General features: G+C 40.9%; 2 protein-coding genes across 7 annotated transcripts; one reads left to right on the forward strand and one right to left on the reverse strand.

The window, feature by feature from the left end:
• Nucleotides 1–6,145: 6,145 nt before the first annotated feature.
• On the reverse strand, nt 6,146–43,056 carry ZNF182 (zinc finger protein 182). 6 transcript variants are annotated; one of them, XM_043571690.1, is made up of 6 exons: nt 42,847–43,056; nt 42,403–42,510; nt 41,496–41,554; nt 13,721–13,847; nt 13,314–13,406; nt 6,146–9,067 (listed from the first exon to the last, which is right to left on the reverse strand). In XM_043571690.1, exons 3-6 carry the CDS (start codon nt 41,508–41,510, stop codon nt 7,437–7,439), a joined length of 1,866 nt encoding a protein of 621 aa, XP_043427625.1. In that variant the 5' UTR covers nt 41,511–41,554; nt 42,403–42,510; nt 42,847–43,056; the 3' UTR covers nt 6,146–7,436. The 6 variants fall into 6 exon arrangements, with proteins under 6 accessions (XP_043427625.1, XP_043427621.1, XP_043427624.1 ...); XM_043571686.1 differs by having other exon boundaries at nt 13,314–13,409; nt 42,423–42,505; nt 42,847–43,055; XM_043571689.1 differs by having other exon boundaries at nt 42,423–42,510; nt 42,847–43,055.
• A 5,622-nt stretch (nt 43,057–48,678) lies between these two features.
• Nucleotides 48,679–51,286, forward strand: LOC122477488 (sperm acrosome-associated protein 5-like). Its single transcript, XM_043570512.1, has 4 exons — nt 48,679–48,840; nt 49,262–49,420; nt 50,896–50,974; nt 51,078–51,286. The coding sequence occupies exons 1-4, from the start codon at nt 48,696–48,698 to the stop codon at nt 51,175–51,177; spliced, it is 483 nt and encodes a 160-aa protein (XP_043426447.1). The 5' UTR covers nt 48,679–48,695; the 3' UTR covers nt 51,178–51,286.
• Nucleotides 51,287–72,089: the final 20,803 nt, after the last annotated feature.

Consider the following 72,089-nt stretch of genomic DNA (forward strand, 5'->3'; position numbering starts at 1 on the left):
TGTGCCTGGCTGTCTCAGTTGGTGGAACATGCAACTCTTGATCTTGGGGTCATGAGTTCAAGCCCCACATTGGGCATGAAACCTACTTGAAATTAAAAAATTTTAAGTGAAATAAATTACTAACAGGTAAAACCACATTGGCCAGGTGAACTAAAGTACTATTGTAGCCTTTAAAACATTAATGATCAACCAGTAGGGCCTGTTGCCCCCTATGCCAGTCAGGGGACAATTTCTGAGGCACCCAACACTAATAAGGTATGGAAGTCATAGGAGACAGCCATTGCCCTAACTTTCACCATGGATCAGCATGCTATGCTGCTCAGAACACACCTAGGAAAGGCATTACCTACTGGAATTTGCAATGGGACATTTCACCAGGATGGTCAAGTTCCTAAAATTTCCAATCTACCTTTCCTCAAGGCCAGGTGGGCACATTCTGTTTTCCACTAGTATGATCATCTGGCCACCATCCTTGTCCCCTCCATTGGCCTGGAGGGTGTTATAGCATGTATAGAAACCTTACTAAATTCACCCAACAAAATGATAGCATAGTCTTCATTTTATTTAATACTGCAATGTCTCTAATGAAAAAACTGTCCTCCAGAAAAAGATTGCCTTGGACATTATTACTGCTTTGCAAAGAGGCACCTGTGCCATTATCCAGTGTTGTGTGTTCATACCTGATGAGTCTGCTAATGTACCACCCTTATTAAATCACATGAGTGTACAAGTGAATGTCTTGAGTGACCCATCCCCAAGCCTATAGGAATTAATAACTCAGTGGCTTGGGTCATGGGGTTCTTGGTGGAAAAAACTTGAGGAATTATCTTAATCTGGGTTTCCTTTTGCATGTGCCCATACTGTTGCTGTGGGTGTCTGCCTACAATGCAGCCAGATAGCCTCCAAAGGAGCTTCTTCCATGCTAGTGATACCTCTTGCTGACTGATCAGGGCCCATTTCAGAAGAGGGGCATGTGTAAGATTATAAGAGCCAGTCACAAGGGCTGGAATGTCGGAGGAGGTCATCAAGAGGACATGACTTCCAGTTGATTCGTGAGCTGGACCCAGGCAATGAGAGGCTCCTCACCTCTCCTGTCCTTGGAATGTACACTCTGTCCACCATTCTCACAGTGGGAGCCATTTTCAAGGATGCAGAATTCAGAGTAGTGTGTCAATATATGGCTGGTATATGTGACTGAACCTAGTTAAGGCCTCTGTAAACTTAAGATCCTGGCTGGCAGGTGTGGAGATCTACTCATCTTGCAGTCACCCAAGACAAGCCTCATAGGTAATTTCCCTTGCTTATTACCACCTACCAATCAGAAATAGTCTGCCTCTTTGGTCTCTCCTTGCCCTCTGTGTACAGGGGCCAGTTAGCAAACCAAAATCATCCCTAGGTGATGAAAAGATATATGGGACCTTCTTGCCTGTAAAGTGCTGAAAATGTTCAGGGGTGAAAAGGTCCTGATCCCTTTTGGACGCTGGAGGTGCTTGTTCTCTCACCTCCCAAGAGAAATGGCTAGAGTTCACCAGGATATATATAATTGGGCAGCTTTGTTATGTAGTCCATGAAGCTACCCCTTTCTCAGTATTCAGAGGCCCCCAAGTCCAAGCAGGTGCCGTAAATTCTGAATCATGTCCTCTTACAATTGATCAAGTTACCAAACCAGACCTGATCTTCACATTTGAGAAAGAAGAGCCTTGGATGGCAGAAAAACCTAAAGTTGCATAGGTGAGTGAGAACTAGGAAGACTAGGGATGGTGCATGGAAGGTTCCAGCTGGTGAGGGAGGTTTCTTTGACATGCCATCAACATACCTTTGGTCTTCCTTAAAGGAGAGGAGGTAGGCCTCCAATGATTGTAGGACGTGGGTGTGAACCCCTCACAGATTAAATGACCTTTCCACATCCATCCCTCCCCCCCGCCATATTCTTTACTTAGCTTTGAGAAAGAACCATGCCTGCCTTCTTTGTCCTCAGAATCTTGTAGCTGCCTCTTTCAGCTGGAACAAGCCCTTCTAGGTCATACTCCCTTTCCCTGGCCTTTGCATTTTCTAACCCTCCAGTTATCACCTGTCCCTTTTCTTATGCATTCCAGCACCTATATATGTCCTTCACTTTGTGACCTTTGTTTCTTCTTCCTTCTCTCACCCTTGTGAGAAGCCCCAAGCTGTTTTCTCCCTGTTTTACAATCAGATTCCACCCCACCTACATGTAAACTCCTTTCAAGGATCTCCATTACATGGCCCCATCTGTTAGTCTTCTGTTCCCCAAAATTGAAGCCATGGTGTTTTCTAGTTGATGGCAGTACAAAGAAAAACAGTTTCTGTGTTTGAGCTTATATTTAGCAGCCTTGCAAAATTCACTTAAGTCTATTTCTAGATGCTTTTGGGTTTTTCTGTGTGTGTGTCATCTGTAAAAATTGAGAGCTTTATTCCTTTCATGACTCCTCTCCTGTCTTGCTGTATTTCATGAAGGCCTCCAGTACAGTATAGTGTTGAATAGAAGTGGGCACAAGAAGCCCCCTAGTCTCATTCCTAATCTCAGGGGAAAAATTTTTACTGTCACCATTAAGTTTTTGTTGTCTTAATACACCCTTTATCAGACTAAGCAAATCCGTCCTATGCTAGTTTGCTAAGAATTTATATATGGATGGGTATTGAATCGTATGAGATCTCCTTTTCTGCATCTATAGAGATTACATGATTTTCTCCATGAATTACATTGACTAAATGATCTTAATTGGCATAAAGTTTTTTCATAATTTCCTAATTTTTTTAATGTTTATAAAATCTGCAGTGAAGTCCACTATATCATTCCTAATTTGAAAATTTGTGTTTTCCCATTTTTTTCTTGAACAGTCTAGGGTTTCTCACTTTTATTAATCTTTTCAAAGAATTCCCTTTGATTTTCGCTTATTGCTTGTCCTCTAGAGGACATGAAAACAAGTATGATGGAGGAAACTCCTCAGTGTTAAGCATAGATAGGAAGCTAGAAGCTTGAGATATACCAAAACTCATAAGGTGTGAAGTATAAAGAATGAGTAAGCAAGCTGCTTTTGAAGCACAGGCAGAATTCATAAGATGTGTTATATACAGTTGGCAAGTAAGTTAGTAGGTGATAGGATACACTAAAGATAAATAGAATGGAATATATGATGGAACAAACAAGTGTTAAAGATAGTAAGGAATGCAAAGACCAGGTCATAAGGTATCCTAACACCTGAGCCAACAGCTAAGTTTTACTTAAATTCACCACTAGTTGGTGACGCTCAGTATTGTTCCATGGATCACAGATAAAACCCGGGACTGTGCAGGAAGTTATTGGTGAGTTACAGTGGAGGCAAACAGGGTATGTCAATGCCCCTGAGCATTTTCAGTCTGACCAGGCCCCTTGTTTCAACTTCAAACTCTGGTCCTCATAATCCAGGAGGCTGATGCAAGAGAGAGGGAAACACAAAGGGAGAGCAAAGATAAGGTGTATGAACATTACATAACAAAGGATTCAGGAAATGTGGTCCTTCACCCTGTTTGTATCCTATTCCAAACTTACCCATCTCTTCCCCTTTGCTTCTTGGTGGGTTTTTAAATACATATATCTTAGTGTTTTTAAACTGACAATAAGCCACATGCCTTGAGCATTTTATTTTGGTCTGTGAGCCCTTCTATTCTAAGACCCCTGGGATAGCTTGCCTGGTAGTATATATTGGAGTCCATCACTGTATCAAGGGAATGTCTCATATTAACAATTCCCAAAGGATGAGGTGAGAAAAGATCATAATTCACAGCTGTGGACAGTTTGTCTTATTTACTAAAGAAATAAGACAATATGAAGTAACTGGTTAAAATATTGGGGGCCCAATACTGATCTGGGTGGTTATAGGGCCAATCAAGGGTCACAGGACCGATCTTAGGGATTCCAGGGTAGTCTTGAGGGTCCTAGGAAACAAGTTGAAGAAACATCATTATGTATATCATTTTAGAGATTTTAGCTAAAGCAAGAAGACAAATAACTGGCATAAATAATGGGAGACAGGATTCAGGGCTGGCCTATGGGCACAGCAGAGCTGATTTGGGGGTGCTATCGGGGATACATTTGTGATAGGGCCTCTCCCTCTCCCAATGTATACAAATAAGAACAAGAACATAGAACATGGAAGGGACATTTGTTGAGCACTGTGTCCCAAGCATGGGCTGTTCCCATCCTGTATACCTGTAATCACCGTGGGGTCCTCAGGGCAGCGCCTCTTTGTGCAGAAACCCGTGACCACCTCCTGCCTCCTCCACTCAGTCCTCACCAAACCCCCATCACCAATACCATCAGATCCCGCATCACTGAGACCCCAAAACCCTACGGCCCAACACAAGTCCCTGTTACGACAGATCCAGTGGTCTGTCCCTCGCTGATACCCATATTCTTCCTCTTCATACTTGCTAATGGTCTGCCATATTTTGCCGCCTGTCTGACTGCTCTTTACTCTGCCCCGTTCACCATCATTCCCACTAGGTTTTCTATCCCAACTTACTCCACTCTATCCACATTTTCAACCCACTTTCTGCCCATTCACTCAAACTACTCACTCCCACTCTTCCCAGCATTACTCATATTGACTTATATTCTACTCTTCTCCAGTAACTCACCCCACTGGCTATTTATACAATTTTCTCCTACTCTTCCCTGTTTGCCCCCACTCTGCCCCCTCATTACTCCATTCCTTCACACCTGGCCCTTCCTTACCCTCTTCTATTTTCCCCTAATTCCAACCCACTTATCCACATCCTGCTGTTCACCCCCACCCTTTCCCCCTAGGTCCATGCCCCATTCACTTCCACTCACACACATGGCCCATTCGTTTGCCATCTGTGCCCCAGGAAGCAGGAGTTCATAATCAACCTGGAATGGTAAGATCTGACCCCTATCCACGCCCCACTTCAGGATGACCTGAAACCCCAGGAATATTCTTTATTTAGCGGGAAGATGAAATGCTTCATTTTTAGTGCTTTTGGGCATCATTCTCTCAGCAGACTGTACCAGAAGCAAGTAAGTCAGTCCCACATTTCTTCCAAGCTCTTTCTCCCTGGAAAGGCACTAAATGTGACATATCTGACTCACATAGCTCATAAAAAGTGAGTCCATGCTTCATTTTCTTGCAGGATAATTTAGGGGAAAAAACAAGGCTTGGAAGGGCACAGGCATGGTCCCAGAGGTCTGATTCATTCACCTGTTTTGTTAAATCCAAACACTGACCATGCCCAGTCTTACATAGCTTGGGTTACCCAGTTCCACCAGAGATAGCCCCAGTGAAAAGCCACAGAATCGAGGGCCACAAATATGGTCACACAGTTGGACTTCTTCTTCTGGAGCAGACATACTGTTACCTGGTCTTTGGCTGTGTCCATTCAGACCATGGTTTCAATATGTCACCAGCAGCAGTCTGACCTAGGGGGCAAGCTACCCAATTTCCTTGTGTACTCATGATTTTATCACTTATAATACAAATACGCAAACACAAATGAAATCTACATCATTGTGGTAAGATATGGAAAGACAATGGTGAGCTTTGTTAGAGAATATTTTCAGATGTCTCTGTGCACACTAAATAAGAACGTATTCCAGTCTTGGGGTGCCAGAGTGGCTCAGTCAGTTGCATGTCCGACAACTGACTTCGGCTCAGGTCATGATCTCATGGTTTATGAGTTCAAGCCCCACACTGGGGCTCAATTATTTCAGGTTTACATGATGTGGTCCCAGCTGACCTAAGAATCACCTTATTTGACCCCCTCAGGAAAGTAATGCCTGTGTACCTTTGGAACTGGCTAGATATCTGTTTTTCTGGCAGATTATTCACTCAAAAAATTTAACTCCACATTGAACACATATGTATTAAATGCTATGAAATTCTGGGGTGCTTGGGTGGCTCAGCTAGTTGAATGTCCAACTTCGGCTCAGGTCATGATCTCAGGGTTTGTGAGCTCGAGCCCCGCATAGGGCTTGCTGCTGTCAGCACAGAACCCGCTTCAGATCTTCTGCCCACCCCCGGCCCCTTCCTCGTTGGTTCTCTCTCAAAATAAATAAGCTTCTTTAAAAAATGTTATGAAATCCTATATTTAGAATATAACTTCATTATCACAGCTGTGGAACAAAATATGCATTTTAAAAAGTTTTATTTATTGAAAAGGTAGTACATCCACATAGCACGATTTTCAAAAATTATGAAAGGACATACACAGTTGTCTCCCTCCCAACTCCATTCCCCCAGCCACCCATTTCCCCTTCCCTTTCCCAGAGGTAATAGGGTTCCCAGCTTCTCATGTATCTTCCCAGAGATAGTTTATGCATATATGCTCAATTATGTACTTGCCATTTGTTCTTTTTATGTACGAATGGTAGCATATTATATTCACTGTCCTGCACCCTGCTTTTTGCACCTAATGATGTATGTTGATCTTCCACATCACTGCCCAAATGATGCCCAGGTTCTCTTTCTGCATTTATTTTGTCTACCTGGGAGTTTGTTATATAAGCATGCTGAGATTCCAGGATCCAGACCCGTCATCTGGACAGCTTCCAACCTCTTGTTTTCACAAACAGTGCACCAGCGAGTATCTGTTGTGTTCATCGTTTTGTACATGCATGAGTATATACATTCCTAGAAGTGGAACTGCTGGCTCAAAGCCATTGCATTTGTGGTTTTCATTACTTTGGAATCATTTTTGTTTGAATAGGAGTTTTTCCTGGACGTGCTGTTTGATAAGAAGCCAGGGCCACGTTCTAGGCAGGTAAGAGTTTTTCTTACAATTGGGATGGTTTTTTTTTCTCCATTTGCTATTTCTTTTAGAGTTGATTTCTCCAGTCAGTAAACAGGTGCAGCTGAAGGGTTCTTCACAAGGAACACTCCCTTCTCTTGCCCCAGCCCCTGCCAAGTGCTCCTCTCAGGAGTACAGACTACTTTCTACAAATATGGCTTGTCTGAGCGATTCCTTGTCGAGGCCTCTGTCTCTCCTCAGACCCCAAGTGGGTCTAGGAAACATCCTATCTCCCACCTGCCCATGCCCTCTGCTACTCTTGTGGATGTATGTGGTCTTACACTCAGAGTATATCCTAAACCTCAACTAAGAGTCCTTCCCAGTACTGTCTCACATCTGCAGCCTTGAGTGTTCTCTCTAAAATCTGCTGCACCACTGCTTGCTTCCCTCTGCCTCTGGCAGCACTCCCATCAAGGTTTTAGCTATCTCCTCATTTTGTTAGATACAGAGATTATACTTCTGCTTTTTATCCTGGTAGTTTCTGGGTGAAGAATGAGATGAAAAAAAGAGAGGCTGGCTTTATTCCCCATATTTAAACCAGAAGTCCGAACATACTTTTAAAATGTTAACTAAATTGACAAAAACTTCCTTCAGTGAACATTAACATTTAACAGGCACCACTGATATACTCTCTAATGTGCAATGAGCTTTGACTTCCGGCCGTGGCCTTTTCCGTGGGCTTTCTTTCCCGTATGTGTTCTCTGATGTACGATAAGGTTTGATTTTTGGGTAAAGGCTTTCCCACATTCTGTACACTTGTAGGGTTTCTCTCCAGTATGAGTTCGCTGGTGTACAGTGAATGTGGATTTTTCTCTGAAGGCTTTGCCACACTCAGAACATGCATAGGGTTTCTCTCCTGTGTGTGTTCGCTGATGTATTATGAGCTGTGACTTTTGACTAAAAGCTTTCCAACATACGGGACATTCGTAAGGTTTCTCTCCTGTATGAATTCTCTGATGTATAATGAGCTTGGACTTTTCTCGGAAGGCTTTGCCACATTCATTACATTTATATGGTTTTTCTTCTGTATGAGTTCTTTGATGTATAATGAGGTACGATTTCTGGGAAAATGCTTTTTCACATTCACTGCATTCATAGGGCTTCTCTCCTGTGTGACCCCTCTGGTGTAGCATAAGATAGGATTTCTGAGAGAATGCTTTCTCACATTCATTACATTCAAAAGGTTTCTCTCCTGAATGGGTTCTCTGATGTACACCAAGGTTTGATTTTTGGGTGAAGGTTTTCCCACACACATCACACTCATAGGGTTTCTCTCCTGTATGAGTTCTCTGATGCACGATGAGGGTTGACTTCTCGTTGAAAGACTTCCCACATTCGGTACATTTATGAGGTTTTTCTCCTGTATGAGTTCTTTGATGTATAATGAGAGTTGACTTATCACTGAAAGTTTTCTTACACTCATTACATTCATGTGGTTTCTTTCCTGTATGAGTACTATGATGTATAATTAGATCAAGCTTCTGTATGAAAGATTCCCCACATTTAGTGCATTCATAAGTTTTCTCTCCTGTATGGGTCTTCTGATGGACAATGAGGTTTGACTTCTGTGTGAAGGCTTTTCCACATTCGTTACATTCATAAGGCTTCTCTCCTGTATGAGTCCTGTAATGTATGATGACAGTTGACTTTTCTCTGAAGGCTTTTCCACATTCTGGACACTCAAAGGGTCGCTCTCCTGTATGACTTCTCAAATGTATAATGAGCTGAGATTTTTGGCTAAAGGCTTTTCCACATTCAGTACATCCAAAGGGTTTCTCTCCTGTGTGAGTTCTCCAATGTACAATGAGGTGTGACTTCTTGCTGAATGTTTTCCTACATGCAGTGCATTCAAAGGGTTTCTCTCCATTTTTAATTCTCTCTTGTAGACTAAGACCTTTCTTTCGCCTCAGGGCCTTCCCACATTCTTTATATCCATGGGGTTTTACTCCAGGAGTTGTTTTCTCATACTCAGTGTGGAAGAATAATTTTGCACATCCATTATCATGTTTCTTTCCTACAGAACTTCTGGTAAATAGGTCTAAATTATCTACCATATTATTTCCAAATGACTCATGTTTATGGGATCTTTGTATTGAAGCCAAAAAGTTTGTACTAAGATGAAGTACATTTCCAAATTCATTATAGTCAGGGCCAGTCCTGGTGATAATTGTTGTCTTGTCAGGGAATCCAATTTGCATCAACAAATACCTATCTTGGTCATCCTGATGCTGTCTCTCAATCTGTTCATCAACTTGATAGGCTTCTAGAAGGAAGTACAATAAACCATTTTGTAACTTAACATTATGTAATGGAACTTCTTTAAAAATCCCCTACCATATAAAAGCCAATACTATTTTTGTTTGGGTGCAAAAACGTGATTTTATTAAAGCATGGGGAGAGCTGGTATAATTATCTCATTTTATGAGTTCCTAGAGAGAATTTTGATGGTCAAATCCTGTTCTTTTACTAAACTCCCACCTCCTAGTCTTTTTGTTACCAAAAACAATCTTACCTTGATATCTCAGTCTTTCTTACCTCTACTTTTACATCATCTCTGATTTCCATCAATTCTGGGGACTTTATCACCCTTCATTTATCATATGAACTCTTAACTGTACCAACTTACACTATTTCTAACTAGGTAGAAATACAACAGTGTGATCAGTGGACTCAAATTTTACAATCCTGAATCCACATTCTTAGTGAATAGGATAAAAATCTAGAAATATTAGCCTTACAAAAACAAAGATCACCTTAAAGATCTCTGCCCAATCTGGAGTCATTCAAGCTTGCAGTTTGTCAACACCACCTCCTGCTCCTATCTACATTATTTTCACTAAAAACCCTTCCTCATGTTCTATCACTCACATAGCCCAGTCTTCCATATTTTGCTATGATCAGAATATTGATAACTTTCAAGGAGCAATTCAGTCTTTTCACAAAAGCTTACTCTGATCTTCCTATATAATTTTTGTTAATTTCTAAAGTAATCATCTGTACCACTCATTTAGACAGTTAAAGTTGCAAAGCCTTGCCTTAAATATACCATATTTCACCAATTGCAAGATGCATATTATTTCACATTTTAACATCTCTGAATCCAGATGTACCTTATAACCAATGACATGTCATAAATTAATTGGTGGCAATTTTTCTTAGTGGCATGTATTAAATTTAATTGGATCTTGGGGCACCTGGGTGGCTCAGTCAGTTGAGTGGCTGGCCAACTCTTGATGTGGGCTCAGGTCATGATCCCAGGGTTGTGGGATCAAGCCTCGTGTTGGGCTCTGCACTGAGCATGGAGCCCAGTCAAGATTCTCTCCCTCCCTCTGCCCCTCTCCCTCACTCACACACTCTCTAAAATTAAATTCAAAAAAATCAACTGGATCTTGAAGTCAATAAAATATGGTAAATACTTTTTGCATATATACTGAATTTTAATCATTTTTGTAGTTTAATTTTTTCCTACCTTCTCCTAAAATTCTGTATGAAAATTATCAAATGTACAAAAAATATGAAAGAGTAAAAAAAGACTCCTATTACCATTTAGATTTAACAACGATAACACTTACAATAGTAATACTGAAGTTTAAAATGGATCATGTTCCTATGACATCCTTAATTATATTAGCAAAGCACTAGTTCTTAACCAGGCATGAACATCAGAATCACAGGAAAAGCTTTTATAAAATACATCTGATGGGACCCAAGCTCCACCAAGCATCTACTGAATCTGGACCTCATTAGGTGGTAAGAAGCAGCATAGTTAGGGTCATAAGCTCTCTAGCCCAGGATCAAATCCTGGCTCAACCATTCATTTGCTCTGTGACCTGAGCAACTTACCTAATCTATTTGTATTTATTTCCCATCTGGAAACAGGAGTTGTAATAGTGCTTACTCAAATGTTGATAGGATTAACCTGCTTATAACAGGGCATGCATGGCACATAGGAAGTACTTTAAACTGTTTGCTAGAACAACTGATGCTACTACTACAATAACAACTACTATTATGATTAAGAGCCACTATACTCCTATAAGAAGAAATAAGGAATATGTCAATATATTCAACATGTTCTTGACCATTAAGTGAAAAAAAGGTGAATAAAACTGTACATAATAGGCTACCATTTTTCTAAAGAAAGAAATATATAAACATATATTTATATGGGCTCATCATATAAACAATGGAAGACTATACCTTTAAATTTTAATAAATGATTACTTATAGGAAAAAGGAAGGAAGAGAATGAGATGGAGGGAAAGCAGCTGAAATTCTTTAAATATACCTTGTTTTCTAGATTTGACTTTGGAACCAAGGCAATATTTTATATAATCATAAAGCAAAACTGAATTTAAAAGGCTTCCATAATAATAATTATACCCTCATCTGTATTTCCAAACAACCATGCTGAAAAGTCTTGATTCTTAATGGCACCAACGTGATTACCTCAATTAATTGAAACCACTATAGAGAATTTAGCAGTTTCAGAATAATACTAACAATATTACCATCAGATGTTAAGATTAACAAAATAAAAACCTTTAAGCAGAGAATTTGATTTGGAAATACCAATTTGAACAGATGATATACTTTAAAATCTTTTTTTTTTAAAACATAGTTCCTAGCTTTGTCAATAAAAAGGCCTAGAAACAATTCCATAATGTCTAAATTGTGGTCTGAAAACACTTTTTACCCCTAAAAAACCAGGGATCCTTAGAGAAATGGCTGATTCCAGGCTGGAGATGGAAAATATATAAAATGAGCCTGGAACATCTTGTAACAGAAAGCAAGGAAGCAAAGACTCAGGAGCCAACTTGAAAGGGTTTCCACTGGCCAGAGACAGGGCAGTTTGATTCACAGTAAGAATAAGGCAGTGGATTAAAAAATAAAATATGGATCCTCAAAAAGGACATATTAGTCACCTTTTGAATGATGCTACAAAACCAACTCCTTATTTTTTTAAAACTGGTAAATATATGGAAAAACATATGCAACTCATATGGAACTCATGGAACTAACATGTAACCAAATAATAGATGAAGGGCAATCCTCTTTATAGAAATATTCCAGCTAATCAACAAAGAAGGAATGATAGAATATCACCACTTTGCAAACATTAATGAATAGATCTGAGCAATAATCACCGATAGCTCATCATTACAATAGACAACCATGCCTCCTGATGGAAGGATGTTATACCAGCTAGGAAGTAAACTTGCTAAAAGAAAACATAAAACCCTGAATCTGATCAAATTTCAAAATCTAACCACCAATTTACAAGAAAAACAAGGGACAGAGGAGTATGTTAAATACCACCATATGGGACTTAGCAAAGTCCAGAATGTGGGAAACTAAAAGACAACCAGTTACTTTATAAAAATAAAAGAGGAGGGGCGCCTGAGGTGGCTCAATTGGTTAAGCATCCAACTCTTGGTTTTGGCTCAAGTCATGATCTCATGGTTCATGGGATCAAGCCTCACATCATGCTGTGCGCTGATAGCACAGAGCCTGCTGGGGATTCATTCATATTCTTTCTTTCTCAGTTCACACTGTACTTTCCCTGTTTCAGACCTAGAATCAGCAGCTTCTCCAAGGATGTTCGATTCCTTTTTAGTGGGGAATGGTATTGAGAAATCAGCATCTAGGTGCTGGGTGTGCTTATAGCTACTTGGATTCTTACTTCTTAAAACCTACAAATGATTCTTGTCCATCTTTTTTTCCCTTTTATTTCTTTAAAGTTTACTTATTTACTTTTGAGGTATAGAAGAGATAGTGTGCCACATTTTGTATGGTTCCATTTATATGAAATTTCCAGAATAGGAAAAACCATAGAGGCACAAGGTAGATCAGTAAGTGCCAGGGGCTGGGGGAAGGAAGAAATGGACACTGACTGATAAGGGGTAAGGGTTTCTTTTTGGGGTGACGATAATGTTCTAGAATTAGATAGTGGTGATAGTCTCATAACTGGGTGAATATCCTAAAAATCACTGAATCTGCAGACTTCAAAAGAGTGAATTTTATGGTCTGTGCATTATATCTCAATAAAGCTATTTTTTAAAAAAGATAATCAAGATTTTTTAGGAGAGCAAATGTGATAGGAATATCTAAAATGAATGGAATCAGGTAATCCAATATGGAATTAGAGCCTTTGTTCCTAGGCCTGTGACTAATGTGGGTCCGGCTTTAGATAAGGCAGCAAGGGAAATGAGAATGGGAGAAGTGGCAGGGCTTAGGGGCAGGGACATGCAGCTAAGACACTTCCATGCCGGGAAAAGGAGCTGTGCAGAAATTTGTGGGTGAGCACCAACTTAAGGGGAGTGGTCTGATGAGTATGAGACAAGGGCGAGGATGTCAGTCTTATGTCTGAGATATTCATGTCCCTAACTAACAACATCAAATGGTCACAACCTTTCTCAAGACATTCCTGAAAGCCCTTTCAGAGGTCCTTACTCCTGGGTGACAAGGTGGCACTTAGTGTCACCATCGTCTGAGTCAATCCCGCTTACCTGGAAAGTCCCAAATTGAGATTTTTGTCTCTGCCAGGCATGGCTCTTCTACCTCCAATTTCAGGATGAGGTCTGGTTTGGTAACCTGCTGCCCTGCTAATGAGAAATGACAGTGACACCTCCTTGGTCTTCAGAGCCTCTGAGAAAGAAGAAGGTGGAGTGTGGGGCAGCACAAGAGACCTATCAACTGACATAATGGTCAAGTCAAACCACTTCACCTGGGTTTTGAGTTCACAAACACCCTGTCAGGAAAGCAAAGGGGGGAAAAGGAACTTTGATCCCCAGAATTCAATGTCAAACTTTTCAAGCAGTTCAGAGGTCTTACAAGATTTCAAAATTGAGAAAGGATACACCCTCTGTCAGAGACAATCACAAACAGCAAAGTTACCTGAGGAAGCCATTCTTACCCACAGAGACCAGGTTGCTATAGGTCTCTAGCATCACTTCTCTGTACAAAGACTTCTGTGAAGGGTTCAGGTACTGCCACTCCTCGTGGGTGAAATCCACAGCCACATCCTCAAATGTCACGAGTCCCTGTAATTGTACATTCCTTTTATTCTAAAATACTGACCACCGGGTGAGGAGGATGAAAGGAACTTCTGATTGGGTTCCCAGTTCATGGTGATGACTTAATACAAGAGGCCTACATTGTTGGAAAATCACAAATCATGGTAGAAAAACTACTCCATCAAATATATGGAATATTCTCTAAGTATATCGAATATACAAAAGAGAATGTGGTATTCGCACAAGGATAGACAAATAGTCCAGTAGAACTAAAAATAGAATCCAGGGGCACCTGGGTGGCTCAGTCGGTTAAGTGTCCAACTTTGGCTAAGGTCATGATCTCATGGTTCTTGAGTTTGAGCCCGATTCACGTTCTATGCTGACAGCTCAGAGCCTGGAACCTGCTTCAGGTTCTGTGTCTCCCTCTCTCTCTGTCCCCCCCTCCAAAATAAATAAACATTAAAGAATTTTTAAAGAATCCAAATGTGTATGGATACCTGAGTTATGAAAAAGTTGGCCCTACAAAGCAGTGGGGAGAGGATGAGCTTTTCAAATAAATGTGGATGGATTACTGGATATCTACATGGGGGGAAAAGATCACACTTAGCCACTAACTCACTATACACAAAAATCAACTACAGATAAATTATAAATCTAATGTGAAAGATAATACAATAAGGTGGCTAGAAAACAATAAAGGAAAATGTTTTCATAGTCCTGGGGTAGGGAAAGAATTCTAAAAAAGATGTGAAAAGAGCTACTCATAAAGAAAAGGCTTTAATCGGAGGGAAGATGGCGGCGTAGGAGGACACTGGGCTCACCGCGCGTCCTGCTGATCACTTAGATTCCACCTACACTTGCCTAAATAACCCAGAAAACCGCCAGAGGATTAGCAGAACGGAGTCGCCGGAGCCAAGCGCAGACGAGAGGCCACGGAAGAGGGTAGGAAGGGCGGCGAGGTGGTGCGCGCTCCACGGATTGGCGGGAGGGAGCCGGGGCAGAGGGGCGGCTCGCCGGCCAGGCAGAGCCCTCAAGTCTGGCTGGCAAAAGCGGAGGGGCCTGACGGACTGTGTTCCCACAACAAGCGCGACTTAGCGTCTGGGAGGTCATAAGTTAACAGCTCTGCTCGGAAAGCGGGAAGGCTGGAGGACAAAGGGAGGGAGAGCTGCTGAGCCCCCGGACGACAGAACTCAGTTTGGTGGGGAACAAAGGCGCTCGCCAGCGCCATCTCCCCCGCCCATCCCCCAGCCAAAATCCCAAAGAGAACCAGTTCCTGCCAGGGAACTTGCTCACTCCGCGCAAACACCCAACTCTGCGCTTCTGCGGAGCCACCCCTCCAGCAGCGGATCTGACTCCCTCCCGCTGCCACAGGGCCCCTCCTGAAGTGGATCACCTAAGAAGAAGCGATCTAAGCCTGCCCCTCCTGCCCCTGTGCACCTTGCCTACCCACCCCAGCTAATACGCCAGATCCCCAGCATCACAAGCCTGGCAGGATGCAAGTAGCCCAGATGAGCCACACCACCCCACAGTGAATCCCACCCCTAGGAGAGGGGAAGAGAAGGCACACACCAGTCTGACTGTGGCCCCAGCGGTGGGCTGGGGGCAGACATCAGGTCTGACTGCGGCCCCGCCCACCAACTCCAGTTATACACCACAGCACAGGGGAAGTGCCCTGCAGGTCCTCACCACGCCAGGGACTATCCAAAATGACCAAGCAGAAGAATTCCCCTCAGAAGAATCTCCAGGAAATAACAACAGCTAATGAGCTGATCAAAAAGGATTTAAATAATATAACAGAAAGTGAATTTAGAATAATAGTCATAAAATTAATCGCTGGGCTTGAAAACAGTATAGAGGGCAGCAGAGAATCTCTTGCTACAGAGATCAAGGGACTAAGGAACAGTCACGAGGAGCTGAAAAACGCTTTAAACGAAATGCATAACAAAATGGAAACCACCACGGCTCGGATTGAAGAGGCAGGAGAGAATAGGTGAACTAGAAGATAAAGTTATGGAAAAAGAGGAAGCTGAGAAAAAGAGAGATAAAAAAAACCAGGAGTATGAGGGGAAAATTAGAGAATTAAGTGATACACTAAAAAGAAATAATATACGCATAATTGGTATCCCAGAGGAGGAAGAGAGAGGGAAAGGTGCTGAATGGGGTACTTGAAGAAATCATAGCTGAGAACTTCCCTGAACTGGGGAAGGAAAAAGGCATTGAAATCCAAGAGGCACAGAGAACTCCCTTCAGGCGTAACTTGAATCGATCTTCTGCACGACATATCATAGTGAAACTGGCAAAATACAAGGATAAAGAGAAAATTCTGAAAGCAGCAAGGGGTAAACGTGCCCTCACATATAAAGGGAGACCTATAAGACTCGTGACTGATCTCTCTTTTGAAACTTGGCAGGCCAGAAAGAATTGGCACGAGATTTTCAGGGTGCTAGACAGAAAAAATATGCAGCCGAGAATCCTTTATCCAGCAAGTCTGTCATTTAGAATAGAAGGAGAGATAAAGGTCTTCCCAAACAAACAAAAACTGAAGGAATTTGTCACCACTAAACCAGCCCTACAAGAGATCCTAAGGGGGACCCTGTGAGACAAAGTACTGGAGACATCACTACAAGCATAAAACATACAGACATCACAATGACTCTAAACCCGTATCTTTCTATAATAACACTGAATGTAAATGGATTAAATGCGCCAACCAAAAGACATAGGGTATCAGAATGGATAAAAAAACAAGACCCATCTATTTGCTGTCTACAAGAGACTCATTTTAGACCTGAGGACACCTTTAGATTGAGAGTGAGGGGATGGAGAACTATTTATCATGCTACTGGAAGCCAAAAGAAAGCTGGAGTAGCCATACTTATATCAGACAAACTAGACTTTAAATTAAAGGCTGGAACAAGAGATGAAGAAGGACATTATATAATAGTTACAGGGTCTATCCATCAGGAAGAGCTAACAATTATAAATGTCTATGCGCCGAATACCGGAGCCCCCAAATATATAAAACAATTACTCATAAACATAAGCAACCTTATCGATAAGAATGTGGTAATTGCAGGGGACTTTAACACCCCACTTACAGAAATGGATAGATCATCTAGACACATGGTCAATAAAGAAACAAGGGCCCTGAATGAGACATTGGATCAGATGGACTTGACAGATCTATTTAGAACTCTGCATCCCAAAGCAACAGAATATACTTTCTTCTCGAGTGCACATGGAACATTCTCCAAGATATATCATATACTGGGTCACAAAACAGCCCTTCATAAGTTTACAAGAATTGAAATTATACCATGCATACTTTCAGACCACAATGCTATGAAGCTTGAAATCAACCACAGGAAAAAGTCTGGAAAACCTCCAAAAGCATGGAGGTTAAAGAACACCCTACTAACGAATGAGTGGGTCAACCAGGCAATTAGAGAAGAAATTAAAAAATATATGGAAACAAACGAAAATGAAAATACAACAATCCAAACGCTTTGGGATGCAGCGAAGGCAGTCCTGAGAGGAAAATACATTGCAATCCAGGCCTATCTCAAGAAACAAGAAAAATCCCAAATACAAAATCTAACAGCACACCTAAAGGAAATAGAAGCAGAACAGCAAAGCAGCCTAAACCCAGCAGAAGAAGAGAAATAACAAAGATCAGAGCAGAAATAAACAATATAGAATCTAAAAAAAATGTAGAGCAGATCAACGAAACCAAGAGTTGGTTTTTTGAAAAAATAAACAAAATTGACAAACCTCTAGCCAGGCTTCTCAAAAAGAAAAGGGAGATGACCCAAATAGATAAAATCATGAATGAAAATGGAATTATTACAACCAATCCCTCAGAGATACAAACAATTATCAGGGAATACTATGAAAAATTATATGCCAACAAATTGGACAACCTGGAAGAAATGGACAAATTCCTGAACACCCACACTCTTCCAAAACTCAATCAGGAGGAAATAGAAAGCTTGAACAGACCCATAACCAGCGAAGAAATTGAATCGGTTATCAAAAATCTCCCAACAAATAAGAGTCCAGGACCAGATGGCTTCCCAGGGGAGTTCTACCAGACATTTAAAGCAGAGATAATACCTATCCTTCTCAAGCTATTCCAAGAAATAGAAAGGGAAGGAAAACTTCCAGACTCATTCTATGAAGCCAGTATTACTTTGATTCCTAAACCAGAGACCCAGTAAAAAAAGAGAACTACAGGCCAATATCCCTGATGAATATGGATGCAAAAATTCTCAATAAGATACTAGCAAATCGAATTCAACGGCATATAAAAAGAATTATTCACCATGATCAAGTGGGATTCATTCCTGGGATGCAGGGCTGGTTCAACATTCACAAATCAATCAACGTGATACATCACATTAACAAAAAAAAAGAGAAGAACCATATGATCCTGTCAATCGATGCAGAAAAGGCCTTCGACAAAATCCAGCACCCTTTCTTAATAAAAACCCTTGAGAAAGTCGGGATAGAAGGAACATACTTAAACATCATAAAAGCCATTTATGAAAAGCCCACAGCTAACATCATCCTCAACGGGGAAAAACTGAGAGCTTTTTCCCTGAGATCAGGAACACGACAGGGATGTCCATTCTCACCGCTGTTGTTTAACATAGTGCTGGAAATTCTAGCATCAGCAATCAGACAACAAAAGGAAATCAAAGGCATCAACATTGGCAAAGATGAAGTCAAGCTTTCGCTTTTTGCAGATGACATGATACTATACATGGAAAATCCGATAGACTCCACCAAAAGTCTGCTAGAACTGATACATGAATTCAGCAAAGTTTCAGGATACAAAATCAATGTACAGAAATCAGTTGCATTCTTATACACTAACAATGAAGCAACAGAAAGACAAAGAAACTGATCCCATTCACAACTGCACCAAGAAGCATAAAATACCTAGGAGTAAATCTAACCAAAGATGTAAAGGATCTGTATGCTGAAAACTATAGAAAGCTTCTGAAGGAAATTGAAGAAGATTTAAAGAAATGGAAAGACATTCCCTGCTCATGGATTGGAAGAATAAATATTGTCAAAATGTCAATACTACCCAAAGCTATCTACACATTCAATGCAATCCCAATCAAAATTGCACCAGCATTCTTCTCAAAACTAGAACAAGCAATCCTAAAATTCATATGGAACCACAAAAGGCCCCGAATAGCCAAAGGAATTTTGAAGAAGAAGACCAAAGCAGGAGGCATCACAATCCCAGACTTTAGCCTCTACTACAAAGCTGTCATCATCAAGACAGCATGGTATTGGCACAAAAACAGACACACAGACCAATGGAATAGAATAGAAACCCCAGAACTAGACCCACAAACGTATGGCCAACTCATCTTTGACAAAGCAGGAAAGAACATCCAATGGAAAAAAGACAGCCTCTTTAACAAATGGTGCTGGGAGAACTGGACAGCAACATGCAGAAGGTTGAAACTAGACCACTTTCTCACACCATTCACAAAAATAAACTCAAAATGGATAAAGGACCTGAATGTGAGACAGGAAACCATCAAAACCTTAGAGGAGAAAGCAGGAAAAGACCTCTCTGACCTCAGCCGTAGCAATCTCTTACTTGACACATCCCCAAAGGCAAGGGAATTAAAAGCAAAAGTGAATTACTGGGACCTTATGAAGATAAAAAGCTTCTGCACAGCAAAGGAAACAACCAACAAAACTAAAAGGCAACCAACGGAATGGGAAAAGATATTTGCAAATGACATCTCGGACAAAGGGCTAGTCTCCAAAATCTATAAAGAGCTCACCAAACTCCACACCCAAAAAACAAATAACCCAGTGAAGAAATGGGCAGAAAACATGAATAGACACTTCTCTAAAGAAGACATCCACACATGAAAAGATGCTCAGCGTCGCTCCTTATCAGGGAAATACAAATCAAAACCACACTCAGGTATCACCTCACGCCAGTCAGAGTGGCCAAAATGAACAAATCAGGAGACTATAGATGCTGGAGAGGATGTGGAGAAACGGGAATCCTCTTGCACTGTTGGTGGGAATGCAAATTGGTGCAGCCGCTCTGGAAAGCAGTGTGGAGGTTCCTCAGAAAATTAAAAATAGACCTACCCTATGACCCAGCAATAGCACTGCTAGGAATTTATCCAAGGGATACAGGAGTACTGATGCATAGGGCCACTTGTACCCCAATGTTCATAGCAGCACTCTCAACAATAGCCAAATTATGGAAAGAGCCTAAATGTCCATCAACTGATGAATGGATAAAGAAATTGTGGTTTATATACACAATGGAGTACTACGTGGCAATGAGAAAAAATGAAATATGGCCTTTTGTAGCAACGTGGATGGAACTGGAGAGTGTGATGCTAAGTGAAATAAGCCATACAGAGAAAGACAGATACCATATGGTTTCACTCTTAAGTGGATCCTGAGAAACTTAACAGGAACCCATGGGGGACGGGAAGGAAAAAAAAAAAAAAGAGGTTAGAGTGGGAGACAGCCAAAGCATAAGAGACTCAAAAACTGAGAACAAACTGAGGGTTGATGGGGGGTGGGAGGGAGGAGAGGGTGGGTGATGGGTATTGAGGAGGGCACCTTTTGGGATGAGCACTGGGTGTTGTATGGAAACCAATTTGACAATAAATTTCATATAAAAAAAAAAAGAAAAGGCTTTAAAATTTTACAAGATTAATAGCACCGCATTCAGGGAAATACAAATCAAAACACAATGAGATATCACCTCAGCCTGTCAGAATGGCTAAAATTAACAACACAAGAAACAACAGGTGTTGGCAAGGATATGGGGCAAGGGTGGTAGGAATGTAAACTGGTGCAGCCACTCTGGAAAACAGTAGGGAGGGTCCTCAAAAAGCTAAAAATAGAATTACTCTATGATCCAGCAATTGCACTACTAGCTATTTACCCAAACAATACAAAAATACTAACTTGAAAGGGATACATGCACCTCAATGTTTATACCAGGATTATTTACAATAGCCAAATTACGGAAAGAGCCCAAATGTCCACTGACTCATGAATGGATAAGGAAGAAGTGGTGTGTGTGTGTATGTATATATATATATATATATATATATATATATATATATATGACGGAATATCACTCAGCCATAAAAAAGGATGAAATCTTGCCATTTACAACATGGATAGAACTAGAGTTATGCTAAGTGAAATAAGTCAGAGAAAGATAAATACCATATGATTTTACTCATACATGGAATTTAGAAAACAAAATCAATGAGGAAAGGAGAAAACAAAAGAGGGAAAGAGGCAAGCCAAGAAAGACTTTTGACTATAGAGACCAAACTGACGGTTATCAGAGGGGAGGTGGGTGCAGGGATGGATGAAATGGGTGATGGGGATTTAAGGAGTGCACTTGTGATGAGCACTGGATGTTGTATCTAAGTGTTGAATCACTAAATTGTACACCTGAAACTAATATTACACTGTATGTTACCTAACTGGAATTTACATTTTAAAAAGGTACAGGGCACCTGGGTGGCTCAGTTGGTTAAGCATCCGACTTTGATTCAAGTCATGATCTCATGGTTTGTGGGTTCGAGCCCTGCATCGGGCTCTGTGCTGACATCTCAGAACCTGGAGCCTGTTTCTGATTCTGTCTCCCTCTCTCTCTGCCCCTCCCCTGCTTGCACTAATCTCTCTCTCTCTCAAAAATAAAGAAACATTAAAAAAAATGTTTTTTAAGTACCAAAGTAAAAAGGCAAGCTTTAAGGGGCGCCTGGGCCGTGCAGTCGGTTAAGCGTCCGACTTCAGCCAGGTCACGATCTCGCGGTCTGTGAGTTCGAGCCCCGCGTCAGGCTCTGGGCTGATGGCTCAGAGCCTGGAGCCTGTTTCCGATTCTATGTCTCCCTCTCTCTCTGCCCCTCCCCCATTCATGCTCTGTCTCTCTCTGTCCCAAAAATAAATAAACGTTGAAAAAAAAATTAAAAAAAAAAAGGCAAGCTTTAAATGGGAAGACTATCTGCTACACTCAAAAGAGATAAAGGGGGCGCCTGGGTGGCTCAGTCGGTTAAGCATCCGACTTCAGCTTAGGTCATGATCTCACGGTTCATGAGTTTGAGCCCCACATCGGGCTCTGTGCTGACAGCTCAGAGCCTGGAGCCCACTTGGATTCTATGTCTCCCCCCCTCTCTCTGTCCCTCCCACACTCACTCTCTCTCACTCAAAAATAAACAAACATTAAAAAGTGATAAAGGGATCTTATCTGGAACATAACAAAAGTCCTACAAATCAATAAGAAGCACACAACACAGAAAACCAGAGAAGAGATGTGAATGTGTACTCCACTAAAAAGAAAACCTCAATGACCTATGAACATAAGAAAACGTACTCAACCCCATTAGCACTCAGGCAACCACTTAAATGTACTCAATGCAATTAGCACCCACATAAATGAAGTTTTAAGCATGCTGAGACACTACTATGCCCCCACTAGAAAGGTTATAATTAGGGGCGCCTGGGTGGCTCAGTCAGTTAAGCGTCCAACTTCGGCTCAGGTCATGATCTCACGGTTTGTGAGTTCAAGCCCCGCATCGGGCTCTGTGCGGACAGCTCAGAGCCTGGAGCCTGTTTCAGATTCTGTGTCTCCCTCTCTCTCTCTGACCCTCCCCCGTCCATGCTCTGTCTCTGTCTCAAAAATAAATAAATGTTAAAAAAAATTTTTTTTTAAAAAAAGAAAGGTTATAATTAAGTAGACTAAAATATTGTAAGATTGTGTTGAAATGAGAACTCTCACATACTTAGTAGGAATATAAACTGGCAGAGTTGCTTGGGGAAACAGTTTGACACTGTTTACTAAAGTTAACGATTTCCATGTTATGACCCAGCAATAGTAGAACTTACTTCTAGGTACACGGCTTAAAGAAAATCATGCACATATGCTCTAGAAAACAAGTACAGAGATGTTCACACAAGCACTACTTCTAAAACGAAAACTGTGGAAAAAATTCAAATGTCCCTCAATACACAACGGGTAAATTGTGGCACAGTCACTTAATGGTATCCTGGGTGGTAATGAAAATAAATGAACTACAACTCCACATCCAACAAAGATGAATCTTGCAGATGTACTGATGAACAAAAGAATCCAGACACAAGAGTACATGCTGCATGATTCTATTTAAAAATAGTAAGAGAACAGGCAGGGCCAATCCATGATGCTAAAAATCAGGAGTGACTGATTATCTTTGTGGGTGGTACTGATTGGGAGAAGGCATGAGTGTGGATTGAGGTCCTCGTTATGTTCTAATCTTGACCTGGAGGGTGACTACACGGTGTGTTCACTTTGTGCTAATGCATCAAGTTGTTCACATATAAACTGCATTTCACATATAATTAAATGTACTTTATCTCTTTATACTTAAACATTATTTTTGACAAAAGTGCAAAGGTAGGGGCGTCTGGGTGGCTCAGTCAGTTGAGTGTCCAACTCTTGATTTCGGCTCAGGTCATGATCGCACAGTTTGAGGGTTTGAGCCCTTCCCTGGATTCCATGCCGACAGTGCAGAGCCTATTTAGGATCCTCTCTCTCCCTCTCTCCCTGCCCCTCCCCAGTTCCCGTTCTCTCTCTCTCTCAAAAATAAATAAATAAACTTTAGAAAAAGTGCAATGGCAATTCAATGGAAAATGGGAGTTCCCATTTCAACAAATCGTGCTGGAACAATTGGATATAAATACGCAGAAAAAACCTCCAGTAAATACCTCCAATATATATAAAACTTAGACTCAAAATAGATCACAGACCTAATGCAAAATCTAAACCTATAAAATTTTGAGAAGAAAATATAGGAGAAAACCTTTTTAACATTAGGGTAGCCAAATATTTCTTAGGTGGGACAGTAAAATTCAAAGACACTGTTAAGAGAAGAAAAAGCCACAGAATGAAACAAAATATTTACAAATCACATTCTGGCCAAAAAAAAAAAAGTTATATTGAGAATACATAAAGAACTCTCAAAACTAAAAAAACGCAAAAGATATTAAGCCAAAACAGATATACAAATTACAAATAGGTACATATAAAGATACTTAACATCAGGAAACTGCAAAATAAAACCACAATGAGAGAGGAGTTCAAGATGGCCCTGTGGGAAGACCATGAAATCACCTCCTCCCATGGACACAACAAACTTCCAGCTATATGTGGAATAATTTTCCTCTAAAAGGACCTGAGAACTAGATGAACAGCACATCCATAACAAAAGACAAGGAGACACACTGAGAAGGGCAGGAGAGGCAATGACAGACCAGAGCCTTGCCTGGGAACCCACCCATCCCAGACGTGGTGACCCCACAATCAGAAGGGATCCCAAAACTATGGAACTCTACTCAAAGAGTAAAGGGATTGTGCCCCACTTCAGCAACCCCCAACCCTGGGGGCCAGCATCAGAAAAATAAGACCCCAACATGTCTAGTTTTGAAAACCAATGGGGATTAAGATCAGGAGAATCATAGTACTACAGGGAACATATAGATCCCACTCAAAGCAGCTGTCACAGAGGCAGGAACTTACAAGGACTTTATCTGGGGATGGAAGCACTGGACAATGGCATTTTAGCAATCTCATCCTAATTTGATGGTGATGAAACCAACAGGCACCATTTTTGGTGCTTACTAGCACCAGAGGCCATGCTCTGCCCACCCCATGCCATAACTGGGCTGGATTAGCACCCCATGCACCCTGCATAGTGCCCAACCCACAACAGGGCTGGGCTAGCACCCCAAGCACCATGCAACCTTCGCAGAGACCAAGCCACAGGAATGACAGGTGAAGCATCCTAAGCCCCATTCTCCCTGCTCAGTGGCCAAGATGCAAACAGGCCAGGTCAGTGACCCATCCCCACCTTCCCACATAGTGGCTAAGCTGTGAATGGATAGGGTGAGTGCCATGAGCCCTGCCCTCCCCATGCAGAGACCAAGCCACAATGGATGGGCTAACAGCTTGAATCCCACTCTCCCCATGAAGCAAGCAGTCCAGTCACAACAAAGCCAGGCAAGTGCTCTGAGTCCTGACCTCCCCACACAGCAGCTATGGCCGGCCTTATCAGAGCCAGCATGCACATGCAGCCCACACAAGAGATACCCACAGAGTGCCAGACTCTGGTGGCCAAGGGAGAATTCTGGGCCACATGGAACATTTCCTACACAAGACTGCTCCTTCAAGACTGAGGGAGGTAGCTGTTTTACCTAATATATACAGACAAACGCAAAGAGACATGCAAAACGAAGAGACAGAGGAATATGTTCCAAACCAAAGAAGAAGGCAAATCCTCAGAAAAAGACCTTAATGAAATAGAGATTAGCAACCTACCCAATAAAGAATTCTAAGTGATGGTCGTAAAGATACTCACTGATCTCAGGAGAAGAATGGATGAACACAGTAAGAACTTCAACAAAAAGAAAAAAATATATAAGTACCAAACAGAAGTTATAACTAAACTGAAAAATACACTAGAGGGGTTCAAAAGTTGAATGAATGAAATGGAAGCACAAATCAGAGGACCATAAGACAAAGCAATGGAAAACAGTCAGAAAGAGCAGCAAGGTAAAAAAGAACTAAAAGTAAGGATATCTTAAAGGACCACAGGCACAACATTAAGCAGAATAATATTTGCATTGTAAGAGTTCCAGAAGGAGAAGAGAAAAAGGATCATAGAATTTCTTGAAGAAATAGTGGCTGAAAACTTCCCTAACCTGGGGAAGGATACAGACATTCAAGTTCAAGAAGCCCAGAGAGTTCAAATTAAGATGAACCCAAAGAAAAACACACCAGGACACATTATAATTATAATGGTAGAAGTTAAGGATAGTGAGAAAATATTTTTTTTAGGTTTATTTATTTAGAGAGAGAGAGAGAGAGAGAGAGAGAGCGTGCATGCGTGTGCACAAGCCAGGAAGGGGCAGAGAGAGAAGGAGAAAGAGAGAATCCCAAGCAGGCTCTACACTGTCAGCACAGAGCCCGATGTGGGGATCAAACCCACAAACCATGAGATCATGACCCAAGCCGAAACAAGAGTCAAAGGCTCAACCGACTGAGCCACCCAGGCACCCCAAGGATAACAAGAAAATCTTAAAAGCAGTAAGAGAAAAGCAACAATACTATGTACAAAGGAGACCCCATAAGGTTTTTAGACTTTTCAGCAGAAACTTTGCAAACCAAAAAGGAGTGGGGTGACATATTTAAAGTACTAAAAGGGGAAAAAGTGCCAACCAGGAATTCTCTACCCATCAAGGTTATCATTCAAAATTGAAGGAGAGATTAAGAGTTTTCCAGATAAGCAAAATCTAACAGAGTTCATCACCACTAAACTGGCCTTACAAGAAATGTTAAAGGGACTTCTCTAAGCTAAGAAGAAAAGGCACTAATTAATTTTAAAATACATACGAAAGTGAAAATAGAAAAGGTAGGTAAAAATTAAAGGTAGTAGATCAACCACTTATAAAGCAAGTATGAAGGGTAAAAGACAGAAGTGGTAAAATTAATTGAAAATAAAACAGTTAAGGGATACATAAAATAAAAAGTAAACCGTATCATCAAAAATCTAAAATGTAGGAGGGAGGAGTAAAAATTTAAAGCTTTGGGGGCGCCTGGGTGGCGCAGTCGGTTAAGCGTCCGACTTCAGCCAGGTCATGATCTCGCGTTCCGTGAGTTCAAGCCCCGCGTCAGGCTCTGGGCTGATGGCTCAGAGCCTGGAGCCTGTTTCCGATTCTATGTCTCCCTCTCTCTCTGCCCCTCCCCCGTTCATGCTCTGTCTCTCTCTGTCCCAAAAATAAATAAAACGTTGAAAAAAAAATTAAAAAAAATTTAAAGCTTTGGAATGTGTTCAAAATTAATTTACTGTCAATTCAAAAATGAGTTACATACATGTTATATGTGAACCGAACAGTAACCACAAAGAAAAAAATTACAGTAAATACATAGAAAGGAATCTAAACATAACACTATAGAAGACAAACCATAAGGGAAGAAAAAGAAGAAACAGAGGGGAACTACAACAGCCAGAAAACAATTAACAAAATGGCAATAAGTACATATCTATCAATAATTAAATGTAAATGGACTAAATGCTCCAATCAAAAAACAAAGGGTGGATGGATGGGAAAAAAGCCCTTTTATAGGCTACGCACAAGAGACTCACTTCAAACCTAAGGACACACACAGACTAAAAGTAGAGGGGCACCTGGGTGGCTCAGTTGGTTAAGCTTCCGACTTCGGCCCAAGTCATGATCTCGCAGTTCATGAGTTCAAGCCCCGTGTGAGGCTCCGTACTGACAACTCAGAGCCTGGAGCCTACTTCAGAGTCTATGTATCCCCCCCTCTCTCTGCCCCTACCCTGTTAGTGCTCGCTTGCTCTCTCTCTCTCGCTCTCAAAAATAAACATTAAAATTAAAAAAAAAAGAAAGTAAAGGGATAGAAAAGGATATATCATGTAAGTGGAAATGAAAAGAGAGCTGGGATAGGAATACTTGTATCAGAAAAATTAGACTTTAAAACAAAGACCATAACAAAAGACAAAGAAGGGTACTACATAATGATAAAGGGGTTGATCTAACAAGATGATATGACATTTGTAAATATGTATGAACTGAATATAGGAGCACCTAAATATATAAAGCAAATATTAACAGCAATAAAGAGATAAATAGACAGCAATACAATAATAGTAGGGGATTTTAACACCTCACTTAAATCAATGGAGAGATCATCCAGACAAAAAAAAATCAAAAAGAAAACATTGGCCTTAAACAACACACTAGACCAGAGGGACTTAATAGATATATACAGAACACCGCATCCAAAAACAGGAGATGGGGCGCCTACGTGGCTCAGTCGGTTATGCATCCTACTTCGGCTCAGGTCATGATCTCACAGTTCGTGGTTTCAAGCCCCACGTCAGGCTCTGTGCTGACAGTTCAGAGACTCAAGCCTGCTTCGGATCCATCCTGTGTTCATTCTCTTTGTCTCTCTCTCTCTTTCTGTCTCTCTCTCAAAAATAAATAAACATTAAAAAAACAGGAGAATACACATTTTTCTTGAGTGCACAGGGAACATTCTCCAGGATGGACTACGTGTTAGATCACAAAACAAGTCAATAAGTTTAACAAGACTGAAATCATATCAAGCATCTTTTCCACAACTGTATGAAACTAAAAATCAATTACAAGAAACAACTGGAAAAACACAAACATGGAGACCAAACAACATGCTATTAACCAATGAATGAATCAAAAAAAAAAATCAAAAGATAACATGAGACAAATGAAAATGGAAACACAATGTTCCAAAATCTTTGGGACACAGCAAAAGCAGTTCTGAGAGAAGTTCATAGCAATACAGGTCTACCTCAGGAAACAAGAAAAACATCAAATAAACAATCTGTCTTAATGCTTAAGGAAATAAAGAAAGAACAAAGCCCAAAGTTAGTATTAGAAGGGAAAGAATAAAGATCAGAACAGAAATAAATGAAATAGACACTAAAAAAAAAAATAGAAAGGATGAATGAAAGTAAGAGATGGTTCTTTGAAAAAGTAAACAAAATGAACAAGCTTTTAGCCAGACTCAAGAAAAGAGAGCCCAAATAATAAAATCATAAACAAATGAGAAATTAAAACTGATACCACAGAAATACAAAGGAAAAGAGAATACAATAAACAGTTATATACTACCAATTAGACAACCTAGAAAAAATGGACAAATTCCTAGAAACATATAATCTTCTAAGACTAAATCATGAAGAAATAGAAAATCTGAATAGACCAATTATTAACAATGAAATTGAATCAGTAATCAAAAACTCCCAATAAACAAAAGTCCAGGTCAAGTTGGCTTCCTCAAATTATTCCAACTCTTGAAGAGGAAGGAACACTTTCAAACTCACTTTACAAGGCCAGCATTACCCTGATACCAAAACCAAAGACACTACAAAAAAATTACAGGCCAATATCCCTGCTGAACATAGATGCAAAAGTCCTCAACTAAGTATTAGCAAACCGAATTCAATGTCAATAATAACATGTAAAGGATCATACCCCATGACCAAGTGGGATTCATTCCAGGCATACAAGAATGGTTCAACATCCAAAAATCAATGAGATACACCAAAAAAAGCATTTGACAAATTTCAACATCCATTTATGATAAAAACCCCCAACAAAGTGGATATGCAGAGAAGGTATCTCAACACAATAAAGGCCATATATGACAAGCCCACACCTAATTTCATACTCAACAGTGAAAAGCTGAAAGCCTTTACTCTAAGATCAGAAACAACCCAAGGATGTCTACTCACCACTTTTATTCAAAAGAATACTGGAAGGCCTAGCCACAGTAATTACACAGAAAAAAAAAAGAAATAAAAGGCATCTAAATAGGAAGAAGTAAAACTGTCACTATTTGCAAATGACATGCTATTACATTAAAAACCCTAAAGACACCACCAAATAATTACTCAAATAAATTCAGTAAAGTTGTAGGACACAAAATTAATAATCAGAAATCTGTTGTGTTTCTATACACTAAAAACAAACTATCAGAAAGCCATATTAAGAAAACAACCAGATTTGGGGCGCCTGGGTGGCGCAGTCGGTTAAGCGTCCAACTTCAGCCAGGTCACAATCTCGCGGTCCGGGAGTTCGAGCCCCGCGTCAGGCTCTGGGCTGATGGCTCAGAGCCTGGAGCCTGCTTCCGATTCTGTGTCTCCCTCTCTCTCTGCCCCTCCCCCGTTCATGCTCTGTCTCTCTCTGTCCCAAAAATAAATAAACGTTGAAAAAAAAATTTAAAAAAAAAAAAGAAAACAACCAGATTTACAAGTGCATCAAAAGGAACAAAATACCTAGGAATAAACAAGGTAAGGCCATGGCCAGAGATTTAAGCAAAACAGATATAAGTAACATGCCTGATGGATAATTTAAAGAACAATCAGATGGGGGCGCCGGGGTGGCTTGGTTGGTTAGGCGTCTGACCTCGGCTCAGGTCATGATCTCACGGTCCGTGAGTTCGAGCCCCTCGTCGGGCTCTGTGCTGACAGCTCAGAGCCTGGAGCCTGTTTCAGATTCTGTGTCTCCCTCTCTCTCTGCCCCTCTCCTGTTCATGCTCTGTCTCTCTCTGTCTCAAAAATAAATAAACGTTAAAAAAAAAATAAAAAAATAAAGAACAATCATACGGATACTCACTGGGCTTGAGAAAAAAATAGAAGACATCAGTGAGATGCTTACCAAAGAGATAAAAGAGTGAAAAACAAATCAATCAGAGATGAAGAATGCAATAAATGAGATCAGAAACACGCCTGGTGCAATGAACAGCAGGTTAGAAGAAACAGAAAAACAAATTAGTGACCTAGAGGACAAACTAATGGAAAATAACAGAGCTGAAGAAAAGAAAGAGAAGAATTATGCAACACGAGAAATAGACTTAGGGATATCGGTGACTCCACCAAACATAACATTCGTATTATAGGAGTCCCAGAAGAGGAAGAAAGAGAAAAGGGGGCAGAAAACTTCTTTGAAGAAATAAGAGCCGAAAACTTCCCTAACCTGGGGAAGGAAACAGACATCCAGATCCACAAGGAACAGAGATATCCGATCAAAATCAACAAAGGTGGGCCAACAGCAAGACATATTGTAATTAAATGTGCAAAATATAGTGATGAAGAAAAAATCTTAAAAGTGGCAAGACAAAGTCTTAAGGGGTGCCTGGCTGGCTCAGTCAGTACAGCATGTGACTCTTGATCTTGGGGTTGTGGGTTTGAGCCCCAGGTTGGGTGTAGAGATTAGTCAAGAAATAAAATCATAAAAAAACAGTCCTTAACTTATAAGGGAAGACCCATAAGGCTACCTGCAGATTTATCAACAGAAACTTGGCAAACCAGGAGGGAGTGGCATAATATATTCAAATTGCTGAATGGAAAAATCTGTTGCCAAGAATACTCTATCCAGCAAGGCTATCCTTCAGAATAGAGAGAAAAAGAATTTCCTGAACAAACAAAAACTAAAGGAGCATGTGACCACTAAACCAGCCCTGCAAGAAATATTAAGGGGGAGTCTTTGAGTGGAAAGGAGAGAGAGACAAAAGTGACAGTACAGGGGTGCCTCGGTGGCTCAGTTAATCATTTGACTTTTTAACGTTTTTATTTATTTTTTAGAAAGACAAAGCGTGAGTGGGGGAGGGGCAGAGACAGAGGGAGACACAGAATCCAAAGGAGGCTCCAGGCTCTGAGCTGTCAGCACAGAACCTGACATGGGGCTCAAACTCATGAACCATGAGATCATGACCTGAGCCGAAGTTGGCCGCTTAACTGACTGAGCCACCCAGGCACCCCAATCATCCGACTCTTGATTTCAGCTCAGGTCATGCATGATCTTGCAGTTCCTGAGATTGAGCCCCACGTCAGGCTCTGTGCTGACAGCACAGAGCCTGCTTTAGATTCTCTCTCTCCCTCTCTGTCTCCCCCTCCCGGGTACATGTGCTCGCTCACCTTCTCTCAAAATAAATTAAAAAAAAAAAAACTTAAAAGGGGTGCCTGGGTGGCTCAGTCAGTTAAGTGTCCAACTTCGGCTCAGGTCATGATCTCACTGTTCGTGAGTTAGAGTGCCACGTCTGGCTCTGTGCTGACGGCTCAGAGCCCAGAGCCTGCTTCAGATTCTGTGTCTTCCACTCCCTTTGCCCCTTGCCCACTCACGCTTGGACTCTCTCTCAAAAATAAACAAACATTGGGGCGCCTGGGTGGCGCAGTCGGTTAAGTGTCCGACTTCAGCCAGGTCACGATCTCGCGGTCTGTGAGTTCGAGCCCCGCGTCGGGCTCTGGGCTGAAGGCTCAGAGCCTGGAGCCTGTTTCTGATTCTGTGTCTCCCTCTCTCTCTGCCCTTCCCCCGTTCATGCTCTGTCTCTCTCTGTCCCAAAAATAAATAAACGTTGAAAAAATAAATAAATAAAAATAAACAAACCTGTCTCTCTCTGTCCCAAAAATAAATAAACGTTGAAAAATAAATAAATAAAAATAAACAAACATTAACAAAATTAAATAAACAAAAAAATTCAAAAGTGACAGTATAAAGGCAGGAAATACAAAAGCAGTAAAAAATATTTCTGCATATTTCTGCAAAATCAGATCATTTCTGTAAAAATCAGTGAAGTAACTCAGACAAAAAAACGATATAAAATATAATAACATACCTAAAATGTGGGGAGGAGAAAAGAATGGGTTCAAACTGGAATGACCATCAATATATATTGCTATTTGCAGAAGATGTTATACACAAACCTAATGGTGACCATCTATCAAAGACCACTAATAACCATGAAAAGAATAAAAAGAAATCCAAATATATCACTAAAAGACAATGAGCAAAATGGGGGGCCTGGGTGCCTCAGTTGGTTAAGCATCCAACTTCAGCTCAGGTCATGATCTCACGGCTCGTGAGTTTGAGCCCTGCTTTGGGCTCTGTGCTGACAGCTCAGAGCCTGGAGCCCACTTCAGATTCTCTATCTCTCTCTCTGCCCCTCCCCTCCTCACACTCTGTCTCTCTCTCCTTCAAAATAAGTAAACATTAAAAAAAATTTTAAAGAAAATTAGCAAAACATGAGAGAAAGACAAGAAAGGACCAGAGAAAATCTCCAGAAACAACCACAAAACAAGTAATACAAATAAAATACATATCTACCAATAATTACTCTGAATGTAAATGGACCAGAAGGGAGTGGCATGATATATTCACAGTGCTGAATGGGAAAAATCTGCAGCCAAGAATATACTCTATCCAGCAAAGCTATCATTCAGAACAGAAGGAGAGATAAAGAGTTTTCCAGACAAACAAATATTAAAGAGTTTGTGACCAGTAAACATGCCCTGCAAGAAATACTAAAGGAGACACTTTGAGTGGAATGGAAAGGCCAAAAGTGACAAAGACCAGAAAGGAACAGAGAAAATCTCCAGAAATGATGACAAAACAAGAAATAAAATGGCAACAAATACATATCTATTAATAATTGCTCTGAATGTAAATGGACTAAAAACTCCAATCACAAAACATAGGGTATCAGAATGGATAAAAAAACAAGACCATCTATATGTTGCCTACAAGAGACTCATTTTATTTTTCACTTTTTGAAGATTTTATTTTCTCAGTAATCTCTACATCCAATGTGGGGCTTTAACTCACAACCCCAAGATCAAGAGTCACATGCTCTACCCACTGAGCCATCCAGGCACCCAATACAAGAGACTCATTTTATTTATTTTTTTAATCTTATTTTTGAGAGACAGAAAGACAGAGTGCAAGCAGGGGAGGAACAGAGGGAGAGGGAGACACAGAATCCGAAGCAGGCTCCAGGCTCTGAGCTGTCAGCACAAAGCCCAACATGGGGCTCAAACTCATGAACCGCGAGATCATGACCTGAGCCAAAGTCGGATGCTTAACCAACTGCTTACAGGAATTAATTGATAATAATACAAAATAGTAGGGAACTTTACCATCCCACTTACATCAAGGGATCATCTAAACGGAAAATAAATAAGGAAACAATGGTTTTGAATGACACACTGGACCAGATGGACTTAATGGATATACTCAGAACATACTATTCTAAAACAGCAGAATACACATTACTTTCAAGGGCACATGGGACATTCTCCAGAATAGATCACATATTAAGTCACAACACAGACCTCAACAAATACAAAAAGACTGAAATCATACCATTCATACTATGTGGTTCTCTGAAACACAACACCATGAAACTTGAAGTTAACCACAAGAAAAAATCTGGAAAGACCATAAATATATGGAGGTTAAACAATATGCTACCAAACAATGAATGGGTCAACAAGAAAATCAAAGAAAAAATTAAAAAATACATAAAACAAATGAAAATTCAAACACACTTCTCCAAAGCCTTTGGGATGCAGCAAAAGCTGTCCTAAGAAGTAAGTATGCAAAAATACAGGCCTACCTCAAGAAGCAAGAAAACTCTCAAATAAACAACCTACCCTTACACATAAAGGAGCTAGAAAAAGAACAAATGAAGCCTATCACCAGCAGAGGGAAGGAAATAATAGAGATTAGAACAGAAATAAATGATACAGAAACTTAAAAAATAATAGAACAGGGGAACCTGGGCAACTCAGTCAGTTAAGCATCCAACATTGGCTCAGGTCGTGATCTCAGTTTGTGAGTTCAAGCCCTGAGTTGGTCTCTGTGCTAACAGCTCAAAGCCTAGAGCCTGCTTCAGATTCTCTCTGCCCCTCCCCTGCTCACACTCTGTCTCTCTCTCCTTCAAAAATAAATAAACATTAAAAAAAATTTATCCAAGGGATACAGGTATGCTGTTTTGAAGGGGCACATGCACCCCAATGTTTATAGCAGCACTATCAACAATAGCCAAAGTATGGAAAGAGCCCAAATGTCCACTGATGGATGAATGGATAAAGATGTGGTGTATATATATACAATGGAGTATTACTTGGCAATCAAAAAGAATGAAATCTTGCCATTTGCAACTATGTGGATGGAACTGAAGGGTATTATGCTGAGTGAAATTAGTCAGAGAAAGACAAAAATCATATGACTTCACTCATATGAGGACTTTAAGAGACAAAACAGATGAACACAAGGGAAGGGAAACAAAAATAATATAAAAACAGGGAGGGGGACAAAACAGAAGAGACTCATAAATATGAACAAACTGAGGGTTACTGGAGGGGTTGTGTGAGGGGGGATGGGCTAAGTGGGTAAAGGGGAACTAAGGAATCTACAGCTGAAATCAGTGTTGTAGTATAAGCTAACTAATTTGGATATAAATTTTAAAAAATAAATAATTAAATTAAAAAAAAACAGAACAAATCACTGAAACCAGGAACTATTTCTTTGAAAAAAATTAATAAAATTGATAAACCTCTAGCCAGACTTATCAAAAAGAAAACAGAAAGGACACAAATAAAATCACAAATGAGAGACAACACAGAACAACCAACATCACAGAAATACAAGTAATTATAACAGAGTACTATGAAAAACTATATGCCAACTAACTGGACATCCTGGAAGAAACAGATCAATTCCTACAAACATATAAGCTACCAAAACCAAAACAGGAAGAAATAGAAAACTTGAACAGACTGATAACCAGCAAACAAACTGAATCAGTAATCAAAAAACTCCCAACAAACAAAAGTCCAGGGCCAGACAGCTTCATAGGCTAATTCTACCAAATATTTAGAGGCTTTTTAAAAAATTAATTGCCTAATTAAAGTTTATTTATTTATTTATTTATTTATTTATTTGGAGAAATGGAGAGAGAGCGAGCGAGAGAAAGCACAAGTGGCGGAGGGACAGAGAGCAAGGGGGAGAGAGAGAATCCCAAGCAGGCTCCACACTACCAGTGTGCAGCCAGACACAGGGCTTGAACTCATGAACCATGAGATCATGACCTGAGCCAAAATCAAGAGTAAGATGCTTAAATGACTGAGCCACCCAGGCTCCCCTATTTCCACCAAACATTTAAAGAAGGGTTTATGCCTATTCTTCTCAAACTATTCCAAAAAACAGAAAAGGAAGGGAACTTCCAAATTCATTCTATGAAGCCAGCATTACCCTGACACCAAAACCAGATAAGACACCACTAAAAAAGAACTACAGGCCAGGGGCACCTGGGTGGTTCAGTCAGTTAAGCATCTGACTGCGGCTCAGGTCATGATCTCACAGTTTGTGAGTTCAAGCCTTGCATCGGGTTCTGTGCTGACAGCTCAGAGCCTGGAGCCTGCTTCAGATTCTGTGTCTCCCTCTCTCTCCCCCTCCCCTGCTCATTCTCCCTCTCTCTCTCAAAAATAAATAAAGAAAAAAATGTAAAAATAAAATGAAATAAAAAATAAAAAAGAGTACAGGCCAACATTCCTGATGAACATGGAGGCAAAAATTATCAATAAAATACTACCAAACCAAATCTAAAAATACATGAAAAATATCATTCACCACAATCAAGTGGAATTTATTCCTGAGTTGCAATATTTGCAAATCAATCTACATGTTACAGCACATTAAGAAAAGAAAGGTTAAGGGGCATCTGGGTGGCTCAGTTGGTTAAGTGTCTGACTTCATCTCAGGTCACGATCTTGCAGTTCGTGGGTTTGGGCCCCACGTCTGGCTCTGTGATGACGGCTTGGAGTCTGGAGCCTGCTTTGGATTCTTTGTCTCCCTCTCTCTCTGCCCCTCCCCCAACTCATGCTCTGTTTCTCAAAAATAAATAAATGTTAAACATTTTTTAAAGAAAAGAAAAGAAAGGTTAAGAACCATATGATCATTTCAATAGATGCAGAAAGAGCATTTGACAAAATAAAACATCCATTCATGATGAAAACTCTCAGGAAAGTAGGTTTAGAGGGAACATACCTCAACATTATAAAGGCCATATATGAAAACCCCAAAGCTAACATCATACTCAATGGGGAAAAACTGAGACCTTTTCCTCTACAGTCAGGAACAAGACAGGGATGTCCACTCTCACCACTTTTATTCAACACAGTATTGGAAGTCCTAGCCACAGTAATCAGACAACAAAAAGAAATAAAAGGCATCCAAATCAGCAAGGAAGAAGTAAAATGTTCACTGTTTGCAGATGACAATATACCATACATAGAAAACCCAAAAGACTCCACCAAAAAATTGCTGGAACTGATAAGCAAGTTTAGTAAAGTTGCAGGATATAAAATCAACATACAGAAATCTGTTGCATTTATATATTCCAATAATGAAGCAGAACAGAAATTGAGCAATCAGTCCCATGTACAACTGCACCAAAAATAATAAGATATTTAGGAATAAACCTAACCAAAGAGGTGAAATATCTGTACTCTGAAAACTATAAAACACTGATAAACTAAAGATGACACAAAGAAATGGAAAGACATTCTGTACTCACAGATTGGAAGAACAAATATTGTTAAAATGTCTCTATTATCCAAAGGACAATCTACACGTTTAATGCAATCCGTATCAAAATACTAATACTAACGGCATTTTTCACAGAGCTAGAACAAACAATCCTAACATTTGTATGAAACCACAAAAGCCCCTAAACAGCCAAAGCAACCTTGAAAAAGAAAAGCAAAGCTGGAGGCATCACAATTCCAGACTTCAAGTTATATTACAAAGTGATCAAAACTGTGTGGTACTGGCACAAAAACAGACACACAGATCAATAGAACAGAATAGAACCCACAACTATATGGTCAATTAATCCTGGAGAAAGCAGGAAAGAATATCCAATAGGAAAAATAGTATCTCTCCAACAAATGGTGTTGGGAAAACTGGACAGCAATATGCAGAGGAATGACACCGGACCATTTTCTTATACCATACACAAAAATAAATTCAAAATGGATAAAAGACCAACTATAAGACCTGAAACCATATAAATCCTAGAAGTGAACACAGGCAGTAACTTCTCTGACATCTGCCACAGCAACTTCTTGCTAGATATGTCTCTGTGCCCAGGAACAAAAGCAAAAATAAGCCCCTGGGACTATACCAATATAAAAAGCTTCTGCACAGAAAAGAAAACAATCAACAAAACTAAGAGGCAACCTAGAGAATGGAAGAAGATATTTGCAAATGACATATCCAATAAAGGGTTATTGTCCAAAACATATAAAGAACTTATAAAACTCAACATCCAAAAACCAAATAATCCAATTAAAAATGGGCAGAAGAAATGAATAGACATTTTTCCAAAGAAGACATCCAGATGGCAAACAGACACATGAAGAGGCTCAACATCACTCCTCAAAACTACAATGAGGTTTCACCTCACACCTGCCATTATGGCTAAAATCAACAACACACGAAACAACAGGTGTTAGCCAGGAAGTGGAGAGAGGGGAACCCTCTTGCACTATTGGTGGGAATGCAAACAGGTGCAGCCACTTTGGAAAACAGCTATGGAGGCTCCTCAAAAGTTAAAAATAAAACTACCCTATGATCCAGCAATCACACTATTAGGTATTTACCCAAAGAATACAAAAATACTAATTCAAAGGGAAACATGCACCCTGATGTTTATAGCAGCATTACCTGCAAAAGCCAAATGATGGAAGCAGCTCAAGTGTCCATCAACTGATTAATAGAAAATGTGGTGTATACAATGGAGTACTACATGGCAATGAGAAAGAATGAAATATGGCCCTTTGTAGCAACATGGATGGAACTAGAGAGTGTGATGCTAAGTGAAATAAGCCATACAGAGAATGACAGATACCATATGGTTTCACTCTTACGTGGATCCTGAGAAACTTAACAGAAACCCATGGGGGAGGGGAAGGAAGAAAAAAAAAAAAAAGAGGTTAGAGTGGAAGAGAGCCAAAGCATAAGAGACTCTTAAAAACTGAGAACAAACTGAGGGTTGATGGGGGGTGGGAGGCAGGGGAGGGTGGGTGATGGGTATTGAGGAGGGCACCTTTTGGGATGAGCACTGGGTGTTATATAGAAACCAATTTGACAATAAACCTCATAAAAAAAATAAATAAATAAATAAAAACTTAAAAAAAAAAAAAAAAAGAAAATGTGGTGTATATATATACAATGGAATTTTACCCAGCCATTTAAAAGAATGAAATCCTGCCATTTGCAACGACATGGATGGAGCTAGAGAGTATTATGCTAAGTGAAGTAAGTCAGAGAGGGACAAATACCATATGATTTCACTTATGTGGAATTTAAAACACAAAACAAACATGCAAAGGGGAAAAAGAGAGAGTCAAGTCAAGAAACAGACTCTGAACTATTGAGAACAAACTGACGGTTACCAGATGGGAGGTGGGTGGGGGGGACGGGTTAAACAGGTGATGGAGATTAAGGAGGGTACTGGTTGGGATGAGCACAGGGTGTTGTATAGAAGTGTTGAAATACTATATTGTATACATGAAACTAACATTACACTGTATGTTAACTAACTGGAATTTGAATAAAAACTTTAAAAAAGTGTGGTACTGGCAGAGGGTTAGATCTATAAATCAACAGAACAGAGTCCAAAAACAGATCCACAAACACAGCCAATTTATTTATGACAAAACTGCAAACGCAATTCAAAAGAGAAAAATTATACTTTCAACAAATGGGGTTAGAACGAATGGAATTCCATATGCAAAATAATGACCCTCAACTTAATCCTCACACCTTATATAAAATTTAACACAGAAGAGATCACAGATCTAAATGGAAAACCAATAACTATGAAACTTATAGAAGAAACAGGAAAAAATCTTCACGACTTAGGATCCAACAAAGAATTATTTTTTAATGTTTATTTATTTATTTTGAGACAGACAGAGAGAGCAAGCAGGGGAGGGGCAGAGAGAGAATCCCAAGCAGGCTCTGCACTGTCGGCACAGAGCCTAATGCAGGGCTTGAACCCACAAACCCTGAGATCATGACCTGAGCCAAAATCAAGAGTCAGATGCTCAACCCAATGAGACACCCAGGCACCTCAGACCCAGCAAAGAATTCTTAAACGTGATGTTGAAATAACCGTGCGTGAAGGAAATAATTCATATATTGGCCATTTTCAAAATTAAAAATTCTTGCTCTGTGAATAACACTAAGCGAATGAAAAGACGTGGCTTGAAGAAATATAGACAAAATATTTACAAACGTATCTGACAAAGGACTTGTAAACAATATACATAAATAACTCTCCCCAATTTCAAGAGCGAGAAAACAATCCAATTTTAAAATGGGCAGATGACAAACTGAGGGTTGATGGGGGGTGGGAGGGAGGGGAGGGTGGGTGATGGGTATTGAGGAGGGCACCTTTTGGGATGAGCACTGGGTGTTGTATGGAAACCAATTTGACAATAAATTTCATATATTGAAAAAAAAATAAAATAAAAATAAATAAATAAAATCGGCAGATGACTTGATTGAACACTTCGCCAAAGAGGATATACAAAAAGTAAAGAAACATATAGAGGTCTTAAACATCATCAGCTATTAGTGAAACACAAATTAAAGGCATGATGAGACAATAACTATACTACTAGGATGACTAAAATTAAAAAGACTAACAATACCAGGGCGCCTAGATGGCTCAGTTGGCTACGTGTCCAACCCTTGATTTCAGCTCAGGTCACGATCAACCTGCTTGGGATTCTCTCTCTCCCTCTCTATGCCCCTCCCTCGCTCACGCTCGTGCTCTCTCAAAATAAATAAATAAACATTAAAAAAATACTGACAATACCAAGTGCTGGCAAAAATGTGAAGCAACTGGAATTCTTACACATTGCTGGTGAAAATGAAAAATGATTCAACTATTCTGGAAAACAATTTGGCAGATTCTTAAAACATTAAGCATACAGTTACCAAAAGACCCAGAAATCCAGTATTTATTCTAGAGAAATGAAAACATATGTGCACACAAAAACCTGTGTATGAATATTAAAGTGGCTTTACTCGTAATTGCCAAAACTGGAAATAATCCAAATGATTTTCAACAGGAGAATGGATAAATAAGCTATGGTACATCTATACCATGGAATACCACCCAGCAATAAAAAAGGAAAGAACTGACAACTTGTCTGAATCTCCAGGGAATTATGATGTGTAAAAATTTCCTCCGACTTAGGCTCAGGTCATGATCTCACAGTTTGTGGGTTCAAGCCCCGCATCAGACTCTGTGCGGACAGCTCGGAGCCTGGAGCCTGCTTCAGATTCTGTGTCTTCTCTCTCTGCCCCTCCACTACTCACTCTTACTCTCTCTCTCTCAAAAATAAACATTTAAAAATTTTTAAAAATTTTTTAAGTGAAAGAAAAACATTGGTTGGCTGTGACCACCTGTAGGACTTTGTCTCTTGGCTAAATGAGAATCCAAAGTCTGACCGATAAAATTACTTCAGAAAAATGATCTCAAGAAAATCAAGTTCCCTGACATATTTCATTCCCAAAGGATACTCTGACACCATGTCTCCAGCTCAGTGAGAAATGCTGTAAGAAATATCTGCAGGAGGGGCGCCTGGGTGGCTCAGTCGGTCAAGCATCCAACTTCAGCTCAGGTCATGATCTCACTGCTTATGGGTGTGAGTCCTGTGTCAGGCTCTGTGCTGACAGCTCGGAGCCTGGAGCCTGCTTCAGATTCTGTCTCTGTCTCTCTTCCCCTCCCCTGCTCACACTCTCTCTCTCTAATATAAATAAAAAATAAACATTAAAAAATTTAAAAAAAAAGAAATATCTGTAGGAAACCAGCGACTGCATTTATCACTAGGCTGTGGTTGAAGACAATTCCACCAACCACATGAAGACTCAGAAAAGAAATGCCTTGGAAGGCAAACACAGGAAACCTTTACTTCCCTGAGAACTCAGTGCACTCTCTCCTGAGGAGTAAGGTGAACCAGGTTCCTGGTTACGTTTCCCTCCGGCTGCCAGAAGCTCAAAGAGAAATCTGTAAGTCAATGTTAGTATCTGTCACACCCTAATGTCTACATTCTAACTTGGCCTTGCTGTCTCTCATTTTCCCTGATCCTAATGCTTATTTACAAATAATTTCCTATTTTAGGTCAGAGATTCCTAAGTATCTCATCACGTCCATGGTAAAAAAAAAAAAAAAAAAAAAAAAAGAGGAAGAAACAGCATACTTACCTGGGGTTTGGCCATTTCCTGCTTTTCTTGGGAAAAGGCAGAGATGTGTGAAAGCTGAGCTGGAAGAATGGAAAAGTGTACAGCATATGAGAGAACCCATAAGGTTTATATGTCCAGAATTATCTGCCTAGAAATTCCCCTCACACTAGCGGGGCATGAGGCCATTCTGTGGAAGTTTGGGCAACCATGTAGTTTTCAACAACCACCTGTGTATTCTTGACTCTCTTCCTCACATGAGCATCTAACACAAAAGGGTTTTTTTTTCTATATATACTTGTGTACTGACCCAGAAATTGTAATTCTAGGCATTCTACCTAATGAAACAATGCATCACAACTTCTCTGTAAGTACCTTCACCTCAGCACTGACTTTCTGAATGCCGAAGTTAATCCTGTGACTCCTAATAAGCGATTAGTAAGGAAATACAAGGAGTGAAATGTTACAGACCTATTAAAAATGTTGTATGGAACTGTATGCTTTAGTATTTGTATATTTCTCTGTACGTATATCTAAATTAAGTTTTTTAAATGTTAGAGAATAAATTTTTAAGCTGAATCACAGTAAACTTCTAAATGAAAATAAGGTAGGTTATAAAATTGCAGGAACCCATTTCAAACAGTTAAAAGTTTAAAAACGCACACCCCGAATACCCACTAAAAACTTGCTAAGAATGGACCGGACATTTAAATGCAGGGGGATAAAAATCAATTCCTTTTGATTTTCTTTTCTTCTATTTTTAATTAATCTGTAATTCAAATGTGTTAGTACTTATCATACACCAAGTAAAATGAACTCTTAAAAACTATCATCCCCATAACGTTTTAAGCCCCATGATCCCCCCAAACCCCGCGGCACCAGGCCTCGCCCACCCCAACCCCCAAGCCCCGAAGTGAGTGCACTCAGGTACCTCTTCCTTCTCCTCCTCACCTCACTGGGGCCGGCTTGCCCAGGAGCCAGAAGGAAGCCTTCGGGTGCAGATTCACTTCGGCTGGAGCATTCACACCAGGCCCCTACGCTGGGGTGTGGGAGAGGGGAGAGGGGAGAGGAAAAGGTGGGGCGCGCCGAAGGAGGCGCCTGATGAGGAGTGCGTAAGAACCCTTAGCGCAAATCACTGTGCCGGAAAACGTGTAAAAGTCAACGTTTAATAAGCCCCATTCAACCCTGACTAGTCCCGTAACTTTGTCCACCATCATGCCCCAGAGACCTTCATTCAGTCTCCCATCACCCCACAACTCCCCGCATCAATGATCCTCCCAAATCCCCCTTCCTTCGTTCCTCCAGAACTCCCCATCACTTGGCCCATCACCCCTAGCACTCGCCCTCTCAACCCATCCCCCCTCCTCTTTCTCACCCTCTCGACAATAGATTTTCTGCTCACTGCAGAGAAGACCATTACAAGAACTGGCCCTGAGCAACACTTCCGCTTCGGGACCGACTCGGGCTCCGCAGCCTACAGGGCTGCAGCAGGCTGGTGTGCGCACGCTCAGCGGGGTCTTTGAGCCCGCGTCAGCCAATAGTCACCACCAGGCCCCCTCCCGCCGGCGGGACGCGAAAGAGATGGGGCTGGGGCGCGTGCGCCTGCCTCTGCGCCTGCGCCTCGCCTGCGCCTGCGCCTGCGCGGAGAGAAGATGGCTGCGCCCGCGCGGCTGCTTTGAGGTGGCCGTGCCCACCGTGTCTCTTCACCTCGCTGGCTGCCATCACCTATGGAGCAGGTGTTCATTTTGTTCTGCAGAGGCTGTCATTCCTGAGATTTCAAAAACCATTTTCCTTATGGCGGGGAGGGGAATTGCCCAATTAAGAAAAATTCTGGCAGGCAGGAATTTGGTGTCTTGAACCCGAAGGGCAGCATCAGGTTTACAGGTGTAATTGAACAGTTAGACGGGATGCGTGGCAGCATTGCCCAGCGTGCACAAAGCCTGGGAGGTAAGGAAAGGTCACACTGGCTCCATCCAGTGGCTAGAGCTGGGGGTTTGAAGGACAGTATACAAACAAACTAAAGATAAATAAACGGCCACCTAGAACACACCCACCCCGGGGTATAAGGAATGTGTTAAGTAGTGACTGACGAAAGGATGCTTTCTTTGGATGGGCAGGATCGAACTCCTTTCGTTGGAGGTGACAGATACGCTGACCAAAAGGAGCCGGCCACACGAATAGCTGAAGCAAAGAGCTTTCTGGTGGAGGGCACGGCAGTTCCAAAAGCCCGGAAGTGAAACCTAAATTGGTGTGTTAGAGGAACGGAAACCGTGGCAGCTTGTTGGGAGTGTAGGAGGTGTGAGGGTGGGAGAGGTGGGTGGGGCCAGATGCTGTAGGGCCTCCTCTGGCAGGAACAGAGCTCATGCTTCATTCTAGACATAATGGGAAGCCATAAGAAGGGAAAGATTTTTAAAAGACCCCTCAGAAGTAATCAAGAATTCTTGTTGATCGTGAGTCTTGCACCACTAGAACATGAGCTGATTCACAGGGATTTGCTTAAGCACCTCCTGAATGACACATAGTATTCTAGACGTTGGCAAGGGAAGAAGACAGAACTAACCAAACAAACATTTATGGAGACAGTCTGGTTTCAAACACCCACCTACCAGCTTTGTAACCTAGGCAAGAACTCCTCTGTGCTGTTTCCTTATCTATAAAATGGGGACAATGACAAATGAATTGATACTTATCAAAGGTTTAGAACAAGACTTGGCACATAGTAAGTACTGCATGTTTTATTATTATTTAAATAAAAATAGAAATGTATATGCATAAAGGTTTTTTTAGTAAGAAGGAAAAAATGGGGCACCTGGGTGGCTCAGTCGGTTAAGCCTCCGACTTCAGCTCAGGTCATGATCTCACAGTCCATGGGTTCGAGCCCCACGTTGGGCTCTGTGCTGACGGCTCGGAGCCTGGAGCTTGCTTCGGATTCTGTGTCTCCCTCTCTGCCCCTCCCCTGCTCATGCCCTGTCTCTGTCTCAAAAATAAATAAAAACATAAAAAAAATAAGAAGGAAAAAATTAAAAGATAATCTACAGGCTACTTTGGAGAACAGGCCACAGAGGGCAAGGGCAAAAGCAGGAAAAATACTGTGGCTCCTGCCAACAAGCCCAGCAAGTGATAATGGGACTCAGACCTAGCTCAGTATCTCCTGAGTGCCACACACCGTGTGAAGCATATGACATGACCTGTCTCAGACAGTCCCCACCATCTGTGAACAGTCCCATGGCCCCCACTTATCAGATGAGGAAACCGAGTCCCAGAGAGACTCAGTAACTTGCCCAAGGTCACAGAGTTCCCAGGGTTGGATTCTTAACTTCTACCCAATAATATTTTTTCTTTTGTTTATTCAATATCCCCCAGAACTTTTGGAAAGTATCTGAGGGTCCTCATCACAGAACCATTAAAACTAACCAAGGAACATTTTTACCAGAAATATAGGTGGAGCAGAGTGCTTGGGTGGTTCAGTAAGTTAAGTATCTGACTCTTGATTTTGGCTCAAGTCATGATCTCACGGGTTTGTGAGTTTGAACCCTGCATCAGGCTCTGTGCTGATGGTGCGGAGCCTGCTTGGGATTCTCTCTCTCTCTCTCTCTCTCTCTCTCTCTCTCTCTCTCTCTCAAAATAAAATAAACTTAAAAAAATGTAGGGGGGAGGGTGCCTGGGTGGCTCAGTCAGTTGAGCATCTGACTCTTGATTTCAGCTCGGGTCATGATCTCTCAGTTCGTGAGATGGAGCCCCCAGTCGGGCTCTGCACTGACAGCACAGAGCCTGCTTGAGATTCTCTCCCTCTCTGCTCCTCCCTCCATCTCAAAATAAATAAATAAGCACTAAAAAAAAGGAAATATAGATGGAGCTCCCTAGCACACAAAGAGAAAAAACAGAGGAGTAACTCCTATCTCCTGCTCCCTGAAGGATCAGCACTTATCAGGTACAAACATGTCAGCTCTCTAAATGCATTAGAAGGTGGGAAGTTGGAAGGGTTGGACCTGTAGGTCCCATCCCATCCCAACCTAGTCTCTTCCATCTTAGAAGCCCCATTCCCCACCACCTTGTACACACACACCCCTGTGTTTAGGGAGAATCCTTTGGGTTGGTGGGTATTGGGGTACAGTGATTGCCAGCTCCAGAAATGTCCCTAAGGCAGTGATACAGCCCCTCAAAACTGTTTCAGAGTTCATAGTGCACATCCATAAGCTATGTGAGACCAGCTTTTCTGCGCTGAAGAACTCAGACTCCCACTCTTTCCTGAGCATCCTCTGCCATCAGTCCCTGCAGATGCAACCTCCTCATACAGTGGTCTAAGCAGCAGGTAGCTAGGTAAAAGGGTGTGGAAAGCTAACAGGAACTGGTCCCACCACAGAGTCTGTACAATGTGATGCTCCCACCCACAGGCCCCCAACCTCACCAGTTAGACATCATTACAATTGCTCTCAATACACATTTTATCAAGGGGTGCCTGGTTGGCTCAGTTGGTAGCATGTGACTCTTGGTCCCAGGGTCATGAGTTCAAGCCCCACATTGGGTGTAGGGCTTACCTTTAAAAAAAAAACATTTCATCGGGGCGCCTGGGTGGCTCAGTTGGTTGAACATCCAACTTCAGCTCAGGTCATGATCTCACTGTTTGTGAGTTCGAGCCCCGCATCAGGATCTGTGCTGACAGCGCAGAGCCTGGAGCCTGCTTCAGATTCTGTGTCTCCCTCTCTCTGCCCCTTCCCCGCTCATGCTCTGTCTCTCTTTGTCTCTCAAAAATGAATAAACGTTCAAAAAAAATAAAAAAATTTTCATGAAAACTATGGAAGTGTGGCTAATTGTGAGCAATCATTTTGGACCATAAGGTGGCAAATGAGTTTGTCAGAGAAACAGCACAGGAGCCAGTTTTCTGGTGATCTTGAAGCTGCCATGCTAGCTCTGAACTACCTGAGGGGAAGAGGAATCCCCTTCCATCTTTTTGAAGCCACTGGTATTTGTAGTATATACCATCACTGGTAATATGAATCCTGAACAATAGATCAGTCTTTTCTGTCTTGGCCAATCTGAGTGTCATTAAATAGGAGACCTATGGGACTGGTTGGGGGTGGGGGTGGATAATGGTGAATGAAGGACAAATTGGGAGTGAATGGTAGCAAGGAGAGACAAAGGGTGATGGGAGGGAAGTGAACAAGTAGAGTGGAGTGAAAAGTGGGCAGCGTGGAGCAGCATGAGGAAATGACTATGCATTAGATTTTGAATTAATTTGAGATTATGGATGAGACTGAGTAAATGATGGGAAAATGAGGCATGGTCTAAAGTGACAGAAAGTGAAAGTGGAAGCAGACTGAGTGACTGCAGCAATTCAAGGCAGTGAATGTGAATGGAGTTGATAAAGCAGTAGAGTGCAAGTTGTTTTGAGTACTAAGGATCAAAGTGTGAATAAATGATGGTTTATGGAGCACGTAAGAGTGAGAGAGGTGGATTCAGGAGGAGAGTGGGAGTGAATGGAGGTAACGTGAGGCATAGAAGGAAGAATGGAGAGCACGAGGGACAGAATAAGAGGGACTGAAGATGTATATGTGGTAGAATGTGAATATATGAATCAGGTAGATTTGAGTGGTGACACTATGAGGGAGAAGGAGAATGGCTAGAGGTGAATGAGGGGCAGACTTGGACTAGATAGGGGTGATTTGGGGCTCCAGGAATGTCCAGGGTTCCCAGTTTCAATCAGCCCAGGTGAATGAGCTGATGCATGTGCATGAATGGAGCTAATGTTGGGCAGAATGAGAGGGAATAGAAGCAAAAAGCAGAAGGTGAGTAACTGTGGTTATTATAAGCCAAAGAGAAAGATGAGGGTCACATGGCCCCAAGTGAATGAAGTCGGGGGGCGATGGATGAATGGGGCCCAGTATTAGCAAAAAGTGGTGAATTCAAAGGCAGAGTGTGACTGAATGAAGGTACTATGGGGCAGAATGGAAACAACTAGCCATGAAATCATGAGCCAAACAGGAGTGATAAGTGGGAATGGGGTTACATTGGAAATGAGTTTAAATGAATGAGAGGCAGAGTAAGAGTCAATGGAGTCAATGAAGAGAAAATGAGGAATGGGGGTGACCAAGCACAGAATGAGTATATATGGGTAATTTGAGCTAGTGTTTGGGAGTATTACAGGGCAGAGTTCCAGGAAACGGGGGTAACAAGGGAATAGTATTTGAGAGAAGAGAGGTGAAGAAGGGGCAGAGAGTGAATGAGAGAAAGAATGAGGCCCAGAGTCAATTAACAAAGCTGAAGGATGGGCCATGTGAGAATGAATGGGTGTCATTTCATGCACTGTCAAGAAGTGGAGGAGAAAGTAGAAAATGAGAGTCTGAGAGTGAATTGAAGTGAAGGAATATGATGTGAGAGAACTGAGGTAATATAAGGAGAAGGTTAAGAAATTGTGATAATATGAGGCATAGTGTGAATGAATGTAAGTGGATGAGAGACAGTATAAGTGAATGGGGCAATAAAAGAACAAGAATGGAGGTGGAAAATTAGTAGAGTGTGCATATATATGTAATGTGTCATGTGTAATACATAATGCAGGGCAGAGTGTGATTGAATGGGGGTAATGTGGGACAGATTCCAGTAAATTAGGATGGAACAATGCATAAAAGTAAAGGAGGAGCCAAGAATGGGTAAATGGAGGTAATGAGGGTCAGAAGATGAGGGCATGGTGGCCATATTGCGCAGAGCATGAGAAATCGAGGTGGTAGTAGACACGATGTAGTGAACAGAGCTGACTGCTGAGCAGAGTAGGAGGAATGGAGGCGATGAGGGGCAGAGTGAGTGGATATGGAGGTAATCAAGTGGTACAGCATGATTAATGACAGCAGAGTGTTAACAGTGTTAAGGAATGTGGGGGAATGTAGGCTGATAGTGAGGCCCAGTGGCTGAGTCCTATCTGTCCTTTGTGTCACCAGTTCCTCTCTTCCTGCGTCTCTTTGTGACATCTCAGGGTTTCTCCCTGTTTTTGTCTCCTCCCATCTTTATGCATATATCAGTATCTTTCTCTTTTCTTGTGTGTATGTCTCTAACAGAAATGGCACTGAGAAAGGCGGTGAGGTGTCTAACCCTCTGGCTTCTCTGTTCCAGAATCTATTGCATAACCATTTGCTCATACAGCCCAGAGTTCCAGAATGCCCTTATTTCTGGACATAGCAGGGTGAGTCTGGAGCAAAGAGTTGGCCAGGAGGGCCTGTGGATGTTATAATGAAGGGCTTTGTTACTGTGAAGGTCACCTTAGCCATGCTTATGGCTGCTATTGTGGATGCCAAGATCTATGAACGCTGTGAACTGGCACTGAAGCTGGAGAGGGCAGGCCTCAACAGCTTCAAGGGCTACACCGTTGGAGACTGTGAGACCCCAGCTGCCCCAAGTCCCACCTACACCCTGAGCTGCCCACCACATTCAGACCCAGTCCCCCCTTTGTCATTTATCACCTCCCCAGCCCAGGGCATGATCCTCTCGGTCACCCCATGACTGACTGTGATGGCTGGTTTAACTTACTCTAATGTCATTACTATCATTGCCTTCACAACAATCATCCTCATCTCCACCATCAATACCATCACTACCATCAAAGTCATCACACATACTATCACCACTGCCATCACTGATATCTCACCAGAATTACCAACATCAAAACCACCACACCAAACCAAGATCCTCACTCCCACAACTGAGATGACAATGATCCCTGTCCCCTCTCCCTCATTCTACCATCCCCTATTTCCAGGACCCATGCCTACCTGATACCTATTCCTTATTTGACCCAGGGCTGTGCATGGCACACTATGAGAGTGGTTTTGACACTTCCTTCGTGGACCACAATCCTGACGGCAGCAGTGAATATGGCATTTTCCAGCTGAACTCTGCCTGGTGGTGTGACAATGGGATTACACCCACCCAGAACCTCTGTCACATGGATTGTCGTGGTAAGGCAGCACTGGGGACACCCTGAAGCCCTGCCTGCCCCACTGCCCAACATACCAGAATGCAAGGCTGTTAAACCATGATCTCTAGTAACAAGCAGAAAAATGACAGGGAAAGGAGTAGAGTTGCCTGGGCTGTTAAGAGACACCATCCTGTATCCTTACCAACTACATTTAGATGTTGTCCAGGTCAGGAGGGCTCAGAACTCCTATACCTCACCCAGAATGGAGGCTGCAGTTTTCTGTGACTCGGGAGATAGGAAACATAGCTCCATGCAGAATGGAGGGGGAGATGTTCCTGATTTGTGGATGAGGTTGTTCAGGCCCTGGGGGAAGAAGCAAATATCTGGCTGTAGGAACATAAATAAGTTACCTTCATGCAGAAAGGAGAGAACTTTCCAGACAAGAGTGTGGTGTTATTGAGGACAAAATTTAATAGCAATAGTTGTTCAGGGTTGGCCAAAATGGTGCTTGAGGTCATCCAAGACAGTCCAAAATGGAGACTGAGGTTAAGGTTACTGAGGGCCAGACCAAATGGAGGTTGAGGCAGCCCAAGTCCTGCTACAGTAACAGGTGAGGTAACCCCAACAGGATTGGCCAGCTTGAAGGTTGAGGTTGTCTAACACCGGCCACCATAGAGGTTGACGTTATCTAGGACAGGGTAACATGAATAGTAAGGCTTTTCAAGACTAGCTAAAATAAAGGTTAAGGTTCACTTTGAGTCAACATGGAAGTTGAAGTAGTCCAGGATCAGCTATAATGGAAGTTGAGGTCCTAGACTGGTTAACATGGAAGTTGGAATTATTTATAACCAGTCAAAATAGCAATTGAGGCTGTTCAGGACTGGTTAACACTGTGGTTGAGATCATTAACCTGTCAGAACGGCAGTAAAGGTCACCCTGGTTGGGCAGTTGAGATCATCTGGACCATGATGGCTGAGGTTGAATGGAACTAGTAAACATGGAGATTGAGGTCATTTGTAACTAGTCAAATGGGAGTTGAGGTTATCCAGGATCTGACAACATAGTGTTTGAAATCACCAAGACTGACCAACCTTGCAGTTGAGTAGCTTTCCAACCAGCCAAGACGGTGGTTAAGGTGATGTCAGACCAGCTGCCATTGCAGTTGAGATTATCCATAACCACGCAAAATTACAGCTGAAGTCATTCAGACCTGGCCAACAAGGAGTTTGAGGTCATTAGGACCAGCCAATATGGTGGCTGAGGATATTCATAACCAGTCAATATGACAGTCAAGTTAATCCAGGATCAGTCAACATGAGTTAAGGTTCTACAGAAACAGCCAACATAGTAGTTGAGGTCATTCATAACCAGCTGACAAGTGAATCAAGGACAGTGAGAATCAGCCAATGTAGTGATTGAAGTTATTCAAGCTCCCTGGGCCCACCATACACTGTCACCCTGTCCCCAGTGCACCAGATCACTATATCCCTCTCTTCTTCCCCTCCTCCCTACCAGACCTGCTCAACCGCCATCTTCTAGATGATATCTTGTGTGCCAGGCAGGTGGTGTCCTCACAGAATGGTATGACTGCTTGGTAAGTTCATGGAGGTGTCTTGGACCCTGGGGAGCTGGGATAATGGCACTGTCACCCCACAAGCCTGTCCACTTCATCCTCCCTCCCTCTCTTCATTTCCCAGGGATTCTTGGATCCAGCACTGCTACGGGCATGATTTATCTGAATGGCTCAAGGGATGTAATATGCATGCAAAACATGACTCAAAGAAAATTAAGTCATGACTCATTCCAAGAGATAGAAATTTTATTTTCTCCTTTCTTTTCTTTCTTCTGTGGATTTAATAGTGCTATCTAGATTTAATAGTGCTATCTATAAACAACATAAGAGGCCTCGGATGCCCAGCTCTTCATTTTCCCAATGGAGGTACCCCCATTTAATCACTTCCTCCAGATCACTTGGGGTGAAGGTAATAGCATAGCTTCTCCTGGGTTCAAATACCATCTTTACTACTTACTAGCTGTGTTGCCTTGGGAAAGGCATTTAATTTCTCTGTGCCTCAGTTTCCTCATTTGCAAAATGAGGATGATAATGGTAGTAACTATTTCATGGGATTATTGGGAGCATTAAGTGAATTAATGTTTGTAAAGCTCATAAAGTGCTTCATACACAAGGCAGTTACAGGTCTGGAGATAGAAGGGTGGCATGAGGGGCTATGAAAAGTGGCTTCCCTTAAAAAAGCATCACCAGGGGCACCTGGATGGCTCAGTCAGTTAAGTGTCCAACTCTTGATTTCAGCTCAGGTCATGATCTCACAGTAGTGGGATTGAACCCCCACATCAGGCTCCGTGCTGGGTGTGGAGCCTGCTTAAGATTCTCTCTCTCTCTCTCTCTCTCTCTCTCTCTCTCTCTCTCTCTCTCTCTCCCTCTACTCCTCCCCCACTTGCTCTCTCTCTCTCTCTCTCAAAAAAGCATCACTCTCACTCAAAGTCACTTCAGGGTCTTCAATTAAGGTAGATACAACTTCTCCAGGGAAAATAAGATTGGTTCCACTTTACATGAGAAGATCAGTGGGAATCAGTTGAAAGTATTCATACTGTCCTGCATCTTCCCATTCTACACTCAGCCCCCTACTCCCTCTTTGACCATAAGTACCCTAAATTTCAAATGATAGACTGGGAATTTAGGCCAGGAATTCAATGGATGCCCAAAGTAATAATTTCTTTTGACAGAATACCTGGATTTTGGTCTGTGTCTTGGGCAGAGAATTTTAGGAATTTAAACTTGCCATTCTTTCTCTTTGTACCAGCCCCATAAGAAGCAGCCACTCCTGGTCAGGGAGCGGGGGGTGGGGAGAAGCAGTCCCTTATGTCTTTTGTACTCTTTCGTTGGGGGTGGATACTCAGCTACCCAAAGCCTTGTTTTCAGTGTTTACTTTATCCAAGGTAAGCAGATGATCATTAAAGCAGATATCCACCAATGTAAGAATGACCAAGCCCCCTTCCTTGATGCCAACTTGATTTCCCCTGCCTTTGGCCCCAATCAGATGACCAAATTTCGCATTTCCCTGGGGATCCATCCATAAAAGGTGCCGTCACTCTGGGTACCAATTTTTGTATTCATTAAAAGCAGCAGAAATAAACTCTGGTAGACTTAAGTAAAAAGCAGATCTCCTAAAAGCGTATCAGGTAGTTCCATAGTATTTCTGGAAAGACTGAATTCATGACCAAGCCCAGAATGGGGCAGGCGGGGAGGAGGTCCACACATAGAAATAAAGCCAAAATCTTGACTGTAGAACAGGCTGGAACAGAAATACTGGCATTATCAACTGTTACTACTTCTGTAACCTGGATTTGATGCCCTAGTGTTGTTTTCTTTACATTATTCTGATTATGCATCCTTTCTAATAACTTATAACATTTATAGTATATTTATAATCACTGTTTCTTTAGTGGTTATCTTTAAATCTGTAACTTTGGTTACAGATATCACTTGGTAAACCCTTTTTTTCTTGTGGATGGCACTTATTCCCTATCATAGGAGACGTCAAAATAGCTATTCTTAATAGATTTTATAGGGGTGCCTGGGTGGCTCAGTCAGTTAAGAGTCTGACTTCATCTCAGGTCATGATCTCATGGTTCATGGGTTCAAGCCACGCATCGGGCTCTGTGCTGAGAGCTCAGAGCCTGGATCCTGCTTCAGATTATGTATCTCCTCTCTCTGTCCCTTCCCCATTTTCACGCTCTCTCTCAAAAATAAACATTCAAAAAAAGTTTTAAATAGATTTTATTATTTTTTTCTATGAGTTTGGTATTAAATTTGGAATATTTCCCTCATATCAGTCTCAGGGGACTATGTTTATTGAAATTAACTAAATTGGGTTCCTCTTGATATCTGTGCCCAAATTTACAGTGAGGTTTGGCTTCCAGCTGAAGCCTCTCATATATTCAAGGCCCTGTAAACTTAAAAGACCTCTCTGATGTAAAGTAGTCATTCAACATACACCCATGATAGCAAGTACAGAGGGCAAGTTTTTTGCATCAAGATCTTGGCTCATGCTATTCCTTCCTCCTAGAATATTCTTACCCCTAGTATGGCTGGCACCTCATTTTCAGATCTAAACTCAAATGTCACCTCCTCAGAAAGACCTTCTCTGACCATCTTAGCTAAATCAGGATCCCCTCCCAACCTGCCTTTTTCTTTTCATTTGACTTTATGAAGGATTTCCCATGTTCAGTTCTGTCCCAAAGTTTCTCTTCTTTCTGAGGTCTTTAATCCATGATGACCTTTAACCTCTAGAAGAAAGTTTTTCTTCTATTCAAGAGGAGTCAGAGGGTTTCTCTCCTCTGTGGGTTCTCTGGTGTACAGTGAGTTTTGGCTTCTCTCTGAGGGCTCTCTGAAACTTATCACACGTATAGGGTTTCTCTCCTGTATGAATTCTTTGATGTATAATAAAATATGATTTCTGGGAGAAAGCTTTCTCACATACATTACACTCATAGGGCTTCTCTCCTATGTGAATAATGAGATGTGGTTTCTGGAAGAATACTTTATCACATTCATTGCATTCATAGGATTTCTCAAATTTCTGTCCTATATGAGCTCTCTGATGCAATGTGAGATAGGACTTCCAGGAGAGGACTTTTCCACATATAGTACATCCATCAGTTTTTTTTCTCCTGCATGGATTCTTTGACGTACACTAAGAGTCATCTTAAGGGTGAAGGCTCTTCCACAGTCTGAACACACATAAAGTTTCTCTCCTGTATGAATTATTTGATGTCTACACAGTGTTGATTTGTCTCTGAAGGCTTTGCCACAATCACTACATTCATATGGTTTCTCTCCAGTGTGTGTTCTCTTATGTCCACTAAGGTGTGCCTTTTGATTGAAGGTTTTCCCACATTCAGAACATTCATAGAGTTTCTGTCCTGTGTGAGTTTTCTGATGTATGATGAGTTTTGCCTTTTCTAGGAAGGTTTTGCCACACTCCTTACATTCATAAGATTTCTCTCCAGCATGAATTCTTTGATGTCTATGCAGTGTTGATTTCTCTCTGAAGGACTTGCCACATTACCTTCAAAAGGTTTGTCTCCTGAATGCGTTCTCTGATGTACATGGAGAAGTGCCTTCCTTTTTTAATTTTGTTTTAATGTTTATTTATTTTTGAGAGATAGTGTGTGTGTGAGTGTGTGTGTGTGCGCACACACACGGGGAAGGAGAGAGAGAGGAGACAGAGAATCCCGAGCAGGCTTCACGCTGTCAGCACAAAGCCAAACACAGGACTCAAACCCACGAACTGTGAGATCTGAGCTGAAGTCGGACCCTCAACAGACTGAGCCACCTAGGTGCCCCACAGAGATGTGCATTCTTGGTGAAGGTTTTTATGCCTTCTTTACATTCATAGGGTATCTCTCCTGCATGAGTGATCTGATGAAGCAATAAAGAGTGAATTCTTGCTGAGAATTTTTCTACATTCAGGAAATTCATAGGTTTTCTCTCCAACTTGTGTTACATTATGCTGAACAAAGGCTGGGTTATGATTAGACCTTTCCCACCCACATTATAGTCAGGGGGTTTCATTCCATTATTTTTTCTCATGCCTGCCATGAATTAATAATTTCCCACATCCATTACATTCATAATATCTCTGTGTTGCAAAGCCTCTATTGTGACTGATTAAGCCTAAATTATCTTTAAAACTTTTCCCATAGGAGATACATGTGCATATATATATATATATATTTCATGACCTCGCTCCTTAGTCACCTTTTTCTCTTTAAGGGCTATAGCTTGCCTCAGGTGTCTGCTCCAGTTTTTCTGGTGCCTCTTCAGCTGGTCAACTTGCCAGACTTCTAGAAAGAAGAATAATAAACCATACCCTGTAAATATACCTTTTGTTAGAAGGATAACTCTGATAAGGTTGACTTGTTTTCTTTTAGGTACAGATACCAGGCAGAAAGAAATTCCAAATACATGTCTCCTATACTCTGAGCTTGAGGGAAAGAAAGCACACATTGCTCTAACAGAAATTGGAACAAGAAAGGAACAATAAATATAAGTGATTCTGTTTAAGAAAAATGCCTTCAAATTGAGGAAAGACTGTGAAAATAGGTTTAGAGAGCCATAAATAAGAAAAAGGATTTTGAAAAGGAGCAGATCCAGGAGTTTGAGGGAGGGGACTCAAATAGAATGGGAAGAATCTTTCAGGAAGGCTGAAAGCAATGAATGTGACCAAGAGAATGAGCAGAAGGACAAGGCAGATTGTAGTCTGGTTCCTCACCACTTCATTCCAAGATTACCATGAAACAGCAACCCACAAGACTAACAATTTGGAGTTAACAGAAAAAGTTCATATACTTAAGGAAGATATTTCCCAGCTTTTAAAGATGTCTGTTCCTCACTGACCCACTGGGGTCTTACTCATCATCTCCATCTGTCCCTTTCTTATTTATCTGTATAACTCAAGCTTGGAATTTCTCTCTTTATGATCCAGAGTCCGCCCTTCTCCAAACAGGTAATCACATCTGGTTTGGTAACAGGATACCCTGCTATGGAAATGATATATGATTTGGGCACACCCATGTGGGCTTCAGGGCCTCAGAGTAATTAGGAAGTACCTGTTGATAAGCATAAATTTCACATGAGAGATGAAAATACACTCTGTTCAGTATAAGAGGGATTAGGAACCTTTAATCCCTGGAACTTGAGGTCAAAGTATTGAAACACTTCAGAGATGTAATGTTATCCTATTTGGTACACTGTAAATTACTCAGGGAAACCATCCTCACACACAGTGACCACATGACTATAGTTCTATGGCATCACATCTCTGTAAAGTGTCCACCGAGAGGAGTCCAGATGATTCCACTCCTCCTGCGTGAAGTCCACAGCCACATCCTCAAATGACACCAATCCCTGGAGTTGCATACTTCTGTTCAATAAGTTTGATAGAAATTTAAATGATAATATATTTTAAGATAAAAGGAATATTCTTCAGAGAGAGGCTACTGTTTAATAATTTCAAAAAAGCCTTCTCTGAGATGTTTGCAATACCTATCGCTAGTGAAGGGCTTTTATATTCTAGAAACCATAAAGAACTCCTACAAATCAAGATGATAAATACAAGCAATCCAATAGAAAAACCAGAAAAATATGTGAACAAATACTTCACAAAAGATGATGTCCAATTGGCCAATAAATATATGAAAAGGTGCTCAACAGCTTTAGTCATCAGGGAAATGCAAATTTAAACCACAATGAAAAAAGTTAGAGAGGGAGAGAGCCAAACCATAAGAGACTCTTAAAAACTGAGAATAGGGGCGCCTGGGTGGCGCAGTCGGTTAAGCGTCCGACTTCAGCCAGGTCACGATCTCGCGGTCCGTGAGTTCGAGCCCCGCGTCGGGCTCTGGGCTGATGGCTCAGAGCCTGGAGCTTGTTTCCGATTCTGTGTCTCCCTCTCTCTCTGCCCCTCCCCCGTTCATGCTCTGTCTCTCTCTGTCCCAAAAATAAATTAAAAAACGTTGAAAAAAAATTAAAAAAAATTAAAAAAAAAACTGAGAATAAACTGAGGGTTGATGGGGGGGTGGGAGGGAGGGAAGGGAGGGTGATGGGCATTGAGGAGGGCACCTGTTGGGATGAGCACTGGGTGTTGTATGGAAACCAATTTGACAATAAATTTCATATTTAAAAAAAAACACAATGAGATACAACTATATACCAAGAGAATGGCTAAAACTAAGACCAAAAACCCAAATGTTGGCAAGGGTGTGGAGCAGCCAGACTCTCATATATTGCTGGTGACAGTAAAATGTAAAGTAGTATAGCCACCTTGGAAAACATTTTAGCTGAATCTACTAATGCTGAGCGTACATCTAACCTGGGACCCAGCAGTCCCACTCCTAGGTATATATCCAATGGAAATGCACACATATCAAGACATGTACCAGAATATCCATACAAGTATTATTTGAAATAGCCAAAATGGATAATCAGCTGTAGAATGGGTAAACTGTGATATATGTATACCATAGAACAGTACACAGTAATGGAAAGAACAAACTAATGATACATAAAATAACAAGGATGAATCTCAAAAACATTATGATAAGTGAAAAAAGCCATACACAAAAGAATAAATGTATGGTTCCATCTATATGACATTCAAGAACAGGCAAAAATAATCTATGATTATAGCAATTAGAAAGAGGTTACCCATGAGTCAGGGGTTAGTGATTGGAAGTGGCATGAAGGAGGCTTCTGAGCGGCTTCTCACTTTCTGTTTTCTTGATTCAGGTACTGGTTACACAAGTATTTCCAATTTGCAGTTCATGAAACTATACACATTATACACTTTTCTCTGTATGCTATGCTTCAATAAAATGTCTGCTTCAATAAAATGTCTACCAATGTCTACTTCCAAAATTTTTATCTAATATTTCCACAAAAGTTTTAAAAATAGTAAGACAAAGATTTAAGAAACATGCAACTCTTGATCTCGGGGTTGTGGGTTCAAGCCTCATCTTGGGGCTTAAAATTTTTTTAATTAAAAAAAGAAACCACAGGAAAAAGACCAATGTATGTAAAAGAACAATTCACAAAAAAAGGAAAGAATATGAAAAGCTGCTCCACCTCACTGCTAACTAAATAAGCACAAACAAAAGAAATGAGATATCTTCAACTAGCAAATGGCAAGGATTAAAAACATGACAAAAGGATTAGAAAGGGTATTTTCATTCAGAGATAGAGCTAGAGTATTATGGTAAATGAAATAAGTCAGTGAGTCAAAGACAAATACCACATGATCTCACTCATATGGAGAATTTAAGAAACAAAACAAAAGAAAAAAAAGGGAAAAAAGAGAGCCAAACCAAAAAACAGACTCTTAACTATAGATAACAAACTGAGGTCACCACAGGGAGGTGGATAGGGCAATGGGAGAAATAGGGGATGGTAATTAAAGAGTACACTTCTCGTGGTGAAAAAAAGAAAACAATAAAATAAAATAAAATGGAAAAAAAATAAAATGAAAAAAATTAAAAATAAATAAAAGTATTGAAAGCAAAATATAATGAAGAAAACAAAAAATAAATAAAAAATAAAATGTCTCTTTCCTCCAAAAATAAATAACATAGAATAAAATAAAAACATGACAATAGGATTAGAAAGGGTATTTTTATTCATTATTAGTGGGAGTATAAACTTGCACTAACTTTTCCAAAGGCAATTTGGCAATGTCTTTGAAAGTTCAAATACATGCCCACCTTTTGAACCAAAAATTCTAGAAATGCTCATCACAGTATAAAAGACAGGACAAGAAAGGTTACTGCCATGCCATGCATCGTGGCACATACATACAAGGGAAAAACATGCAGCTGTCAAAAACATGTCTTGATAGTGAAATATCTTCTATCAGCAAGTATTCATGGAGCAAGGACTATCCCAGCTAAGCAGGTAACCAGCTCTGCAACCCCATGCCACTTGCTTATCCACTCTGGGACTCAGTTTCCTCATCAGATGTGGATAATAAAGGTACCTACTTCTTAGGGTGGCTGTGAGGATTAAGGTGGTCATGTGTATAAAGTACTTGGTAGAGTGCCAGTGCAATGCAAGTTCTTTACGTGTTAGCTCCTGTTACTAATATTATCATCCTCCTCCTCATCTGTATTATCATGACCATTACTCCTACTACCTTCACCAATATTATTATGTAAAGGAAAGACAGGGAGTTGCAAACAGTTTGTATATCATGAGCAAATCTTAGCAAAGCAAGGTTTATATCAACTATATATTTTCATGTGTATGTAAATATAAAGAACAAGGGACAGAGAGAGGTGTATAGATGGAAATTAAATTCACCATAGAATTAGTTATCTGGAATGAGTGATGATAGGAAATCTTGAGATATTTTGCTTGTACATTCCTAAAAGAGTTTGAATTTTTGGTGCCACTTCTTTGATAGCAAGAGGAAAAAAAGACAAAAAAATATAGACATTTGTTTAAAAGGGCAAAAGGTAAAGAACTGAATATAGTCAGGGACATCATGAATTCTCAGCCTGAAAAGGAAAAGGGCAGACCTTTGGATAGCTCAGGCTGTGCTGAAATCCCAGATGAGGAAAAAATATATATTGGGGGGAGGTGGGCTGGGGGGGGGCGGCGGATGGGTGAAATAGAGAAAGGGGATTAAGAGATACAAACACTCAGTTATAAAATAAAGAAGTCAAGGAGATGAAAAGTACACCATAGCTAATATAGTCAATAATAATGTAATAACGTTGTTTGGGGACAGATGGTGACCACACTCACTTTGGTGAGTGTTACGTAATGTATAGAATTGTCAAATCACTAGGTTGTACATCTGAAACTAATATAACATTGTATGTTAAATTATACTTCAATTAAAAAAAATTGGGGGGCGCCTGGGTGGCGCAGTCGGTTAAGCGTCCGACTTCAGCCAGGTCACGATCTCGCGGTCCGTGAGTTCGAGCCCCGCGTCGGGCTCTGGGCTGATGGCTCAGAGCCTGGAGCCTGTTTCCGATTCTGTGTCTCCCTCTCTCTCTGCCCCTCCCCCGTTCATGCTCTGTCTCTCTCTGTCCCAAAAATAAATAAACGTTGAAAAAAAAATTTAAAATAAAAAAAAAATTGGAAAATAATTTGAAGGGCATGGGGTTTATTGGTTCTTTCCTGACCATCAAGGTTCTATCCCTGTATTGAGCCAGAACATAAGACAGCTGCTTGTGCTGACATGGCTTTGGTTTCCTGAAGAGTCGTATCCCCTTAGTTCTGCCCCATCAGGACACCTTTGGCTGATATGAAGACATATTTTAAGTCACACGCATATTTTAAGTCGTATCCCTGCAGTTATCACAAGATTACTGATGAGGACATGGCTGACCCATTAGATAAATATCTTGAAACTTCAACATCAGAAATCTCTGCTGCTGAGGAAGTGGCTTACTTTTGTTCTATGGGTAACATAAATAAAACAAGTGAGTGTTTCTCCCCTTTATATCATGGCTTCCAGGAAGCTCAGAAAAATAACTGTAGCTCCATATAATTATGTAGGATCCTATGACCTACATATACACATTTCAACCTTGCTTTGGTATTGCTCTACTTCTCTAATCCTAACTTTCTATGTGTTTATACATGTACATTTTATGGTATAAATAATAGTGTCAAACCAATATATAAAGCTTATTCTGTGTGTACCAGGCATTGTTCTAAACACTTAATATTAACTCAATTGATCTTCACAACAACCATAAAGGCGTAGGTATCATCATCACCATCATCACCATCACCATCATCATCATCATCATTTTTACAGATGGGGAAACTGGGGCTCGGAGAAGTTAGAGAATGCCTAAGCTCACAAAGCTATTATGAGCATTTTGGCCCCAGAGCTGTTAACCGCTACACATTACTGCTTCTTTGCTTCTGTTTTAACATAGATCTGGAAGAGAGGAGCAAATAACAATCTGCCTGGAAATTAGCCATGTCTGACTTGTGGAGACAGGGCAGTGACCTAAAAAAGCAAAGCTGTTGAGAGAGGGGCGAAGAAAAGAGAAGAGTTTGTAATGACATGGAAAACTCAAATGGACAGTTCACCAAATCATCAGGCTAGCAATCCATAAATGCCAACTGGTTAAATGACCATGTTGTAGCCAAGAAAAATGGGAAAGAACATTTGTTTACCCCCAACAGAGCCCCATCATTCAACAACAATGCTTTATCACTGACTTCACGGACTTCCCAACACTCACCCTCACCCATCCCTCACTCTAGACACCACCCTATCACCCCAAATACGACCATTATTCTCCCCACGGACCGCATCACTCACCCCTCAGATCCCACCATCACTGACTCCAGAGACCTCCCATCACACCCTACAGACCTTATCTCTCACTCCACAGACCCAGTCCTTGACTTCCACAGACCCCATCCCTCAGCTTAGAGTCCCCCCATCCCATACCCCCAGATACTGTCATTAACCATCTCAGAGCCCCCCTCCAAGTACTCACCCAGCAAATTTGCTTCTTTACAAAATCCACACTCGAACATGTCGCTCTGCCCACAGACCACTAGCTCTGTCTCACTTCTGCTCCAAGTGAACCCTCTGCCTTCCTTCATCCCCTACTCTCATGTTTCCACCAGGATGCTTATTCTGGCGAGGTCCGCCTGGAGTTCCCAAATCAGTCACAACTTCCTCCGACAACCACTTTCTTGATCCTTTACCCCTACCGTCGGTACAGTTCGTCACCATTCCTCCTCACGCGCAGTTGCCCTCCCTGAAGCCATCCCAGTAACCAGTAGCATCGCTGTGCGTGTGGTTCTGTAACTGCCACGACCGTATTGGGGGGCCAGAGAAATGGCCGCGCCAATAAACCGGTTTGTACGGGAGGAGACATCTTTCAAAGGTTCCCATTCCGTACAGCGGAGAAATGTGCCTCTTAAAGTTTAGAAGAGATGCGACTTCGGGAGGACTTTGAAAACCTGCGATGAGTAGGGCCCTTTGCCAAAGGCTAGTAATGGGCGAGTTATGCGCGTGATTGGGGGTTTGATGCGAACTGATATAAACAAACGTAGAGCTGAGGACAAGACCACCCCCTCTGTGGGAAGATACCACTGCGGAGTTGTGGATGGGGAGACCGGGAATGGCACAAATATCCCTGAGAACTATTAGTGGGAAGAAAGGAGGCAAACTAGGAATGATACCTTCCTCTACAGATCAGTAATACTGGTTAGATGGGGATAAAGTGTAGGGATCTTAGTCCTCCAAGAAGGTAACACTGGGGAGACGGGTGGGGCGATCTTGGGGAGTACAGTCCTTGTGATAGATACTATTGGGCTATCTGTCCTCTGTGGGAGACACCACTAGCGCAGATAGGGGAAGTCAGGTGGTACAATTCGGCCCTCAGAGAAACAGATGTGTGAAGAGAATGGCAAAGGTAAACATAAGTACAAGGAGAGCCAGAGACAAAAGCTTGGGGAGACTGGGGCGACATGGAGGTCCTAAACAGAAACTAGATAAGAAACCGAAACTGATGGTGATCCGCCAGGCCCACATTCCATCCACCTTCTTAGGAATCTGCCCCAGAAAGTTGTGGGACGGTTGGTCCTTCGAGTTGCCAGGGTCAGAGTCCTACACCACAAGGTTCCAGGCCAATAGGCCTCAGTAATCTGGAGGAACAAATGGGATACAGTGGCCAGGTTCTGGACCTCAAGAACTCTACCCTATTAATCACACCCTACCACCTAGTCCTGTCAAAGGCAAAACGCACTAGATAATTAAGGAGACGATTTTTTTTTCAGGCTATTGCAATAGGGAAAACTCATTAATGAGGAACATCTCAAAGGCAAGGAAAGGGACCTGGGGTTTTATAGAGTGTTAAATAACAAAATTTAACCAAGTGAATTTGAAAATCTGATTGGTTTTATTAAACGGTTCATGAATTTACATTCCCAATATGTAAGGAATTGCACCTGAGATTGCACACCTAGCTTGGTTCTTCCCCAATGTCTCCTCTTGAAGCTGTACCTGATTTTTTTACCAGCTTTCATTCAAACCCAGTGATGAATAAGATAATAAGATAATAAGCAGAAGATTATGTTTCTTGGGCAGGAATTGCTTGATCCTGAAAGTCTTGTGGGAAGAAATGGTGAGGAACAAACCCAATCACACACACCACAATTGCCAGAGAAAGGGAGAGATAATTAGCAACTTTTTTATTGTGGTAAAATACATATAACATGAAATTTATTATTTTAACCATTTTAAAGTGTACAATTCAGTGGTAAAATACATATAACATGAAATTTATTGATTTAACCATTTTAAAGTGTACAATTCAGTGTCATCTAGTACATTCACAATGATGTGAAACCATTAACACTGTCTAGTTGCAGACTATCTTCATCACCCCAAAACAAAACTCTACCCATAAAGCAGTCATTCTCCATTCCCCCCTGCCCTCAGCCCCTGCTTAACACTAATCTGTTTTTTGTTTCTATGGATTTGCCTATTCGGGATATTCCATATAAATAGAATCAAACACTATGTGGCTTTTTGCGTCTGGCTTCCTTCACTGAGCATATCTTCAAGATACGTCCATGTGGTGGGGTGCCCAGGTTGCTCAGCTGGATAAGCATTCCACTCTTGATCTCCACTCAGGTCATGATCTCATAGTTTGTGAGATCGAGTCCTGCATTAGGCTCAATGCTGACAGCACAGAGCCTGCTTGGGTTTCTCTCTCTCCCTGCCTCTCTGTCCCTCTCCAGATGGCTCTCTCTCACACACACACAATAAGTAAATAAATAAAAAGATACATCCATGTGGTATCACGCATTGGTATTCATTCCTTTTTATGGCTAAGTACTTTATTGTAGGGATATACCACATTTGGTTTATCCATTCATCTGTTGGTAGACATTTAGGCTGCTTCCACCTTCTGACTATTGTGAATACTGCTGCTATGAACATTTGTGTACAAATTTTTACTTGAATACCTGTTTTCAACTTCATTGGGTATATACCTAGGAGTGGGATTGCTGGATCAGATGGTATATCTATGTTTAATTATTTAAGGAACTACCAAACTGTTTTTCACTATGGCTGCACTATTTTACATACCCACCATCAGTAGAGGAGGGTTCCAATTTCTCCACATCCTGCCCAACACTTGTCGTTTTCTATGTCTTTTTATTACAACCACCTTTGTATGTATGAAGTGGTATCTCATTGTGGTTTTGATTTGCATTTCCCTTATGACTAATTATGGCCAGAATCTTTTCATGTGTTTATTGGCCATGTGTATATCTTCTTTGGAGAAATGTCCTTTCAAATCCTTTGCCCATTTTTTAAATGAATTTTTCTCTTTTTGTTGTTAGGTTGTAAGAGTTGTTTATATATTCTGGATACCAAACCCTTTTCAGATATATATTAGTAACACTTTCTCCCATTCTCTAAGTTGTCTTTTTACTCTCCTGATAATGTCCTTTGATGCATAAAAGTTTTCAGTTTTGATGAAGTCCCGTTGGTCTATTTTCCTTTGTTACTTATGCTTTTGATGTCATATCTCAGAAACCACTGCTAAATCCAAGGTCATGAAGATTTACCCATATATTTTCTTAGAAGAATTTTATACTTTTAGTTCTTATATTTAGGTCTTTGATACATTTTGAGTTAGTTTTTATATGTGGTGTGAGGTCAAGATCTAACTTCCTTCTTTTGTATGTGGATATCCAGTTGTCCTAGCACATTGTTGAAGAGACTGTTCTTTCCCACATTTACTTATCTTGACACTCTTGTCAAAATCAATTGACCATACATGTATGGCTTTGTTTCAAGACTTTGAGTTTTATTCCACTAATACATATGTCTATCCTTGTTCCAGTACCACACCATTTCAATTATTGTAGCTTTGTAATAAGATTTGAAATCAGGAAGTGGGAGTTCTCCAATTTTGTTCTTTTTCAAGAATGTTTTGGCCATTTGGTACCCCTTGAAGTTCCATATAAATTTTAGGATCTGCTTTTCCATTTGAGGAAAAAAGGCCATTGGAATTTTGATAGGGATTGCATTAAGTATGTACATTGCTTTGGGGAGTATTGCCATCTTAACGATGTTAAGTCTTCCAATCCATGAACACTGGATGTCTTTCCAGTATGTAAGTCTCCTTTCATTTATTTTACTGATGTTTTGTACTTTTCAGTGCACAAGTCTTGCACCTCCTTGGTTAAATATATTCCCAAGTATTTTGTTATTTTTGATCCTGTTATAAATAGAACTGATTTCTTAATTTCCTTTTTGGTTTGCTAATTGCCAGTGTATAGAAATACAAGTGATTTTGTGTGCTGATCTTGTATTCTGCCACTTGGATGAATTTGGTGATGAACTCTAATAGTTTTTTGTGGATTCCCTAGGAATATATATATATATATATATATGATTCTATTATCTGGGAATAGAAATAGTTATATTTCTGTTCCAATTTGAGTACTTTTAAATTCTTTTTCTTGACTTAAAATTTCTCTGGCTAGAACTTTAGTACAATGTTTAATAGAAGTGGCAAAAATGGGCCTCCTCGTCTTGTTCCTGATGTTAGGGAAATGCTTTTGTTCATTCACTATTGAGTATGACGTTAATGGTGGGTTTCCCATAAATGCCCTTTATCAGGTTGAGGAAGTTCCCTTCTATTCCTAGTTTGTTGAGTGTTTTTATCAGGAAAGGATTTTGGATTTTTGTCAATTTTTTTTCTGCATCAATGAGATGACATATTTTCATTAACATGTGGTCCAAGACATTTTCTAATTTCTACTGTGATTTCTTCCTGATCCATGAGTTATTTACAAGTGTATGACTTATTTTCAAACACTTGAGGATTTTATAGGTATTTGCTATAGATATATAATTTAATTCCATTGTGGCCAGAGACTATACACTGTAAAACTTCAGCCTTTGAAATTTGTTGAGACTTTCTTTATATATCAGCATTAGATCTATTTGGGCACATGCTCTTTGTGCACCTGAAAAAAATGTGAATTCTTGGTTTCTGGGTGTGGTGTTGTCTATGTACCAATTACATGAAATTTGTTAATTGTGTTGTTCAAATCTTTTATATCATTTCTGATTTCTTTTCTGCTTGTTCTATCACCAAGAGAGGTATGTTACCATCCCTATGTTTTGGATTTATCCTTTTAATTCTATCAACTTTCACTTTTTATATTTTTAACTTATGTTATTAGGTGATATACTAGGCAGAATAATGGACACCCAAAGATATCCTGTCCTAATTCCCAGAAACTGAATATGATAAGTTGCCATATACATGAATATGTTTTGTCACATGACAAAAGGGATTTTGCAGATTTAGTTAAAATTATTAATCAGTTTATCTTAATTTATCTTAATCCAGAGATTATCCTGGATTACCCATATAAACCTAGTGTAATTACATGAGCCCTTTAAAGATAATGTTGGGGAGTGGAGGCAGGAAGATGGCCACAGAATAGAAGGACCATAGGCTTGCCTCATCCCACAAACAGGACTAGATAACAATCAAGTCATCCTAACTACCCCAGAAGACTGACACAACAAACTCCACAACTAAAGCAAGAGAAGAGGCCACATGGAAGAAGGTGGGAATTGCAGAGACCTGGCTGAGCAGAGAAACAGATCAAGGGTGCAGCAGAGGGGAGGAAGCCATGGTTGCAGAGAGACTAACATACAGGGGAACACTAAAGCTTTCCCCAAAGCCATTGGCTCGGAAAATGAGAGGGGCTGAATGTCATGAGTTCTTGCAACCAGTGGGGCTTAAAGTCTGGAATATTAAAGATCAGTGGGCTTTGTTGGGATAGAGCCCAGGGGGCACTGTACTGCTCCTGGAGAGAAGGCAAGCAAACATCCCGAGGCAGACGGTGTGGAAACAGTGATCAGAAGAGCTTCTGGGGGACACGGTGGGGAGATTATTCACTTTGCTCAGAGGGCATCCTTGAGAGGCAGCATTCACAAACACTTATCTGGGAACAAAGAAGTTGGCTAGTGCCACTTCCCTTCCTCACCCCTCAACATAAACACAGAGCCACCTGTGGGAAGCAGCACAGTGCTGACACTGGCTGCCTAACTTGCTTTCACCAAGTCTCACCACCCTGTGGAACTGCCTTTCTGAGTCACACTTGCCTCAGTCCCAATGAGTGGGTCCCTCCAAGAGAATACCAGAATAAACCCCTGCTCACATCATGTCTCCAAAACAGAGTTTTGCAAGGCCTCAGTTCTGCTGGAGATGATGACAGGTCTCATTTCACAAGCAGACCAGAGCACACCTAGTTCAAACTCACTACATTCAGGCCAGGGACCAAACACTGCCTACAGCAGGCAAGGAGAACCTCTGCAAGTGACTGGCTGAAGGATACAGAAGCCAGAATACAATAGCAGAGCAAATGCAGCACACACAGGAGACACTCCCTGAAGCACCAGGCCCTGGGTACTACATGACCTCTTCTTCATATGGCCATTACTTTCAGGAGCAGGAGATGTAACTGGCTTCTCTAACACACAGAAAAAGGCAGAGACTTAGACAAAATGGGAAGACAGAGGAATTTATCACAAATGAAAAAATAAGATAAGGCAATGGCCAGAGATCTAAATGAAATAGATATAAGTAGCATGCCTGGTGGACAATTTAAAGCAACAATCATAAAGATACTCACTGGACTTGAGAAAAGAGTGAAAAACATCAGTGAGACCCTTACCACAGAGATAAAAGAGTTAAAAAAAAGAATCAATGAGAGATGAAGAGTGCAATTAAACAAGATTAGAAACACGCTTGATGCAATGAATGACAGAGGAATGAATTAATGACCTAGACGACATAATAATGGAAAGCAATGAAGCTGAACTAAAGAGAGAAAGAAGAAGTATGCAAAATGAGAATAGACTTAAGGAAGTCAGTGACTCCACCAAATGTAATAACATTTGTATTATGGAGTCCCAGAAGAAGAGAGAGAAAGGGGTGCAGAAAATATGAAGAAATAATACCTGAAAACTTCCTTTAATCTGGAGAAGGAAACAGACCTCCAGATCCAGGAAGCACAGAGAACTCCCATCAAAATACAAAAAAAAATAAAGGCCCAAAACAAGACATTTTATAATCAAATTGATCAAATTGGCAATATATAGTTGCAAAGAAAAAAATCTTAAAAGCAGCAAGACAAAAGAGGTCCTTAACTTACAAGGGAAAACCCATAACACTAGCTGGAGTTTATCAACAGAAACTTGGCAAGTCAGAAGGGAGTGGCAGGATATATTCAAAATGCTTAATGGGAAAAATCTGTTGTCAAGAATACTCTATCCAGCAAGGCTATCATTCAGGATGGAAGGAGAGATAGTTTCCCAGACAAACAAAAACTAAAGTACTTTGTGACCACTAAACCACTAAGTGCAAGAAAAATTAAACCACTAGTGTGACCACTAAATGCAAGAAATATTAAAGGGGACTTTTTGAGTGGAAAGGAGAAACAAACAGTGACAGTAAAAAGGCAGGAAACACAAAAGCAGTAAAAATAAATATTTCTGTAAAAATCAATTAAGGAACTCACATTTACAAAGGACATAAAACATAATGAGGTGCCTGCCTGGCTCAGTAGACTATGTGACTCTTGATCTCAGGGTTGTGAGTTCAAGCCCCAAGTTGGGCATAGATCTTACTTAAAAATTTTAAAAAGGGGCACTTAAAAAAATAAATAAAAAAAGGGGGGCACTTGGGTGGCTCAGTAAGTCAAGCATATGGCTCTTGATTTCAGCTCAGGCCGTGATCTTGCAGTTCATGGGAACAAGTCCCAAGTCTGGCTCTATGCTGGGAACACAGAGCCTGCTTGGGATTCTCTCTCCCTCTCTCTCTGTCCTTCCCCTACTTGCACTTGCTCTCTCTCAAAGTAAATGAATAAACTTTAAAGTTTAAAAATTTTTTAAGTTATAAAAAACTTTTAAAAATGATATAAAATATAATGAAATATACCTAAATCTAAACTATGGGGAAGAGAGGAGAAAAAAATGGGTTCAAACTTCAATGACCATCAATGTAATATAGACAGCCATTTGCAGAAGAGGTTATATACAAACCTAATGGTAACCACATATCAAAAACCACTAATAAACATGCAAAGAATAAAGAGACAGAAATACAAATTTATCACTAAAGAAAATCAGCAAAACATGAAAGAGAGAAAGACAATAAAGGATCAGAGAAATTGTCCAGAAACAATCAAAAAACAAGTAATAAAATGGCAATAAATACATATCTATCAATAATTACTTTAAATGTAATTGGACTATTTGCTCCAATCAAAAGACATAAAGTGTCAAAATGTATGAAAAACAAGACCATCTATATGCTGCCTACAAGACACTCATTTTAGACCTGAAGATTGAAAGACACCTGAAGATTGAAAATGAGGAGATGGAGAAACATCTATCATGCAAGTGGATGTCAAAAGAAAGCTGGAGTAGCAATACTTAAATTGGAAAAAATAGATTTTATTTTTTAATGTTTTAATGTTTAGTTTATTTTTGAGACAGAGAGAGACAGACCATGAGCAGGGGAGGGGCAGAGAGAGAGGGAGACAGAATCTGAAGCAGGATCCAGGCTCTGAGCTGTTAGCACAGGATGCAGGGCTCGAACTCATCAACCACGAGATCATGACCTGAGGCAAAGTCAGAAGCTCAACCGACTGAGCCACCCAGGCACCCCAGAAAAAAATAGACTTTAAACCAAAGACTGTAACAAGGGATAAAGAAGGGTACTACATAATCATAAAGGGGACAATACACCAAGAATATCTAACAGTTGTAAATATTTATGTACCCAACATGAGAACATTCAAATATATAAAGCAGTTAATAACAAACATAAAGGAACTAATTGGTAATAATACAATAATGGTAGGGGGCTTTAACATCCCACTTACATCAATGGACAGATCATCTAAACAGAAAACAAACAAGGAAACAATGGTTCTGAATGACACACTGGACCAGGTGGACTTATAAATATATTAAGAACATTCCATCCCAAAAGAGAAAATTACACATTCTTTTCAAATGCACATGGAATATTCTCCAGAATAGATCATATAGTAGGTCACAAAACAGGCTTCAACAAATACAAGAAGATTGAAGTCATACCATGCACCTTTTCTGACCACAATGCTATGACACTTGAAGTCAACCACAAGAAAAAATCTGGAAAGACCACAAATACATGGAGGCCAAACAACACGCTCCTTAGCAATGAATAGGTCAACCAGGAAATCAAAGAAGATATTTTAAAAATAAGTGGAAACAAATGAAAATGGTAAAAGCAATCCTGGGAGGAAAGAATGTAGTAATACAGACCTACCTCAAGAATCAAGAAAAATCTCAGAACAGAATAGAGAACCCAGAAATGGACACACAAATCTTTGACAACTAATCTTTGACAAAGCAGGAATGAATATTCAGTGGAATAAAGCCAGTCTCTTCAGCAAGTGGTGCTGGGAAAACTGGATAGAGACATGCAGAAAAATGAACCTGGACCACTTTGTTACACCATACACAAAAATAAACTCAAAATGGATGAAAGACCTCAATGTAAGACGACAGGAAGCCATCAAAATCCTCCAGGAGAAAGCAGGCAAAAACCTCCTTGATCTTAGCTGCAGCAACTTCTTACTCAACACGTCTCCAGAGGCAAGGGAAACAAAAGCAAAAATGAACTATTGGAACCTCATCAAAATAAAAAGCTTCTGCACAGTGAAGAAAACAATCAGCAAAACTAAAAGGCAACCGACAGAATGGGAGAAGATATTTGCAAATGACATATCAGAAAAAGGGTTAGTATCCAAAACCTATAAAGAACTTATTGAACTCAACACCCAAAAAACAAATAATCCAGTGAAGAAATGGGCAAAAGACATGAACAGACACTTCTTCAAAGAAGACATCCAGATGGCCAACCGACACATGAAAAAATGCTCAACATCACTCGCCATCAGGGAAATACAAATCAAAACCACAATGTGATACCACCTTACACCTGTCAGAATGGCTAACATTAACAACTCAGGCAACAGCAGATGTTGGTGAGGATACAGAGAAAGAGGATCTCTTTTGCACTGTTGGTGGGAATGCAAGCTGGTGCAGCCACTCTGGAAAACAGTATGGAGGTTCCTCAGAAAATTAAAAATAGAACTACCCTATGACCCAATTGCACTACTAGGTATTTATCCAAGGGATACAGGTATGCTGTTTTGAAGGGGTACATGCACCCCAATGTTTATAGCAGCACTATCAACAATAGCCAAAGTATGGAAAGAGCCCAAATGTCCATTGATGGATGGATGAATGGATAAGGAAGATATGGTATGTATATATATATATATATATATATATATATAAACACACACACACATACAATGGAGTATTACTCGGCAATCAAAAAGAATGAAATCTTGCCATTTGCAACTACGTGGATGGAACTAGAGGGTATTAGGCTAAGCGAAATTAGTCAAAAAAAGACAAATATCATATGAATTCACTCATATGAGGACTTTAAGACACAGAACAGATTAACACAAGGGAAGAGAAGCAAAAATAAGATAAAAACAGGGAGGGGGACAAAACATATGAGCCTCTTAAATACGGAGAACAGAGAGTTACTGGAGGGGTTGTGGGAGGAGGGATGGGCTAAATGGGTAAGGGGCATTAAGGAATCTACCCCTGAAATCATTGTTGCAGTACATGCTAACTAACTTGGATGTAAATTAAAATTTTTTTTTCAACGTTTATTTATTTTTGGGACAGAGAGAGACAGAGCATGAACGGGGGAGGGGCAGAGAGAGAGGGAGACACAGAATCGGAAACAGGGTCCAGGCTCTGAGCCATCAGCCCAGAGCCCGACACGGGGCTCGAACTCACGGACCGCAAGATCGTGACCTGGCTGAAGTCAGATGCTTAACCGACTGCGCCACCCAGGCGCCCCACTTGGATGTAAATTAAAAAAAAAAGAGAGAGAGAGAGAGACTGGAGAAAGATGGCGGTGTAGGAGGACGCTGGCCTCACTGCGTCCTGCTGATCACTTAGGTTCCACCCACATCTGCCTAAATAACCCAGAAAACCACCAGAAGACTAGCAGAATGGACTCTCTGGAGCCAAGCG

This window comes from Prionailurus bengalensis, chromosome X (assembly GCF_016509475.1).
Source record: "Prionailurus bengalensis isolate Pbe53 chromosome X, Fcat_Pben_1.1_paternal_pri, whole genome shotgun sequence".
Lineage (NCBI taxonomy): Eukaryota > Metazoa > Chordata > Mammalia > Carnivora > Felidae > Prionailurus > Prionailurus bengalensis.

Coding starts and splice junctions, on each gene's coding strand:
- ZNF182 (XM_043571687.1), bottom strand. Junction 13,410..13,720: donor TAGCAACCTGGTCTCTGTGG/GTAAGAATGGCT, acceptor ATTTCTCATTAG/CAGGGCAGCAGGTTACCAAA. Junction 9,068..13,313: donor CTCAATTTGGGACTTTCCAG/GTAAGCGGGATT, acceptor ACTTCCTTCTAG/AAGCCTATCAAGTTGATGAA.
- LOC122477488 (XM_043570512.1), top strand. CDS start 48,696: ATGAAGGGCTTTGTTACTGTGAAGGTCACCTTAGCCATGCTTATGGCT. Junction 48,841..49,261: donor GGGCTACACCGTTGGAGACT/GTGAGACCCCAG, acceptor TATTTGACCCAG/GGCTGTGCATGGCACACTAT. Junction 49,421..50,895: donor CTGTCACATGGATTGTCGTG/GTAAGGCAGCAC, acceptor CCTCCCTACCAG/ACCTGCTCAACCGCCATCTT.